We start from the raw sequence: 72,089 nt of genomic DNA, 5'->3' as shown, positions 1-72,089 counted from the left end.
ATGGGCCTCGGCAGCCACTGGAGTCCCAGGCACCAGTCATCTGGTGTAAGTGTGATGCAGACTAATAAGTGACCTGGATTCGGCAATGAGGAAGCTATGAGTGACCTCAGTGAGAGGTCTCAGTGGACAGCAAGGACGGGAGCTAGATGTTAACGGGTTGGGGTGAGGAGTGGGGTCACCTCAAAATGCTGCCTGTGATGGCGAAGAGAGCCTGGCTGGAATCGAGAAGACATGTGGACACCACGTGGAGCTGGTTTCGATTCGCTTTGGAATAAGAGCTTGTGAGTGTTGTGGAGAAGAAGCCAGGACAAAGGGAGAAGCTAAACACGGGGCTCTCTGATAGAGCCAGGCACCTGGGCCCACGGCAGGAGGGAAATGGGAGCAGCCCTTGTCTTGTAAAAGGAGGGACAGAGAGTGCAGATGCAGGAGCGTCTGCAGGGCGGTGGCAGGAAGCCGAGGGACTTCCTCTCTGTGGTTTTCATTTTCTTTGTGAAAGAGCAGAAAAGGTCTTTTGTTGAAAATGAAGTGGTAGGTGGATGTTTCAGGACAACGAAGAAACTTTTCAGGTTTTGTGTCTGCTGTTCCTAAGTGGGGTTGACCGCAGAAGCCAAAATGGCTTCCAGAGACCTGAGAACCCAGCTGAGTCTGAGATCATAAGCTGACAGTGGTCTGAAGCCGTGGGTCACTGTCCTCGCTCTCCTTACCAACTCGTGTGCAGGTGTAGAGCAAGAAGGCAGTGGAGGTGATCGGCTTGGGTTTTGCTGGCAGAGGGCACAGGAGGACAGTGTGTGAGGGGATTCAGGACACGTGCAGGAGAACGGTGGAAGTGACAGATGGTGGCGTCTATGACGGGCGTAGCACCAAGAAGGGAACACAAGAGGGAAGCAGAGACAAAGGGTCAAGAAGAAACCAAAGGTCTTGATGAGGTTGAAGGGCAGTCATCTTGGGTGTGAATGAATGAGGGACAGAGAGGAGGTGGTGTTCCGAGGGGGCACATCTGCGATGGAGATTTTAAACATGATGCACTTCTGAGAGATGATGGGGTTTAGAGTGTGGCCTTGGGGGTGGGTGGCTGAAATGGAGTGGGAAGATTTCTGAATGAGAAGGCAAAGGAAGAGTGAGGCAAGGTTCTGGAGCCACTGAAGTTACCCAGAAGGAAGGCCCTCCTCTCGTTGCAAAGGGGTTTAATGAAATTACATAGAAATTGTTTAAATCCTGACCTTCCACTTACCACCTATATGACCTTGGGTAATCTACTTAACCTCTCTTAGTCTCAGTTTCCTTACCTGTATAATGGAAGAGAGGTATTCATACCTATTTCATTGGGTTCGTGGGAAGATGAAGGGTACACAATGCACATAGCACAGTGCTCGACACACGGTGGCTGCATGATGCGTGAGTTCTACCTCCCTTTTAATTTTTTTAATTTTTAATTATTTATTTATTTATTTATTATTTATTTTTGGTTGCATTGGGTCTTCGTTGCCGCGCGTGGGCTTTCTCTAGTTGCGGCGAGTGGGGGCTACTCTTCGTTGCGGTGCGCGGGCTTCTCATTGTGGTGGCGTCTCTTGTTGTCGAGCATGGGCTCTAGGTGCGCGGGCTTCAGTAGTTGTGGCTCACGGGCCCTAGAGCGCCGGCTCAGTAGTTGTGGTGCACGGGCTTAGTTGCTCTACAGCATGTGGGATCTTCCCGGACCAGGGATCGAACCCGTGTCCCCTGCATTGGCAGGCAGGTTCTTAACCACTGTTCCACCAGGGAAGCCCTACCTCCCTTTTAAAATGTGGTCCAAACAAGAGGAAAATGTTCTAGGTGCGGTCGGACTGGTCAAGAGTGAAGGAGAATCCTGACTTCCGTTGTTTTGGAGATAGCATGTCTATGGTGTAATCTTAGATCAATTGTGCTACCCTTTCAAAGACTTGCCTCACGTTCTTGGCTCACACAGAAGTGTGCAATCACCTTAAACCATGAGAAGATTTTAATGTAAACTGCAGCAATTTAGTTGGGGTAGCTGATAAAAAATATCTGGCCGGTATGATCCAGCAATCCCACTCCTGGGCATATCCCCAGACAAAACTCTAATTCGAAAAGATACATGCACCCCTATGTTCATAGCAGCACTATTCACAATAGCCAAGACATGGAAACAACCTAAATGTCCATTGACAGATGAATGGATAAAGAAGATTTGGTACATATATACAATGGAATACTATTCAGTCATAAAAAAGAATGAAATAATGCCATTTGCAGTAACATGGATGGACCTAGAGATTATCATACTAAGTGAAGTAAGTCAGAAAGAGAAAGACAAATACCATATGATAACACTTATATGTGGAATCTAAATTATGACACAAATGAACTTATCTACAAAACAGAAACAGACTCACAGACACAGAGAACAGACTTGTGGTTGCCAAGGGGGAGGAGGGGTGAGGGAGGGATGGATTGGGAGTTTGGGGTTAGCAGATGCAAACTATTGTATATAGAATGGATAAACAGGAAGGTCCTACTGTATAGCACAGGGAACTGTATTCAATATCCTGTGATAAATGATAATGGAGAAGAATATGAAAAAGAATATATATATGTATAATTTTTCCTGTACAGCAGAAATTAATACAACATTGTAAATCAACTATACTTCAATAGAATTTTTAAAATATTAAAAAATTAAAAAAAAAGAAAACTACAAAAAATATCTGGCCGGGTATATATAAAGTGAGAAGCCTCATGGGAGGAAAGTTGCATAAATTTGCTCGGGCTGCCATCACGAAGTACTACAGACTGGGCGATTTAAAAAACAGGATTTATTGTCTCACAGTTCTAGAGGCTATAAGTCCAAGATAAAAGTTTTAGCAGGGTTGGTTTCATTCTGAAGCCTTTCTCCTTGATTTGTAGATGGCCGTCTTTTCCTTTGCCTTCACATGGTCTTTCCTCTGTGTCTTGTCTGTGTCCTGATCTCTTCTTATAAAGAAATCAACCATATTGGATTACAGTCCACCGTCAGGGCCTCATTTTAACTTAATTGCCTCTTTAAAGAAGCTACCTCCAAATACAGTCAAATTCTGAGGTTCTGGTGGATAGGACTTCAACACATGAATTCGGAGGGGAGGGGGACATAATTCAGCCCATATCAGTTGTAAATGAGAATTCCATTCTTAAAACAGTGCAGATTTGTCAAGGTTTCTGGTCATATAGTAAGACATATTAGAAACACAGAAGTAAAAAATGTTGAGAGAATATAAGTTAAGTTTTAATAAGATAGTATAATATTATATAATAATATACCAAAAGGGAAAATCGCTGAAGAACTACTCACTGTGATGCAAATCAAAACTGCAATGAGGTATCACCTCACACAGGTCAGAATGGCTATCATGAAAAAGTCTACAAATAACAAATGCTGGAGAAGGTGTGGAGAAAAGGGAACCCTCCTACATTGTTGGTGGGAATGTAAATTGATATAGCCACTATGGAAGACAGTATGGAGGTTCCTCAGAAGACTAAAAATAGAACTACCATATGATCCAGCAATCCCACTCCTGGGCATATATCCAGAGAAAACCATAATTCAAAAAGATACATGCACCCCAGTGTTCATAGCAGCACTATTTACAATAGCCAAGACCTGGAAGCAACCTAAATGTCCATTGACAAATGAATTGATAAAGAAGATGTGGTATTGTATATATATATATATATATATATACACAATGGAATATTACTCAGCCATAAAAAGGAATGAAATAATGCCACTTGCAGCCACATGGATGGACCTATACTTTATCATACTAGGTGAAGTAAGTCAGAAAGAGAAAGACAAATACCATATGATATCACTTATATGTGGAATCTAAAATATGACACAAATGAACATATCTACAAAACAGAAACAGACTCATAGACCTAGAAAACAATCTTATAGTTACCAAAGGGGAAAGGGGGTGGGGGAGGGATAAATTAGGAGCTTGGGATCAGCAGATACAAACTACTATGTATAAAATAGATAAGCAGCAAGGTCCTACTCTATAGCACAGGGAACTATATTCAATATCCTGTAATAAACCATAATGGAAAATAACTTGAAAAAGAATATATATATATACACAACTGAATCACTTTGTTGTACACCAGAAACTAACACAACATTGTAAATCAACTATACTTCAGGGAATTCCCTGGTGGTCCAATGGTTAGGACTCCGCACTCTCACTGCCGAGGGCCTGGGCTGATCCCTGGTCGGGGAACTAGGATCCTGCAAGCCGTGCCGTGTGGCCAAAAAAAGAAAAAAAAAAAAACACACACACACACAGAAAACCAAAAAGAACTATACTTCAATAAAAAAATGAATTACTGGGAATTCCCTGGCAGTCCAGTGGTTAGGACACTGTGATTTCACTGCCGAGGGGCCCGGGTTCAAGCCCTGGTTGGGGAACTAACACCCTGCAAGCCGCACAGCACCGCAAAAAAAAAAAAAAAGAAAGAAAGAATTACTCACTGAGGGGAGAAATAAATAATGCATCCTGCTCCCTAAGGATAAAAGTATAAACTTGTTGAATCAAAGAAACAAAACAGGATAAAACCAAAAAAAACCTTGATGTGGGTAGGTGGTCTTTTTCTATATCTAAGGGCTGAGCTGGTATTTGGATATGCGTTTCTTCTTGGAAACATGGACATAAATGTTTCTTTGGAGTTTGAGCTATGGAAGAAGCTCTGCTAAAGAGCTGCAGTGATGGTCCTGCTGCCCTGAAGATAGATCCTTGGAATTGATGATAAAGATGCAGTGTAAATTGCACTTAATTATCTGAATTCTCTCATCCAGTCCTTATTTGGAGGTCACACAATTTCAGGATGGCCACATAGGTATGGGAAGGAAACCAACATTTCTTGACATCAACCACTGGCAGGGTCTGTGATAGGTGGTCTGTATTCATTAATTTAATACAGTCCTCATATCAAGATTGAGAAGTAACTCTTCTCATCCCCATTCTACAGATGAGTGTGGTGAGGATTAGAAAAACCAAGTATTCCACCTAAATTTTTATGGTGGTAGTAACAGAGGTAGGATTCAAATTTAGGTTGATCTGAAAACAAAGCATTATTACATTTGATTATACCAAGCAAGTGGGTCTAGACCAGTATTGTCCAATATGGACAATAGTAGTGGTAGCTACTAGCCACATGTGGCTTTTTAGATTGAAATAATTAAATTTAAATAAAATTTGAAATTTAATATCTCAGTTACACTAGCTGTATCTCAAGTGCTCAATAGCCACACGTGGCTAGTAGATTCCGTACTGGACAGCACAGATGTACAACACTTTCATTATCACTGAAATTTCTATTGTCCAGTGCTGGTCTAGAACTAGTAGGTTCTGACATAATTTAATTTATAATTACTTCTGTGAATGTTTCACTGACAAGATGTTTTCCGGCAAGTCATAAAACTAGCAACTAATAAGAATGTAGATTGAAAGGTAAAAATTTGATCACTGTACTTTTACAGTCTTTTTTTAAACTATGAAAGATGAATACCTAGAAATGCATATAACATAAATATATAATTTAACTAACAATGTTAAAGTGCATTCCCATGTAAGCACCAGCAGGGCTAAGAAACAACATGGTCAGTCCTCTGGTTTCCCCCACCTGGTGTCCCTTCCTGATCATCGTCAACCCCCTTCGCTTCTGGGGTAACCAATTGCCTGACGTGATGTAATGATCACTTTTTAATAATTTTACCACCTACGGATGTATCTGTAAACCATAGAGTTTAGTTTTGCCTTTTAAAAATTTTATATAAACTGAATCATAAATTATGTACTCTTTCTCATCTTGCTTTTTATGTTCAACATGACGTCAATATGTTTCATCCATGTTATTGTTTATAGCTATAGTTCATTCACTTTCTTTCCCATATACATAATATTCCCATTGCATAATTATGCCACACTTTATTTAGCTCTTCTACCTTTGATGACCATTTGGGTTGTGTCCAGTTTTTGACTACTAGAAATGTTTTTCTTCCTCTGAAAAAAAAGAAGCAAGCTTTTCCCTTCTGTGAAGATGAGACTCAGGTTAGCAGCAGTTTACAAGCATTTGGGACCTCAGCTACAACAAGAGTCTATTTTACACGGCGACTCACTACACTCATAAACGTATAGAACTGAAACAAAAATGCCCCCAGAGAATAACTGACTTGACATATGCAAGGCACTCTGATATGTTCCCTTGTATTCAATTCTAGTCTATTTCTTTTTTTAAAAAAAAATCTGGTTGTGACCCAAAATTGATTTGGGGATGCATTAATGGTTTATACCTACAGGCAGAAGAATTCTGGAAGCTGCGTTACATAAGACACGGACAGCAACACGAGGCTAGTAGGGCCCTTCCAGAGCAGGCCTTCCATGGTTTCCATGACTACCCATTTTTCAGGCCAACAAAATCATCCATGCAGTGAACCAAAACTGTCACGGCAACCTGCTCCTTCCTCTCTTCACCAGCACGGGGATGGGAGCGCAGCACACAACTACAGCAGCAGGAATGTGGACTCTGTCACCAGCGCTCTCAGAAAGAATCTCGGCCTGGCTTTGTAGGAAGCCTCATGGCCCAGAAATGGTTTGTCAATGCATCCCACCCAGGCTATGGAGGCGCTGACCCCTTCCCTTACGTCGGAGGAGAATTCCTCCATTCAGGAGCTGGCCTCTCCGCAGGGTGTGGAGGAATTCCTGGTGACCCCGAGAAGCCAAACCTTAGCTCTGAATCAGAGGACAGGCCTCCTCGTAGGCCTCCCTTTGTGTCCCCCTCCTTCCCAAGTTCACGGGCTTCCTTCAGCACTGCAGACGGTGAGAGTCAGCTCCCTCGCCATGTGGCCAACTACCACTGCCATGGGGCTGCCCTGCCCATCTGGGCCTCACACCTGGAGCCGGGACCCCTGAGCGAAGGACCACAGCCTTTCCAGAGGGCAGGTCAAGTTGCCAGGTCTGATTTTTCTGCAGAGTCGTGAGCTGTGGGTGATGAGGGGAAGGAAATCTGGGAATTGTGGGTGTGGGGTGGGTGTGAGGGTGGCGGCCTTGTTCCACTTTTAGCTGCTGAAGCAAGAACATGTGATGTCCTGGGGGACCTCCAGCGAGTGGGGGGGTAAGAGCGAGGGTTTTCAAGTCAGTGGCCTGGACTCAACCCCAGCTCTTCCACTTTGGGGCCGCGTGACTTTGACCGATTGTTTAACCTCAGCCGTGGCATCCACAAGTGTAAGCGCCACAGCTCAGCCCTGTTCTGAAGATGAAACGCGATGATGCCTGTGAACCACTGAGCACACGGAACGGGCTCACTGGAGGTGGCTGCTATTATTAACACCTTGCTGTTGTCGCCATGCGGGGTGGAGGAAATGGTGCAGAGGCCTAGGCAGTGGCTCTGGGAAGCAGCTAAATGCAGCTGTAGGGCCTGGGAACTGCACACACACTACACTCGAACCCAGAAGCTTGCTCTACCTGAGACGGCAAACATGGGTTTGGCTTGCTGGCCTGTTGGTTACCAGAAACTTCAAGGAGAGCGGTGCTGGGAACGACTCTGAAGCCCAAGGCCCAACCTAATCACGAGTTACCAAGGAGGAGGCGAGGTCAGACAGAGAGAGGGCAGGGACTTGCCCTCTGGTGTGGCCTTAGGGAACCAGAAGCCCTGCCTTGCCGGGGAGGTGGGATGTGAGGCTGAGGCCGAAAGCCTTCAATGTACCCCCTGTGGAGCAGCCGAGTCGCAGGCCCCGGAGGAGGGAATGGTGCTGGCTCCAGGGTCTGTAGCTCACAGTGAGCTGAGGAAGGCCAAGGAAGGCAGCAGAGGATGGGTCTCACCAGCTTCACACCTGGGCAGCAGCCCCAGCAGAAAGTGTAGGGCCCAGGTGTGAGCTAACACTGGCCTGACCTGGCCCCAGGACCAGCCTCAGGCCAGAAGGTTCAGGTGCCCCTCCGCCAAGAGGTCGGTTGCACACAGTGTCTCTCCCACACACAGGAGTACCGCCATCTTAGTAAAGGTGGAGGGCAGGGAAGGCATCCTGAAAGACAGAGCGTTTTATGTATGGGCAGAAGACCTAAATAGACATTTCTCCAAAGAAGACATACAGATGGCTAACAGGCACAAGAAAAGCTGCTCAACATCGCTAATTATTAGAGGAATGCAAAGCAAAACTACAATGAGGTATCACCTCACACCGGTCAGCACGGCCATCATTAAAAAGTCTACAAACAATAAATGCTGGAGAGGGTGTGGAGAAAAGGAACCCTTCTACACTGTTGGTGGGAATGTAAATTGATACAGCCACTATGGAGAATAGTATGGAGGTTCCTTTAAAACCTAAAAATAGAACCACCATATATGATCCTGCAATCCCACTCCTGGGCATACATCTGGAGAAAACTCTAATTTGAAAAGATACACGCACCCAAATGTTCATACCAGCACTATTTACAATAGTCAAGACATGGAAGCAACCTAAATGTCCATCGACAGAGGAATGGATAAAGAAGATGTGGTACATATATACAATGGACTATTACTCAGCCATAAAAAGGAAAGAAATTGGGTCATTTGTAGAGACATGGATGGACCTAGAGACTGTCATAAGTCAGAAAGAGAAAAACAAATATCATATGTTAACTAATATATGTGGAATCTAGAAAAATGGTACAGATGAACTGGTTTGCAAGGCAGAAATAGAGATACAGATGTAGAGAACAAACGTATGGACACCAAGGGGGGAAAGTGGGGGGCAGGGGTGGTGGTGGGATGAGTTGGGAGATTGGGATTGACATGTATACACTGATGTGTATAAAATGGATGACTAATAAAAACCTGTTGTATAAAAAAGTAAAATAAAAATTAAAAAAAAAGATGTGGTACATATATACAGTGGAATACTACTCAGCCATAAAAAAGAAAGAAATAATGCCATCTGCAGCAACATGGATGGACCTAGACATTATAATACTAGGTGAAGTAAGTCAGACAGAGAAAGACAAATATCACATGATATCACTTATATGTGGAATCTAAAATGCGACACAAATGAACTTATCTACGAAACAGAAACAGATTCACAGACATAGAGAACAGACTTGTGGTTCCCAAGGGGGAAGGGGGATGGAGGACGGATAAATTAGGAGTTTGGGATTAGCAGATACAAACCACTATATATAAAATAAACAAGGTCCCACCGTATAGCACAGGGAACTGTGTTCAATATCCTGTAAGAAACCATAATGGAAAAGAATATGAAAAAGAATATATATGTATATGTATAACTGAATCACTTCACTGTACAGTAGAAATGAGCACAACATTGTAAAACAACTATACTTCAATAAAATAAAGTTTAAAAAACTAAAAAAATGAAAGACAGAGCATTTTAAGTCTAAGATGTCCAGTTATTCCAAAGAGACTATTCAATTTAGCCCAGATGGAGACAACTGGCTTAGCAAAGTTTTGTTTTGTTTGGGGTTTTTTGGTGTGTGTGCACCAAATGGGGATGGGGAGTCCATTCTAGAATATAAAGAAGCTCCATTTTACTTGGCTAAGTGTGAGGAAATCAGTGATTCTGTTACCTTTTGACACATATATCTGATGAAATATTCATCTGCTGTTAAGCCCCAGACACCTGCCTTTCTTATACAGCACGATTTCTGGAATGCTGGAGAGCCCAGCTGCAGTGTAATCACCTGGGGGAACTTTAGAAAAACCCTGATGCCCGGGTCACACTCCCACACTTTACCTCTTAAGTAGTCTGGGGTGTAGCCTGACTTCAGAATTTTCTAAAGCCCCCAGGTGATTCTAGTGGGCAGCCTAGGCTGAGAACCACTATACAGGAAAACATGGGCCCCATTGCTCAGGACGCTCTGTTTGAACACAGAAATAATAGAGTGAGGACTACCTGTTCTTACTGCAAATACAATTTTCCTAACACGAGGGGAGGAAGATGATATCCAAGAATGAGACCTGGCTGACCTGACATTTTTGTGGTGCACTTAGCATCCTTCACAGAAAAGCAGGTCTTCAAGGCATCCAGCTTTCCAAATGTCTGGAGCAGCACTGCCCAACAGGACACAAACCACAAATGCCAACCGCATATGACATTTTAAATTTCCTAACAGCCACATTAAAGAAGTAACTAGATGGGGTGAACCTAATGTTAATAAATCCCATATTTAGCCCAATATATCCAAAATATTATCATTGTAACATGTCAAACATAAACATTATTAATAAAAAAGTTCTATGTTTTTGGTACTAAGTCTTGGAAATCTGACGTGTGTTTTACATTTACAACGCATTTCAACTCAGACTAGGAACATTTCAAGTGCTCAGTAATCACACGTGGCTAATGGCTGCCATACTGGTTTAGAAATCGTGGCATTCACGAGTATTAGATGCTGAATCAGAATGCTATCCAAGGAGATGACATTTTAGCATAAAATTTATTTCCCTTTGGAAATACCTCGATGATATCACGGCCCTGAGAATGTAATATTTGTTTCCTCCTGTAATCCCAGGTAGCCCTGTCAGGTTACAGGGTCCTGCCTTACCTGAGTAGTTCTTTGGGACCTAATAGAAACCTTACTTATCTCTTTCCTTCAGAATCATCTCTTCAGAGAAAGTAGAGAATGAATTCAGTCTGGGAGGTGAATGTAAAGCAAGTCCAAGAAGTTCTAAGACCGGAAAAAGTGAGGTCAACATTCAGGCAGGGGAATTGGGATCTTTTTTCTTTTCCTGTAACTCACGGTACTAGGAGAGAGGTTATGACCCTGGTGGCTGAAGAATACCACTCTGCCTCCTTTCACAACTCTTGGGACCCTCTCTCTACTTCAAGATGCCCAGAGCTGACTGGTCAGATTGCAGGGCCAGGATTCATCCACTGAATTAAGCCCTTTACAGGTGAAAGATGTACCCTCTGGCACGGGTGGTGATTTCCCGCCCATTTGTCCTGTAGTTCCAAGAGTTGAGTATTGGCAGTAACACAAAATCCACGGGGTAGGTCTAACAGTCTGCTGTGGAGAGAAGGATTCTTCTAGATGTGTCAGACCAGCTACATCAGGCTCGGGGGAGATAATAAAAGCTCTTGCTTCTTTCTCTCAGGAAACACTGTCCTTGGGGACTTTGAAGAAAGAGGTGAATGGTCTGGGTCAGGACTGAAGTCTTTCTTGGGCCCTGGCCTGACACCATTAAATGTCACCATGACCCCTTAACCAAACTCTTCCTCTACAATGTAAGCACTTAATAGTCTCCCTCCTAAACATCAGTTTGAAGAAAACATTTTTTTCTCATTTATCTACTTAAGCAGTGTTAACCTCTTTGGTTCCAAAGAACAAAAAAATGACTTGACAAACCAGGTTTTGGGCTCACCTGTGCTGTGCCTCACTAGTTGGCCTTGAGAAGTCCTATCAGTTTTTCTGGGAAAAGAGGACAGTGGCCCTGAGCAGAAATGTTGTTGTAGACGAACAGGACTTCAACCCAGAGTTCTTTCCTCTGGGACCCTCATGCTTTCAGCCCAGTGGCCCCGTTATGGCTCTTCGGAGCAGGGCTCCAGTGCTGGGAGCTATGGGGGAGGTACCCTGCCTCAGCCCCCCTGCTGAGGCCCCAGGAGAAACGACTCCTCCCTACTGAGTAAGGGCTGCCTTATACGTACTCTGCCCCTTCATTCCAGGGTACCCCGGGAAATGCCACCAGGCTTGCTTCTTCCCTCGGTCTCCAGCATCTGCCAGACTTAACCACATCTGCAGTTTGGGCAAAGTTTGGGAGTCAGGAGAGCCTAGTGATTAAATGCTTGAGCTTTGGCACCAGACACTGTTGAGCTTGAATCCTAACCATACTGCTTACTGTGCAACCACAGGAAAGTTCCTTTATCTCACTAGTCTCGGCTTCCTTTTCTGTAAAATGGAAATAATTGCAGTAACGGTCACATAGGATTGTGGAGAGGAATCAAAGTGGTCACGTGGATACGACGCTTAGCAGAATACCTAGCTCGTGTCAACACTATCATTTTTTTCTCCCAGGTTCCAGCAACACTGACCTACGAGCCGTTCCCTGATTATAAATGTCCTTTTTACTAATTCTGGGTTTTTGCACATGGTGTTCCCTTTACCAGGAATATTCTTTCCACTGCCTTCACCAGGCAAACACCTACTCGTGTTTCAGATCTCAAGCAGAGGTAGATCAAAGTTTTATGGGGCCTTAAACTTAGTTTGGTCTGGGGAGAGGCTTTGAAAAAAAAGATTAAAAAACATGAATTCAAAATTAGGTACAAAATGAAAGAATATTCAGAATGAAAATCACAACAAATTACTGGCGACTTAGACATTCCAATCCCTTCCCTCTGTGATCTCTTTGGACAATGTGGCAGAAATGCTTAGTGAATGTGCTTTCTAATCGCATCCTGATTTCTCCTTGCTGCCTAGAAAGTGCTACAACTTCCAGCATTCACTGCGGGGCCTGAGGCTTAAGCTTTATAAACTTCAGGGTAAATTCATCTCTGGTCTGAGATTTTATGCCACTTTCTCTGTGAATTTCTCTGGACCTCCAGGACCAGATCTGGGCTCCTTATCTCTGTTCCTCGGACCTCCTGGGTAATAGTCCCATCATAGCGCTTATCTCAGTGCATTGAGATCACCAGGTTGGGTGTCTGACTCTTCAGAGACTGTGAGCTCTGGAAACGAGGGCTAGTATCCTACTCGCCAGTCTACTGTCAGTGCCTAGCCCAGCACCTGGCACACAGGGGTGCTCTTCAAATATCTGTTGAACTAATGAATGAATATCTGCTTTCCCCCTCTAACCTCTACGACTCCTGATTCTCCAGAGCTGAGAATTCTCTTCCCTGCTTCTCTTAGATGCCCACAGACCCACAATTTCACTCCGGTGACACAAAGACAATCCAACTAGTGGGCATTCTCACAAGATAATTGGATGCAACTGCCCCTATTTATTCAATACATGACTTCTTCCTGAGAGCTTCTTTTTTTTTAATTATTTAAAAAAATTTTTAAAACATCTTTATTGGAGTATAATTGCTTTACAATGGTGTGTTAGTTTCTGCTTTATAACAAAGTGAATCAGCTCTACATATATATATATCCCCATACCTCCTCCCTCTTGTGTCTCCCTCCCACCCTCCCTATCTCACCCCTCTAGGTGGTCACAAAGCACCGAGCTGATCTCCCTGTGCTATGCAGCTGCTTCCCGCTAGCTATCTATTTTACATTTGGTAGTGTATGTATGTCCATGCCACTCTCTCACTTTGTCCCAGCTTACCCTTCCCCCTCCCGTGTCCTCAAGTCCATTCTCTAGTAGGTCTGCATCTTTATTCCCGTCTTGCCCCTAGGTTCTTCATGACCTTTTTTTTTTTCAGATTCCATATATAAGTGTTAGCATACAGTATTTGTTTTTCTCTTTCTGACTTACTTCACTCTGTATGACAGATTCTAGGTCCATCCACCTCACTACAAATAACTCAATTTCGTTTCTTTTTATGGCTGAGTAATATTCCATTGTATATATGTGCCACATCTTCTTTATCCATTCATCTATCGATGGACATTTAGGTTGCTTCCATGTCCTGGCTACTGTAAATAGCTGAGAGTTTCTTAACCAGGGACATATAATGCAAAAGGAGATAAGAACAGGATTTTTTTTTTTTTTTGGAAAGAGGGTTAGGGAGCTTTCATATTCTTCCCCAAATCATCATCTTAACTGAACCTTTATTTTTTAAAAATGACAGTAAAATGTCAGGTTGCCCAGCAAATGGCTGTTTTCCCCACTCGTTGTTGTCTGCAGAACCCTATTTTTGTGGGTGTTCTTCCTCCCGTAAGCTAAAGGATGGTGGCCCCTTTGCCAGACCCAAGGGGTGAATGCTGTGTAGTCAAAGGAAATCATGACAATGTCATTCTCCTTGCCAGAGACAGCTTTAGAGGTAAGGATGTGACAACTCCAGCCAATAAGAAATTTGGGGAATTCTGCTGGAGGGGGTTGGTGGCTTCTAGGAAAAGATTTTCCTCCTGAAAGAATAGAGATACCCAAAGGGAAATCCTTTTTTCTTATTTTGGATTCAGTTGTGTAAATGTGATGCCTGGAGCCCAGACTGTCATCTTGCAATCATAAAGAGACAAATGTGAAGATGAAGCAACAAAACTTGCTAGGTCAGATAACAAAATCCTATTGTGTAAGCCACTTCTAATCAGGTGTTCTACAAATTGTAGCTGAAAGCACCTTGATAGAATTTCTGATAAGGCCAAGGAGGTGAATCGGGAGGTGAACTGAAGAATGTCTAGAAATCATTTCATTATTTTGATGGTTATCATGATATTAATATACATGTTTTAGTGCTTAGAAATTGTAAAAGCATTTCACCTTAACGGCATAATTGACTTTTTGAAGGTAGAATACTCACCAATTCACATTACATTTTTAAAATAAAAAGATTTTCTCATCTCTTGACTCAAGCTGGAAATGAGAGGAGCCAAGCGATTTGTGTGTGAACAAACCTCATTTCAAAAGGAAAAGAGTAGGGCTTCCCTGGGCTCAGTGCTTAAGAATCCTCCTGCCAATGCAGGGGACACAGGTTCCAACCCTGGTCCAGGAAGATCCCACATGCCGTGGAGCGACTAAGCCCGTGCGCCACAACTACTGAGCCTATGCTCTAGAGCCCATGAGCCACAACTACTGAGCCCACGAGCCACAACTTCTGAAGCCCACATGCCTAGAGCCCATGCTCCACAACAAGAGAAGCCACCGCAATGAGAAGTCCGCACACCGCAACGGAGAAGCCAAAAATAACTAACTAACTAACTAAATAAATAAATAAATAAAATTTTAAAATTAAAAAAATTTAAAAAATAAAAATACTTTTAGCACAAAAACAGAAATATAGATCAATGGAACAGGATAGAAAGCCCAGAGATAAACCCACGCACATATGGTCATCTTATCTTTGATAAAGGAGGCAAGAATATACAGTGGAGAAAAGACAGCCTCTTCAATAAGTGGTGCTGGGAAAACTGGACAGCTACATGTAAAGGAATGAAATTAGAACACTCCCTACACCATACACAAAAATAAACTCAAAATGGATTAAAGACCTAAATGTAAGGCCAGACACTATCAAACTCTTAGAGGAAAACATAGGCAGAACACTCTGTGACATAAATCACAGCAAGATCCTTTTTGACCCACCTCCTAGAGAAATGGAAATAAAAACAAAAATAAACAAATGGGACCTAATGAAACTTAAAAGCTTTTGCACAGCAAAGGAAACCATAAACAAGACGAAAAGACAACACTCAGAATGGGAGAAAATATTTGCAAATGAAGCAACTGACAAAGGATTAACCTCCAAAATTTACAAGCAGCTCATGCAGCTCAATATCAAAAAAACAAACAACCCAGTCCAAAAATGGGCAGAAGACCTAAATAGACATTTCTCCAAAGAAGATATACAGATTGCCAACAAACACATGAAAGGATGCTCAACATCATTAATCATTAGAGAAATGCAAATCAAAACTACAATGAGATATCATCTCACACCAGACAGAATGGCCATCATCAAAAAATCTAGAAACAATAAATGCTGGAGAGGGTGTGGAGAAAAGGGAACCCTCTTGCACTGTTGGTGGGAACGTAAATGGATACAGCCACTATGGAGAACAGCATGGAGGTTCCTTAAAAAACTAAAAATAGAACTACCATATGACCCAGCAATCCCACTACTGGGCATATACCCTGAGAAAACCATAATTCAAACAGAGTCATGTACCACAATGTTCATTGCAGCTCTATTTACAATAGCCAGGACATGGAAGCAACCTAAGTGTCCATCGACAGATGAATGGATACAGAAGATGTGGCACATATATACAATGGAATATTACTCAGCCATAAAAAGAAACGAAACTGAGTTATTTGTAGTGAGGTGGATGGACCTAGAGTCTGTCATACAGAGTGAAGTAAGTCAGAAAGAGAAAAACAAATACAGTATGCTAACAGTTATATATGGAATCTAAAAAAAAAAAAAAAAGGTCATGAAGAACCTAGGGGCAAGACGGGAATAAAGATGCAGACCTACTAGAGAATGGACTTGAGGATACGGGAGGGGGAAGGGTAAGCTGGGACAAAGTGAGAGAGTGGCATGGACATATATACACTACCAAATGTAAAATAGATAGCTAGTGGGAAGCAGCCGCATAGCACAGGTAGATCAGCTCTGTGCTTTGTGACCACCTAGAGGGGTGGGATAGGGAGGGTGGGAGGGAGGGAGATGCAAGAGGGAAGAGATATGGGGATATATGTATATGTATAACTGATTCACTTTGTTATAAAGCAGAAACTAACACACCATTGTAAAGCAATTATACTCCAATAAAGATGTTAAAAAAATCTGTTGTATAAAAATAAAATAAAATTTAAAAAAATACATTTAAAAATAAAAGGAAAAGAGTAGACTGTAAGTACACCTGAGAAAATATTCTGTCAGTGAAAAAACTTTCTAGGGTCATAATCCCGAACAGGGAGGGATAAATTTGGAGATTGGGATTGACACATACACACTACTATATATAAAATAGATAACTAATAAGGACCTACCGTATAGCACAGGGAACTCTACTCAATACTCTGTAATGGCCTATATGGGAAAGGAATCTCAAAAAGAGTGGATACATGCATATGTATAACAGATTCACTTTGCTGTACACCTGAAACTAACACAGCATTATAAATCAACTATACCCCAATAAAAATGAAAAGAAAATAATTCCCAACATTTTCAATTACAAAGGACGTCTTTTAAGGTGACTTCCCACATGATGGTGGTTGAATTTTTAACACCTGTTCATGGTAGGGACTGGAGGGGTGATGACAAAGTTACTTTAAATACAGTGACACTTTTAATCAGTCCTGTTCTATCACGCACAACAGCATCCCCATAGGTGTGAAAGACAATCGTACAAATGTGTGCCAAACATCTCTGGATAGTGTCAAACATCCCTAGTTAGTGGAGAGGAGCGCAACGCCTCTGCAGTTCTTGGAGGTCTGCAGCTCTACAGCTGGGCATCGTTGTTCTAAAAAATTCTGCCACTCCACTTAAGAAGGTCACCTTGTCAGGAGAAGGCGCCACCAGGGAAGCAGTCTCCTCTGCACTGGGGTGGTGGTGGGGATGGTCCTGAAGCACCACTCCAAAATAGAATTTCTAAATCCTGTTTTGTTTCTTGAGTGCTATCGCTCCTGAGAACCTGACTCATTAACTGTTGAATTTAGGTAATTAAAATAGGAAGCCGACTGATAAGAAATTAAACCAGTATGCATAATGCAGATGTCTACGGAGGATGATATTCCCAGGGCTCTAGGAAACAGGCTAATCAGGCTTCAATCAGGAACTCATCATTCGGAGAGAGAGAATTAATTCAGGATGGGAGGCAGGGGGGAAGCAGAAGCACAGGCAGAATCTCAAAATCTCTCTGGATGAATCTCTCCTTGGCAGGAGGCAAATGCTGAAACCTCACACAGGGGAGTCTGGGTGAGAAGTTTTCTGATAACCTGCTGCCAAGAGATGCTGCTGCTGCATCCTGCTGTATACTCCTCAAAGATGCTCTGGGTACCAAACCCTGCTTAAGTCTGCATTGTTTTAGACGTCCTTGGTCCGATAATTTCCAGAGAAACAACCACACAGAGAGGGTGACAGGGAGGCGTGAGGCATCCCCTCAGGCAGGCTTCTGCAGCGGACACACCTTCTTAGCAGGTTAGGGACCTAGTCTGATAGGGTATCTTGTGCGCTGGGAAAGAAGGGATCAGGGATGTTTCTGAATTCTCAGCTCTGTAGAAATCTCTGCTGATATGAAGTGCCTTTTTTGAAAAAGAGAAGAGGCTCAAAACATCACTCGTATAGTGTAGAGTTGGTATTTCTGAGCTTTTTCCCAGCTGGAAAGATGTTCACAGAGAATACAGTCTCCTGGAAGGGGGTACCCGGAGAATTATGGTCATGGAGGAATAATATATACTGTACTTCCCTCACCCCCTTCCAAATCTTTACAAACTTGGGCCTGAACACTGTAAAATGAACTATCACAGTGGGGCAGGGGCAGGGCGTGAGCTACAGGTTCATATATTAAGCAGTCAACACTTGGTGGTTAAAATGGAGATTCATGAAAAAGAATTACCCCCAGTTTGCCAGTAAACATCCCAAATTTATGCTTTTAAGCTATTAGTACTGATAACATGCATGTTTTCTTCAAATAGATTTTCAAAGTCTGCTATAGTTTTCAGAGCATTCATAGGGAAGTTAAAATTTACTCATAACTTTAACTAAAGAGAACCCATAAAAGAGGGCTGAGTAGATTCACATTGTTAGGGAAGCTTTGTGAAAACAAATGAAATAATTGGTACAATTGTTAAATGGAATATGAACTCTAGATACTAGTATTGTATCCATGTTGAATTTCCAGAATTAGATCATCATTCTGCGGCTATGTAAGAGAATGCCTTTGTTCAGAGTATAAGAGAATACACACTGAAGTATTTAGGAATAAAGGGTCAAAAGAGGGAAAGTAAGAATTATAAAGCAAACATGACAAAATATTAATAGGTGAAACTGATTGAAGGATAAATGAATTCTTTGCACTATTCTTAAGGCTCTTCTATTAGCTTGAAAGTATTTCAAAATAAAACATTTACAAACACCAAATGAAGTAATTTTGCATTGACCTACTTAAACACTACACTTGTTGACCTTCAGTTTTCTCAAGGGGTTGATTTAACACCAAGAGATCTCTTTCAAAAGATTTATCCTATAGCCAAGTCTTTCCAAATTGCAAGGTCACCTTCAGAGGAAAGGAAATTATTGCAACAATCCTTGTCTATCTCATGCTCCGAAATGACCCCTTAAATAACTGATTGTTTTTTAGATTCCACATATAAGTGAAATAATATGGTATTTGTCTTTCTTAAACAAAAAAAACCCCTCATAGATACAGAGAACAGATTGGCGGTTGCCAGAGGGGAGGGGAGTTAGGGGGGTGGGCGAAATTGGTGGAGGGGATCAAGAGGCACAAACTTCCAGTTATAAAATAAATAAGTCATGGGATGTAATAAACAGCATGGCGATGGAATGGTAAATAGAATTATTGCAGTTATCATTTTGCAGTGTATACAAATATTGAATCATTATGTTGTACATCTGAAACTAATATAATGTTATATGTCAATTATACCTCAATAGAAAAAATAAGGCCTTTGGACATGCAGAAAAAACCTGATATTTTTTCCAACCACAGATCGCCATTTACAATTTGACTATTTGTTTATGTTAATATCAAGTTGCTCATTTGATATTTTATACTTCTGGATCAGTATACCACTTATGTTTGAGCAGAATTTTAGTATTCAGCAGTGCAGCTTTAACAAATGGAGTAAATGCTTATAAAACAAAATTTCCAGGTGAGGTTACAAAATCATAATTAATCACAACAAAACCATTTTCAAATTTGTTTCTAAAAAAGTCCCTGAAGTCAAAAAGTATTGACTTTTTGAAAGGACTGTATAAGGAATGAAAAGCAAGGAGAAATTGAAAAATTAATTTATTATATGAAGAAACATAAACAATATTTATTAGAGCGAATGGCTGCAGAGAAGCAGCCTGCAAAAGCTCACATCCACAATGTACTGGCTGAGGAGTACTGACACATACAGTCATAACCATAGCACTAATGTTCTAAGGAGGTTTCCAAGAAAATGCTGTATTTGACAATCAATTTTAAAGTTTATTTTTCCCATTTACAAGGCTGAAAAAATTATACCCACATTCAATTAAAGTCTAGCGGGATCAGGCATTCAAATTGTAAAGCAAAATTAACAAAAGATGCTGCTATATCCTTTATGAAAGATGACATACAAAAATGATAAGCTCATTTGTTATCAAAAGCAATTTCTCAGATTTCAGTGGGTCTTTTTCCTCCAAGTACCATATGTTTGGGTGCTAATTTTTATAAGCAACTGATGGTAAGAGAAAGGGCAACTGTTGAGTTCTCTCCAAGAATAAAGGCCATTTACACTTGCCCTTCCGTAAGGCCAAAGGCCGACATATTCACTTAAGACACTGATGTGAATGACGCTACTTGTTTCTTCTCTAACGGTAAAAAAAAAAAACAAAACAATAACCTGTTATGGATTTGAGTAACTATAAAAACAACTCCTTTAAACATGCATGGCACTTCAAAAATATTTTCAAAGCATTTTCACACCTATTATTTAATGTGTTCTTCTGACAACCTTGTGAGGTAGCCCGGGCAAGTATATCATGCAAATTTTGTGGGTGAGGAAGCTGAGGCATAGAACAATTAACTAACTTGCAGGGCTGGACAGGGAGATGCCAACCTCTACACTGCACTGTCTCCAGTAATGAAGAAAGTCTAAACATGTTTGATGATCTTATTTCAATATATTTCGAGGAAACACTTCACCTCCATCCAGCCAAATGATAATGAATCAGTGGGAGTATCTGTTGCGACAAGTTATGGCATGTAATTAATTAGACAAAGCACGGAGAGTTTTAAAACTTGGAATTATTACTGAAAAAGACATTTTAACTCTCAAGATAGGAGGAAATTTGCTGGTTTGTTTGTCTTTAGGGCAACCTAGTTCTGCAGTCTGAGCTATAATTTTGCCATTTCAGAGGTATAATACAAATCATTTAAAAACAAGATTTCTCAGTTCACTATGACTTAAATTGTGGCCGTGAAGAAAAAAAGCAGTGGTTTCTCTTCCCCAAAGTGACTAGACATATATGGCCCCAAAGCAGGGGTATCTGCATATCAAGAGTTAAAGATGACAAAATGTCCAATTTAGTTACCAAACCTCTTTATCCTTTTAAATGTGGCTTATAATTGGGCTTTAGGAGTATGACAGACCATCACTGTCAGTTTGGTTTGGGGTCACTCAATATGCTTACCTATATTCTACATTAAAATGATTTTAAATGTATTTGAAGGCCCAGATTTTGTAGTGGTTCTTGAGACAGGCTTCCAAACCAAGGCTGGGGAAGTACCAGTCTCTCCATCCCTGTCTAATTCTGACCACAACTCCTACTCAAACTCACCATTTTAACCTGTCCCCTGACAAACTAGCTGTTAGAAACTCGATGGGTCAGAAAGTTCAGCCATTATGGGTCCTAAGACTGTCAACCCTGATCGACCTGCAATGTCCAGCCTCGTCAGTGACAGGTCACCTGCTCCCAGGTGTTTCATTATCAAGGTTTTTATGGTAGAAATAATGGTACTAGATCCAGGCATTTTTCCAAGACAACTGAGGATATTCTACAAATCCTTTTATGAAAGAAATACGGTTCCAGATCAAAGGAGAAATTATACTGAAGATAGGAGAGTGTAGGAGGATAAGATTGAAGTTCTTATTCAAATTAACTCATAATCATACCAAATCAAAATGCATTCAGTTAAAGATAAAAACCTTCTGGTCATGTCAGCTCTTTGCAAAATTTAAAAGTTTCTGAAGTCAACATCTAACTGAAGGCGGGGAACCCTTTTCCTTCAAATAATGAAAATTAAAATGGCCTATATACATATGCTAGGCGAGAAATTTCTGTGGAGTTTTCTAGAAGAACTTAGGTTAACCAAGGTAACTCTTGTCTAAAACTTTCCTGGCAGGCACGGAAGAGGTGGAGTAAAGACTATGAGTTTCACTTTCTTTTTTCCTAAGAAGGCAAATCCCAGCAAATTCTACTAGAAATTTCCCAGAACTGTAAGACAGGACTGAACCTCGATGAGGTTAAGCCTACCTTCTAGCAGATTCACATCTTAAACCATCACAAGAAGGTAAGAATTCTGCTTATAAAAGCCTAAATCACTTTGATATTTTAACAACCCTCTTGATCCAGAGTTTCTTCAACATATTGAAGGAACACAACTTTCCTAAAATTCTAGGGCTTCCATAACCAAATTTAGAATTCAATTTTGCATCCATGGATCCTTGAGAATAAAGTCTCCAAATCCAGACTTTTGAGTCAATTAGAGATAGCAGGCCAAGGCTGCTACAGTTGGTTATGTACAAAGAGCCCTAATGAGATGAAAACGGAACATCTGTCTATTCAAAAACCAAGCTTGAACAGCCCTCTCTGAAAACTCTGACAGGAATATTGTGGCTGATGGCAAAACCCCAGTAACCATCTGTGGTCATCAGACAGCTCTTGGGTGAAAACTACGTTCAGGGATAATAAAACATTAGGCTACCTAGACCAGCAGTCCAGAAAACTAGAAAACGAGTAAGCCTCTGCCCTCATTCTACCTGATGGATCTAACCAGCCCAACTCAGATATCATGGGTACTGTGTCAATGAAAAGGCCAGTAACGCCTGGGAGAACATGGTCAACTGTGAATGGTGGTGACTTAGGCTGCCCCTGCAACACTCAGGGGTTTCCCTGGCTTCTCTCCATGGTTCCCACATGCCCGCCCAAGAGCTCTCTAAAGGGGAGAGACTCACAAGGAGTTGAGAGATAACTTCCTGCTTTGTTAATTGTGCAGGGCCCATCACTTGTATGAAGAACAGGGATCAACCCAGCAAACAATACATCTGTGCCTCAAGAGACTCAGGTCCCATTAAGCAGAAAAGAGCTCATCGGCATTCAAGATCTGGCTGGGCATAGAACTTATTTTACTGCTAGAAGGGGTTTCCTCTCTGTCTGCGGGTGACCTTAGATCTGTCTTTTCTGCAGACTCAGAGGATTTCCGCCGCCTGCAGTCACAGCAAGCACACTTTAGCCACTCCTGAAAGCTTTCAGAAACACTAGAGGAAAAGAGCTTTTTGCAAGGGTGGAAGAATTGATAGAACACGATCATGAACAGAATGGCCGTGCAGTACCCGATGAGCAACTGCAGGATCAGCAGGGGTGCGCACACATACATATAGATGTCAGTCTTGTAAAGATACCACATGAGGAGGAGGAAGGCGTTCTCGATGAATCTCAACATGTAGTACACCAGCAGCTGGTACCAGTTCTGGGACTTGCTGATGAGGTCGGGGTTGTTGATTTTCAGCTGTACCGCTGACCAGCAGAACATGTTGATCCCGGCGTAGAGTAAGGTGAGGAAGCACAGCACGATGGTGGTGCCCACCCGACTGAGCGCCTTCTCGATGTTCTCAGGGAAGGGGGAGCCGCTGCACCAGAAGAGGATCCAGGGGTAGAAGAGGAAGCTGAGGAAGTTGATGAGTATGTCTATCACCACCCAGGTCTTCAGGACAGAGGTAAAGAGGACCAGGACAATGACTCGAGTGGCAATCTCAAAGCTCCTCCAGAGGAAGATACAGACATAGGCCAGGGGCTTCACTTTGACATCATATTCATCGTATTTGATCTTGATGGCTAGGATGTTACAGCGCAAGGCTCCATACACGATGGACAGTAGGGAGAGGACCATGAAGAGACCTGAGGAGAGAAGAGAAAGAACGCTCTCAAGTCTCACCTACACCAAGAATCCTACTGTGGTGGCCGCTGGCAGTCCCCTACCCATATTCCTTGGACCCCCCTGTTGCATGTGCACGGGCTGCCCTCCAGCTGTCAGTGTCTGCTCACTGCACCTGAGGGCTTTCCCCAGGGCTGCAGAAGCCGGCTGTGCCCAGGTGCTGGGCAGGCTGAAGTGCCCAGGAATGAATACCCCTGGGAGAGCCCTTCAACACCCCAATCCTAGCCCTGAGAAGAGCTGGACTATAAAGAGACCAGTTCTCCTACCGTTTGGGTAGAATAACTCGGACGTGTGTGTTCTATACTGTTTACCGGTGTTTCCTCATAGGATCACTTTCTAGTCACCCACGGTGACCGTTGTCTAATACCAACGTTGTCACCTTTATTGGCCGCCTTCCCTTCCCTGTCTCACTTCCCTTCTCCCACGCTTCTTATACCTTCCTCCAGACAGACATGCACTCAAATGCTTGTCTCAGGGTCTGCTTCAGGGTCAACTGAGACTAAAACACCTTTCAGACCCCATCTGCTCTGCCTGAATATGTAGAGTCCTTTACATGGTGCGTTTTGTTTCCTCAATCAGCTTATAAGCTCCTGAGGAGTCAAGAGTGACCATGTCTGATATTTCTTCTTGATACCCTCAACATATACCAGTGTAGAAACTGAAACAGAAAGCACTCAATAATAAATTGTTCATGAGTTCCGCTCTATCTGCAGGACCTTTTAAATTTATAGACTGACTACAGATTGCTCACTTTTCTTTGCTCTTCAGTTATATTCTTAAATTCCATACAGTGCTGAAGAAACAAGAACCTCACTGTTACTGAGAGTCAATCCGTCTTGGTCTAAAAGGCCTTAATGTTTCAAGAGGTCTCAACTCTAGCTGTTTATTTCTTAAAATGACTGATGGCTAATGGGTTTACCCGGTTTATACCGAGCAGCAGTGTTAGGGGACGAGATGTGGCTCATTTGAATGGAGCACGGTACGGTACTATGTTTCAGAGCATGACACGGCTGGCTGTGAGTTCCATTATCTAAAAAATGTACTGCCAACCCATGAGCACAGACTGTGTGGTCAAATCTGAAATACAATCACTTACTGCAGGCTGCCACGACCTCCAAATATTGGAGCAGGGAGGAACCGAGAGTCTGGCTGGGTTCTGTTTTCTCGCCCACAAAATTGAGATAATACCTTCCATGCCTACCTCCAACGTACATATAACAAAACGGTCTTTACTTATAATTTAAAATGCATGGGGATAAAGGGTTCGTTTTCTTATTTAAGTTCTGAATCAATGGAAAACATCTACATTTGATGGGCATAAAAATTCGGAAGCTTGGGTAGTTAGTTGCCTGGGAGAAGCTCAGTTTTACTCAAAGCATCAACTCCTCTCATAGTCTTTTGGCACTGATTTAAATCATCGATATCATTCTCTGGGAAGACTGTCATCTACTAATCGAATTTAAAAGATAGAAATACTATCACAGGAGTAGCCTGGGAAGTAATTGGACTGAGTTATTTTTTCTGAGAGGCTAGTTCAGTGGAGCATTATAAAGCAGTACATACTGCTGATACACTGTTTGTTTTTATTGAAATACAGTTGATTTACAACGTTGTGTTAATTTCTGCTGTACAGCAAAGTGACTCAGTTATACATATACATTCTTTTTTATATTCTTTTCCATTATGGTTTATCCCAGGTGATATACTTTTATATGTATGGCTCCAAATTTCTACAGACCTTAAGAATCTAGTATTGGATCCTTTTCTTTTAGTCCTTCTGTTTTTTCTACTACAAGAAAAATAACTGCAAATGTAGAATATGAGCTAAGCATAAATTATCATGTAAATTATGTATTCATACACATGCAGGATTTACACTGTTATATTTATGGTACTTTATCTCCAAGTTACTTATTACTTTTAACAATGCAATGACCCAAACAATTTTTTAAGCGTCTATCCATTTTTCTCATTAGGTCAATTATTTCCAAATTACGTTTTTTTCTCTATCAAGAGAGTTAGCCAATTATTACGCAATTGGTGCTTAGTAGGAATTAACTGCTGAAGCCTTCTGAGAATGCTAAGAAATTATTGTGAAATCACTGACTTCAATCATCATTCCCAGTGTTGGGTGCTCCCTGCAAAATGTCGCCCTAGAAAGGGGCCAGGAAGAGAGATATACTTGGGAGACAACAAGCTTGAACAAAATGCTTGGAATGTACATTTCTACCTCTAGAGTTAAGCTGTTATCTAATGAATGGCTAGGATGATATTTATGCAAATACCTACTTATTCAGACTTAAGTGGAGAAAAGTTCCTGACATCATTTCCCAACCTTCTCTTCCCAGAGTCAACACAACAGGGGATCAGTTGGTGGTCCCGCCCTTTTAAGTGGCACGTCATAGAAGTCTAAGAGCCCTTAATAATCTTTTTTTCTAAACATCTTTATTGGGGTATAATTGCTTTACAATGGTGTGTTAGTTTCTGCTGTATAACAAAGTGAATCAGCTATACATATACATATATCCCCATATCTCCTCCCTCTTATGTCTCCCTCCCACCCTCCCTGTCCCACCCCTCTAGGTGGTCACAAAGCACTGAGCTGATCTCCCTGTGCTATGCGGCTGCTTCCCACTAGCTATCTATTTTACATTTGGTAGTGTATATATATGTCAATGCTACTCTCTCACTTCGTCCCAGCTTACTCTTCCCACTCCCCGTGTCCTCAAGTCCATTCTCTACGTCTGCGTCTTTATTCCTGTCCTGCCCCTAGATTCATCAGAACCATTTTTTTTTTTAGATTCCATATACATGTGTTAGCATACAGTATTGGTTTTTCTCTTTTTGACTTACTTCACTCTGTATGACAGACTCTAGGTCCATCCACCTCACTACAAATAACTCAATTTTGTTTCTTTTTATGGCTGAGTGATATTCCATTGTATATATGCGCCACATCTTTATCCATTCATCTGTTGATGGACACTTAGGTTGCTTCCATGTCCTGGCTATTGTAAATAGAGCTGCAATGAACATTGTGGTACATGTCTCTTTTTGAATTATGGTTTTCTCAGGGTATATGCCCAGTAGTGGGATTGCTGGGTCATATGGTAGTTCTATTTTTAGTTTTTTAAGGGACCTCCATATTGTTCTCCATAGTGGCTGTATCAATTTACATTCCCACCAACAGTGCAAGAGTGTTCCCTTTTCTCCACACCCTCTCCAGCATTTATTGTTTGCAGATTTTTTGATGATGGCTATTCTGACCGGTGTGAGGTGATACCTCATTGTAGTTTTGATTTGCATTTCTCTAATGATTAGAGATGTTGAGCATCCTTTCATGTGTTTGTTGGCAATCTGTATATCTTCTTTGGAGAAATGTCTATTTAGGTCTTCTGCCCATTTTTGGATTGGGCTGTTTGTTTTTTTGACTTTGAGCTGCTTGTATATTTTGGAGATTAATCCTTTGTCAGTTGCTTCGTTTGTAAATATTTTCTCCCATTCTGAGGGTTGTCTTTTCGTCTTGTTTATGGTTTCCTTTGCTGTGCAAAAGCTTTTAAGTTTCATTAGGTCCCATTTGTTTATTTTTGTTTTTATTTCCATTTCTCTAGGAGGTGGGTCAAAAAGGATCTTGCTGTGACTTATGTCATACAGTGTTGTGCCTATGTTTTCCTCTAAGAGTTTTATAGTGTCTGGCCTTACATTTAGATCTTTAATCCGTTTTGGGTTTATTTTTGTGTATGGTGTTAGGGAGTGTTCTAATTTCATTCTTTTACATGTAGCTGTCCAGTTTTCCCAGCACCACTTATTGAAGAGGCTGTCTTTTCTCCACTATATTCTTGCCTCCTTTATCAAAGATAAGTTGACCATATGTGTGTGGGTTTATCTCTGGGCTTTCTATCCTGTTCCATTGATCTATATTTCTGTTTTTGTGCCAGTACCATACTGTCTTGATTACTGTAGCTTTGTAATATAGTCTGAAGTCGGGGAGCCTGATTCCTCCAGCTCCGTTTTTCTTTCTCAAGATTGCTTTGGCTATTTGGGGTCTTTTGTGCTTCCATACAAATTGTGAAATTTTTTGTTCTAGTTCTGTGAAAAATGCCATTGGTAGTTTGATAGGGATTGCATTGAATCTGTAGATTGCTTTGGGTAGTAAAGTCATTTTCACAATGTTGATTCTTCCAATCCAAGAACATGGTATATCTCTCCATCTATTTGTATCATCTTTAATTTCTTTCATCAGTGTCTTATAATTTTCTGCATACAGGACTTTTGTCTCCTTAGGTAGGTTTATTCCTATTTTATTCTTTTTGTTGCAGTGGTAAATGGGAGTGTTTCCTTAATTTCTCTTTCATATTTTTCAACATTAGTGTATAGGAATGCAAGAGATTTCTGTGCATTAATTTGGTGTCCTGCTACTTTTCATATTCTCATTTCCTATGTGAGTGTGTGGAGTGGAGGGGGGAGGTCGGAGGGCATTTTGCTGTTTTTATCTTTTATTAGAAGGTAAGACATCACTTTGGGTAAAGCTAAAAGGAAGGCTTTGGCAATATTCCAAACCCCTGCCGCACTTACAAAGCTTCTTCCCACTCAGTTCCAGCCAAACGAACCCCTTCCAAAGGAACTCTTCCTATTTCACAGAGAAATTAATTGTTATTAGGAATGAATTTGCTAATTTCCTGACTTGACATCAAGACCTTAATCTTTGTGTTAAGTGGTGGAGAACACTTTATTCCTCAGGATTCCTCTTCGGACGGGAATTCTATTTGTAGGACAAGGCAAGCATTTTCTCTGTGGCTTATCCTAGCATTCATTATAATAGCCTCTCAATTTTTTGTATGTAGGAAAATTTCTATTGATATAATAATAACGCTAAAAGGAAGAAAGGAGGGAGGGAAGGAAGGAAGGAAAGAAGGAAGGAAAGAAGGGAAGGAGGGAGGGGAGAGAGGGAGGGAGGGAGGGAAGGGGGAAGGAGAAAGGAAAGAGGAAGGAAAAGAAGGGTGAGGGAGGACCCTTCCCTTTACCCTACACTCCTTTCTGTCTACTGCCACACTCTCTTTGACACTTTTCCTCAACCCTCTTACCACTAATCAAAACACTCGTTTTCCATTCCTCAACTCCTTGCAGTCTGGATTCTAGTCTTGCTCCTTCCTCATCTCTCTGCAACATTTGACATTGTTCATTCCCACTTTCTTGAAACTTCTTCTGTGGAAGTGATCACATCATTTTCTCCTAATCATCCTCTCACTTATCTTGCAGTCCCTTCTCAATTTCATTCATAGGCACATCTTTCTCTTCTACTCAGGAACCATGGTTTTATTTTTCTCCTTCCTACCAGATTTCTCTTCCAAGATATCTTTATAGGCGTCTCAAAACAAAACAAAACACAAAACAAAACTTATATTTCCTTGAAAATCTCCTCTTACATTCCCTCTAGCAGCTCACAACACCATCACTCCAGATCATTCTATCCAGAAATTTACATGTTAACTAGGACTTTTCACCTTCCTCTCCCATCCCACTCAAATAGATCTCTAAGCTCTTGCTACTCAGTGTGGCTCATGGACCAGAAGTATTGACATTGACTGGGGGTCAATGAAGTGCTCTAGCTCAGACCCTGAGATTCTGAGTCAGAATCTCTATTTTTACACGATTGTCCGTTTTTCTCAGGCTTTAATGTATGACCACTGAAGTCTGAGAAGTACTGCTCTAAGTTCATTTCTTCCTCCCTTTCTGGCTCTGTCCCTTGTTAACTCTCATAATGGCTCTTACCACAGGGTCCTAACTCATTTGTTTCTCTGCCACCAGCCTTCCTCTGCTCTTCGTCTGCCTGGATAAACCCTACTTGTTCTTCAAGTTTCAGTTAAAGTGTTATCGCCTCAGTGATGCCTTTCCTCAGCCTTTATTCAACTATATTTATTCAGTTGTGCTAAATGCTTCCAAGACTCTTCTAAGCTCAGTTAACTGACACTCTACTGGGAACTCACAGTCACTTAATGCATACGTCTCTTTCATCACTTGGTACCTTTGGTTTAGTGCAATCTCCTAGAGGTAGCTACTGTTTCATACAGATTTTTATTACCAGCACCTAGTACAGTGACTGGCACAAAGTTGGTAACTGATATGTCTGTTGAATAAATGAATTAAAAATTGTACAATCTGTGACCTGCCCTTTTTTTTTTTAACCATTGAACGAGGAATTGAAGCTCCAAATCTCTCACAGACACGACTGAAGTGAGCCATGAGAACTCTCAAAGCCCCTTCCCAGATGGTGACTTCTGGGGTTATGGGCTTCCTATGCAAATACATCTGCTTTATGTGCCTTTCTCAATCAAGAAGTTGCACGTGTTTCCAGCACTTCCAGAGAAATAGGATCTAAATTAGAAAAGGTCTTTGAAATTTAAGTTTACACTCTAAAAAAAAACCTCTTCTAGGTAAATGAGAGGCTTGCAAAACAGGAAGATTTAGGAACAGTGCAGTACTTTCTGACCACAGGAATAACTAAGGAAGCTAAGTCCTGCTTCAGGATGTTGGGCCCAGCCAGGATTAAGACAAGTCTGGATTATCTCAGCAGTGTTATCTTCCTGGTCAGTTATCCAGATCACTGTTCTTGCTGGATTCCATGACTTACTCTTACTTGAGTTACCTTTGACCATGTATTACAGGACCCAGTGTTCTGCTTTAATTCCACCCCAGGCCCTGACAACTGGTCAGCAAACTGTTTTTTTTTTTTTAACATCTTTATTGGAGTATAATTGCTTTACAGTGGTGTGTTTGTTTCTGCTGTATAACAAAGTGAATCAGCTATACGTATACATATATCCCCATATCCCCTCCCTCTTGCGTCTTCCTCCCACCCTCCCTATCCCACCCCTCTAGGTGGTCACAAAGCACTGAGCTGATCTCCTTGTGCTATGTGGCTGCTTCCCACTAGCTATCTATTTTACATTTGGTAGTGTATATATGTCCATGCCACTCTCTCACTTCGTCCCTTACCCTTCCCCCTCCCCACGTCCTCAAGTCCATTCTCTACGTCTGCGTCAGCAAACTGTTAATGAAGAGAGTGAAAATGAGAGAGATCGTCATCACCATGAGCTTGCACCCACATCTGCCACCTTCTCTCCCCAGTTGCTATCATAAATATTGTTTCGGTCCTTTATTGTAACAGCCTTATTGAGACATAATTCGCATACCATACAATTCACAATTTAAAGTGTACAATTCAATGTTTCTTTTTTGTTAACAATAATTTTATTATCACAGTTACTACTGAACAATTATGACGTCCTCAACACCAGGCACTTTACATATATGATCACATTTAATCCTTATCAGTTGGTTCTAGTTTATACCCATTTTCCAGATGAGAAAGATGAGGTTAAATAGCTTTCCCAATGTCATACAGCTAGTAAGTGGTCATGCTGGGATTCAAATTGAGAACTGTTTGTCTCTAAACTCTTTTTTTTTTAGTTGGAGTATAGTTGCTTTACAATGTTGTGTTAGTTTCTGCTGTACAGCAAAGTGAATCAGATATACGTATACATATATCCCCTCTTCTTTGGATTTCCTTCCTGTTTAGGTCACCATAGAGCACTGAGTAGAGTTCCCTAAGGAGGCAAGAAAATACAATGGAGAAAAGACAGTCTCTTCAATAATTGGTGCTGGGAAAACTGGACAGCTACATGTAAAAGTCTGAAATTAGAACACTCCTTAACACCATACACAAAAATAAACTCAAAATGGACTAAAGACCTAAATGTAAGGCCAGACACTATAAAACTCTTAGAGTAAAACCTAGGCAGAACACTCTTTGACATAAATCGCAGCAAGATACTTTTTGACCCACCTCCTAGAGAAATGGAAATAAAAACAAAAATAAACAAATGGGACCTAATGAAACTTAAAAGCTTTTGCACAACAAAGGAAACCATAAACAAGATGAAAGACAAACCTCAGAAGAGGAGAAAATATTTTCAATGTTTCTCTAAAAGTAGATTCGCAGATATATGAATCTACTTTTAGTACGTTTCATCACCAGAGTCACTTTTAGTACGTTTTCATCACTTCAAAAAGAAACCCTGTACACTTTAGCTCTCATTTCTCTACCCACCTCCCCCACCCAGTCCTAAGCAACCACTAACTACTTTCTGTCTCTATAGATTTCCCTATCCTGGACTTCTGTATGAATGAAATCATATAATGTGTGGTCTTTTGTGACTGGTTTCTTTCACTTAGCATAACATTTTCAACACTCATCTATCTTGTAGCATGCATCAGTCCTTCATTCCATTTCATGGTCAAATAATATTCCATTGTATGGATATACTACATTTTGCTTATCCATTCAACAGCTGATGAAAATTTGGGTTGTTTCCACCTTCTGGCTATTGTGAGTAGTGCTTCTACAAACATTTGTGTATGAATTTTTTTTTTTTAATTTGGTTGCATTGGGTCTTCGTTGCTGCACACGGGCTTTCTCTAGTTGTGGCGAGCAGGGGCTACTCTTGGTTGTGGTGCGCGGGCTTTTCATTGCAGTGGCTTCTCTTGTTGCGGAGCACGGGCTCTAGGCATGTGAGTTTCAGTAGTTGTGGCTCGCAGGCTCTAGAGTGCAGGCTCAGTAGCTGTGGCGCACGGGCTTAGTTGCTCTGCGGCATGTGGGATCTTCCCGGACCAGGGCTCGAACCCGTGTCTCCTGCATTGGCAGGTGGATTCTTAACCACTGCACCACCAGGGAAGTCCCTATGAATATGCTTTTATTTCTCTTGGGTCTATAAGAGTAGAGTTGCTGGGTCATATGGTAACTTTGTGTTTAATTATTTGAGGAACTGCCAGACTGTATTCCAAAGTGATTGCACCATTTTACATTCCCACCAGCAGTGTATGAAAGTTCCAATTTCTCCACACCCTCACCAATGTTTGTTATTATCATTAACTTCAATTTTTATTATAACTTTTTGATTCTAGTCATCCCAGTGGGTGTGAAGTGGTACCCCTTTGTGATTTTGATTTGCGTTTTCATGATGACTAATGATGTAGAGCATCTTTTCATGTGCTTATTGGACATTTGTACATCTTCCTTAGTTGCTTTGGTTCTTAACTATAGAACAAACTCATAATAGATTTCACACTTTCTCATATGTATCCCAAAAACTCTACCAGAATTCAAAGGCCAGATTTGCATAGACTTATTAAGAACAATATATTAGCTTCACCCTCAGGTGTCAATGAGCATTTAAAATTAAAAAAAAGAGTACAATTCTGTCTTCTCGTGCTTTTTAACTTCCCTTAAAAAGGCATTAAAAAGCAAAAAAGAGGATTTCCATGCTGACAATGGCAGATTAGTTTGTTTTGGTTCAATATTTCTGCCAAGAACAACTGGACAAACACCTGTTTAAAGGCATCAGAGATCTACCAAAGAAAGCAGTCAGTACTTTCGGGCCAAGATCTTAAAGAGAAGAAAAGTCCTAAGACAAAATTCTGAAGCTGCTCTTCCCCTTAAGACACATGCCCATATGATACCGGGTACAGTATTATGGAACGTGAACACAGCTTTCAGCAGTCTCTCAAATCTGGTGGGTGTGGGAGCAAATATTGATATTGTGGCCCTATAATGGTCCTGGAGACAGCCAAAGCTTTCTGGTGGGAACCCCGAAGACTAGACACTAGGAGTAAGGGTGACCAGAAATAGATAATCCCTCATAAAGGCTGAAGTACACATTTCAACCAACTCAAGTTATGACTGGATCAATTCAATCTATATCTAACCCAATTACCTGTCATAAACAAAAGTAAAATCTTCCTGGAGAAAGAGAACTCATCCAGAGACTCAAAGTATCTCTTTTTTTTTAATATAAGCATCTGACATTTAATTAAAAATAACATGGCAGGCCAACAAGAAAAACAAAAAAATAATCTAAATCCAGGAATTAAAATATACCCATAGGAAATAGAGATATTGTAATTATCTCACATGGACTTAAAAATATTCATAATTACCCTGAGGAAACCATAATTCAAAAAGAGTCATGTACCACAATGTCCATTGCAGCACTATTTACAATAGTCAGGACATGGAAACAACCTAAGTGTCCATCGACAGATGAATGGATAAAGAAGATGTGGCACATATATACAATGGAATATTACTCAGCCATAAAAAGAAACGAAATTGAGTTATTTGTAGTGAGGTGGATGGACCTAGAGTCCGTCGTACAGAGTGAAGTAAGTCAGAAAGAGAAAAACAAATACTGTATGCTAACGCATATATATGGAATCTAAAAAAACAGTACTGATGAACCTAGTGGCAGGGCAGGAATAAAGATGCAGATGTAGAGAATGGACTTCAGGACACAGGGAGGGGGAAGGGTAAGCTGTGACAAAGTGAGACAGTGGCATGGACATATATACACTACCAAACGTAAAATAGATAGCTAGTGGGAAGCAGCCCCACAGCACAGGGAGATCAGCTCGGTGCTTTGTGACCACCTAGAGGGGTGGCATAGGGAGGGTGGGAGGGAGACGCAAGAGGGAGGGGATATGGGGATTTATGTATATGTATAGCTGATTCACTTTGTTATAAAGCAGAAACTAACACACCATTGTAAAGCAATTATACGCCAATAAAGATGTTAAAAATATTCATAATTAATATGTTTAAGAAATTATGACAAGATAGAGAATTTATCAGAGACTGGAAACTATTCTAAAAACTCAAATGAAAATTCCAGAACTGAAAAATACAATAAGGGCCATTAAGAAATCAACAGATGGGTTTAATAGAATAGAAATCGCTATAAAGATTATTAGTACTAAGCAGAAGGCAAGTCAGAAGAAAATGGAGAAACAAAAAAGCATGAGAGACTTATGGCAAAGTGAAAATGTTGGAGAGAGAGAGAAAAAAGAGAAGAAAAAGAATGGGTCAGAAGCAATACTTAAAGTGATAAAGTCTAAGAATTTTCCCAAACTGCTAAAATATCAAACTAAAGCCCAAGTAGGATAAATACGAAGAAAACCTCAACTAAGCATGTTAAAACTGCGGAACATCAAAGTCAAAGTGAAAACCTTAAAAAGCAGTTAGAAACAAACGAACAACCAAAAATCAGATGAATTTCAAAGGAGCAACAATAACAAGAACAGCTGGCATCTCAACAGAAATAATGGAAGCCAGAAGACAAAGGGATGGTAACCTCAAAGTGTGAGGAAAGTAACCACTAACCTAGTCTTCCAAACACAAAGATGAAGGTAAAAGAAAGACATTTTATGACAAAACAAAAATGAGGGTATTTTTCACTAGTAGATCTACTCTAAAGAAAATACTAAAGGTAGCATTTCAGACCCAATGAAAATGATCCCACATGGAAGCATGGAGATACAGGAAGGTCTCAACAGGGACCAAAAGGATAAATACAACTCAATTTTTATAATCAGCCAAAAGACTTGCATAGTCACTTGACACACACACACACACACACACACTCACACACCAAAATGGTCACTAAAAACACGAAAAGGAAGTCAAGCTCATTAGCCATCAGGAAATGCAAATTCAAACTAAAATGAGACACTACTACACACCCACTGTAATACTGAAAGTAATAGCAAGTGTTGGCAAGGATACGGGGCAACTGGAACTCTTATACACTGCTTGTGGGAGTGTAAAGTGGTATAATGACTTTTGCAGTTTCTACTAAAGCTAAATATAGGCATTTCCTGTGACCAGCAATTCTACCCCTGAGTATAGATGTAACAGAACTGCATATATATATACGCATACTAAAAGGCATGTATGAGGATATTTTCAGCAGCATTATTTTTAATCCCAATCTGGAAAAAACCTAAATATTAATCAAGAGAAGAATGTATCAATTCATTGTGGTATATTCATACAATGGAATATTAAATTACACAGCAATGCTAAAGAACAAAGTTCTGCTACAAGTCACAACATGGATAACTCTCACAAATATAATGTTGAATGAAAGAACCTAGACCTCTGATTCCATTTATATCAACTTTTTAAAAACCAGGAAAAATTAATCTGTGATGTTAGAAGTCAGCTTGGATAATAGTTGATTTGCAATGTTGGGTTAGTTTCAGGTGTACAGCAAAGTGAATCAGTTATATATGTACATACATCTATTCTTTTTCACATTCTTTTCCCATGTAGGTTATTACAGAGTACTGAGTAGAATTCCCTGTGCTATACAGTAGGTCCTTGTTGATTATCTATCTTATACATAGTAGCGTGTATATGTTAACCCCAACTTCCTAATTTATCCCTCCCCCAACATTTCCCCTTTGGTAACCATAAATTTATTTTCTAAGTCTGTGAGTCTGTTTCTGTTTTGTAAATAAGCTCATCTGTATAATTTTTAAAGATTCCACGTATAAGTGATATCATATGGTATTTGTCTTTCTCTGTCTGGCTTCCTTCACTTAGTATGATGATCTCTAGGTCCATCCATGTTGCTGCAAATGGCATTATTTCATTCTTTTTTATGGCTAATATTCCATTGTATACATGTACCACGTATTCTTTATCCATTCATCTGTCGATGGAGATTTAGGTTGTTTCCATGTCTTGGCTACTGTAAACAGTGAAACGATGAACACTTGGGGTGCATGTATCTTTTCAAATTATAGTTTTCTCTGGATGTATGCCCAGAAGTGGGATTGCTGGATCATATGGCAGCTGTATTTTCAGTTTTGTAAGGAACCTCCATACTGTTCTCCATAGTGGCTGTACCAATTTACATTCCCACCAACTGTGTAGGAGGGTTCCCTTTCCTCCACACCCTCTCCAGCATTTACTGTTTGTAGACTTTTTTTTTTTTTTTTTGGCTGTGCCGCATGGCATGTGGGATCTTAGTTCCCCAACTGGGGATTGAACTTGCACCCCCTGCAGTGGAAGCACAGAGTCTTAACCACTGGACTGCCAGGGAAGTCCCTGTCTGTAGACTTTTTGATGATGGCCATTCTGACCAGTATGAGGTGATACTTCATTGTAGTTTTAATTTGCATTTCTCTAATAATTAGCGATGTTGAGCATCTTTTCATGTGCTTTTTGGCCATCTGTATGTCTTTTTTGGAGAAATGTCTATTTAGATCTTCTGACCATCTTTCGATTGGGTTGTTTTTTTGATATTGAACTGCATGAGCTCTTTGTTTATTTTGGAGGTTAATACCCTGTCGGTCGCATCATTTGCAAATATTTTCTCCCATTTTGTGGGTTGCCTTTTTGTTTTGTTTATGGTTTCCTTTGCTGTGCAAAAGCTTTTAAGTTTCATTAGGTCCCATTTGTTTATTTTTGTTTTTATTTTGATTACTCTAGGAGGTGGGTCCAAAAAGATGTTGCTGTAATTTATGTCAAAGAGTGTTCTGCCTATGTTTTCCTCTAAGAGTTTCATAGTGTCCGGTCTTACATTTAGGTCTTTAATCCATTTTGAGTTTATTTTTGTGTATGGTGTTAGAGAATGTTCTAATTTCATTGTTTTGCATGTAGTTGTCCAGTTTTCCCAGCAGCACTTATTGAGGAGACTGTCTTTTCTCCATTGTACATTCATGCCTCCTTTGTCGTAGATTAATTGACCATAGGCGCGCGGGTTTATTTCTGGGTAGAAGTCAGCTTTCTGCTTAGTGGTTATCTTTTGGGAAGAAGGGTTGGGAAAGTGACTGAGAAGAGGCAAAGCGAGGCTTCTAGGAGTGCAGGTACTCTTCTGTTTCTTGACCTGCACAGAGGGCTACATGGGTGTGTTTACTTCGTGATAATTCATCAAATTTCACCCACATGATGAGTAAAATTTTCTATATACATTGCATACCCCAATAAAAATCTTTATTTGAAAACATTTAGGGGCTTTCCTGGTGGTGCAGTGGTTAAGAATCCGCCTGCCAATGCAGGGGCACGGGTTCGAGCCCTGGTCTGGGAAGATCCCACATGCTGCGGAGCAACTAAGCCCATGCGCCACAACTACTGGTCCTGCACTCTAGAGCCTGCGAGCCACAACTACTGAGCCTGTGCGCCTAGAGCCCGTGCTCTGCAACAAGAGAAGCCACCACAATGAGAAGCCCGCGCACTGCAACGAAGGGTAGCCCTCGCTCACCGCAACTACAGAAAGCCCGTGCACAGCAACGAAGACCCAACGCAGCCAAAAATAAATAAAATAAATAATTTTAAAAAATTCTAAAAACATTTAGGTGCATTACTGCTATACTCACTAGGCAACTCAATAAATTTGTATTAAATTGAATTTTTTTAAAGGCAAAAGACTACACTTTCATTATTGTAATGAAGTTATTTCAGCAATAGTTTCCTTCCCTACCCTGGCAAAATGCCAAGGAGAAAACAAAACATACTATAAACACCTACTTGAATCACTATAGCAAAACTGGTTCTACAGATGTAACCAGAATGACATCCTAATACTGTAAAACACATTTTAAACTTCTAGTGACTAAGACCTTACTGTTACCAAAATGTCTCTTGAACATCTGCCAGTTTACCAGATGTTTAGTCAGAAATTGAGGACTTTCCTTTCAATACATAGTTATATCTTGTTTAGTATTCAGAATTGTCAGAACAAATTATTATGGCATGTCATTCACAGTACATGTGATGTGATTATTACTGCTTTACAATCCCTAGAGAGCCCGAATAATTTTTGCTATTTTTCTCCCAGACATATTTCAATTTCTTACCTAAGGAAACTGGATGATAAAATCTCTTCCGGCTCATCTCTCTTATGCTCAAAAAAATTACTGTAGTCTTCTCATGCCAGGGACTATTGTAAGCACGTTACAGGTACTAATCACAATCCTAACAACAATTCTATAAAGTAGATACTGTTATTATCCTCATTATGCAGATGAGAAAATAGAAACACAAAGATGCTAAATAATTTCCCAGAAATCACTCAGCTAGCAGAGTTGGAATTCATACCTAAGCAGTCTTGCTCTAGAGTCTTGGTCTTAAACAATAGGCAATTCTGGCTAAATAAATATTAAATATAATGAGGCCTATTTCCCTAGCAGTGGTCTTTTTTTTTTTAACATCTTTATTGGAGTATAATTGCTTTACAGTGGTGTGTTAGTTTCTGCTGTATAACAAAGTGAATCAGCTATACATATACATATATCCCCATATCCCCTCCCTCTTGCGTCTCCCTCCCACCCTCCCTATCCCACCCCTCTAGGTGGTCACAAAGCACCGAGCTGATCTCCCTGTGCTATGCGGCTGCTTCCCACTAGCTATCTCTTTTACATTTGGTAGTGTATATATGTCCATGCCACTCTCTCACTTCATCCCAGCTTACCCTTCCCCCTCCCCATGTCCTCAAGTCCATTCTCTATGTCTGAGTCTTTATTCCTGTCCCCTAGCAGGGGTCTTAGCTCTACTTTTTACCTCTTTTATCAATGGGAGGCAAGGAGCAGGAGTCTGCTACCCTTGAAAGTGTCCAGGGCCTCAAGGAGTCTGGAGAATCTCCCCCTACCCCCTGCCTAGAGTATTCTGGGGAGTTGCCCAATTCTTCTTTACTCCAACTGAGCCCAAATTTCATATCTATTTTCTATTATATGAGTAGTCTATATATAAAAACTTCTTGAAATCATGCTGTCTAGGTACCTAGGAGTTGGTAAGCCTCATTGCACTGAGCTGGTTTCTGGGAATCACCTCCCAAGGCACAACCGATGATCAGAAAGAAGAGGGGCAGGTTCCCCTATCTGCCCTACCAATGTTCTTATCATCCTGCCTCAGGCAGAGAGAAGAGGCATCAGTGAGCTGAGCTAGAGAAAGGAACACCCTTGTCCTCCATAGCCAAACAAAGGAAGTTAGTACCTGACCCGTGTGCGAGACCCTCTATCAGGTTTTCTAACAGCAAAATAGTTAGCAGGACCACTCAGAACCCCAAGACAACAGTTCTGCATTCTGCTAAGGATTCTTACCTCTGGCAAGGCAGAGCAAACCTTCTCAAAACACAGTTACTCATGTACAGTGAACTTTGTAGATAATCAGGCACAGCCACTTGAGCCTCCACAACTGAAATAATCTCTTGCATTTTCTGCCTTCGCCAACACTTGAACCATAGACACTCACAAACATTTGCACACACATCCTTACCTCCACTAGTCTTTTCTAGTATAATTTTTTCCCCAAATCTATCTTCCCTTCCCTCTTTTCAAATGCTTTATTCTGTTCTTCTTATTTAATAGTCTTGTTTTATATGCGTTCATAGCTATAAACAACATGAAAACTTTAAAAAAATACATAGGAAATAAATAATTTTAAAAATGGATAAATAAATGGCTTGGAACTTGCAAAGAAGACCTCAGTTCTCCTGTGTATGACTGTACCTGTTCAACACGCCCAATTCTAAGCTGCATCACCAGGACCTACTTTACAGAGACATGAGGGAGGAATCAGAAGATCCTATGCTGGATTCTTCAAACATACGCTCTAGAAGGAAACGTGAGAAGCTACATAAGCAGCACTGCCAGTCTCCAGTGAACCCAAGCACAGCCTTGACGTTGCACTTATATGCAGGGTGGGGAGGAGTGTGTGTCTCCCCACTGAATAGCATTAAGTAACTTCCACTGGCTTGTGGCCACAGATGCCAGAAAAGAAAATCGGAGCCTATAGCCAGGCAAGAGCCAAGCCTGAATGAAAAGTGTTGGTGGTATAGAGAAGCATTTTTCCCCAGTGCATTTGGGGCTGAGTTCAGTTTCGGAGCAATGGATATGAACTCACCCACAAGTCTTGCACGCTTCATATTGTCTTACACACCGACATCCACCATTACACAATCATATAGACCATTGTTTAGACTGCTATAGCAGTTACGTATACTATACTGAGTATAGCTGAAAATGCTCTTTGGCGTAGAAAAAATTAAATAAACAGTTAATATTCAACTATATATATATATATATATATATATCACATCTTTCTTGGATTTGCAATAGTCAAATAAATTCTTCTGGGTATAGGTAGATGAGAGCAGTGTGGGATCCAAATCACAGACATCTAACAAGGAGTAGAAGTCTGAGACACTTTCATACTGGAGGAGTCAATACAATACACCTAAATCAACCTTAGGGTAAGAAGAAAACAAACTACAGTAAATTTTTTTACTGCTTTATTGAGGTATAATTTACTATACGAATAACTGTACATATTTAATGTGCACAGTTTGATGATTTTGGACACATGCAAGTAAAATTTTTAGAAACTGAAATTTTATTTATTTATTTATTTATTTAAACATCTTTATTGGAGTATAATTGCTTCACAATGGTGTGTTACTTTCTGCTTTATAACAAAGTGAATCAGTTATACATATACATATGTTCCCATATCTCTTCCCTCTTGAGCCTCCCTCCCACTCTCCCTATCCCACCCCTCTAGGTGGTCACAAAGCACCAAGCTAATCTCCCTGTGCTATGCGGTTGCTTCCCACTAGCTATCTATTTTACATTTGGTAGTGTATATATGTCCATGACACTCTCTCACCCTGTCACATCTCACCCCTCCACCTCCCCATATCCTCAAGTCCATTCTCTAGTAGGTCTGTGTCTTTATTCCCGTCTTGCCACTAGGTTCTTCATGACCTTTTTTTTTTTTTCCCTTAGATTCCATATATATGTGTTAGCATACTGTATTTCTTTTTCTCTTTCTGACTTACTTCACTCTGTATGACAGACTCTAGGTCCATCCACCTCACTACAAATAACTCAATTTCCTTTCTTTTTATGGCTGAGTAATATTCCATTGTATATATGTGCCACATCTAGAAACTGAAATTTAAAATAACCACAAACTTCAATTTGCCCATATTTAACCAAATTTCCAATTAACCAATGCTCTACTTTTAGGTAAAAGAGAAATATTCATATCCCTAACAGAATACAAGCTCAATAAAAACAGAAATTTTGTTTTACTCACTGATGCCTGGCACCAAGCACTGCACCAAGTACAGTGCCTGGCACACAGTGGGTCTTCAATAGATATTTGTTGAATAATTAATTGATAACAAGGAGTTATTATTAAATTTTAAAAAACACTGTATTCAAGCCAGTGTTACATAGCTTCCTCATTTACCAAACCATATGCTACAAACATGTTCCAAATGGTGCACCTCAATCATTGAAGACTGTTTCTAACATTTATGGGCTTTTCTCCAAAGAAAGGCATAAAGATAACAAATATAAGGCTGAAAAACACACAAGCAAAATATATTTCTGGATGGCCTATGTTTACCAGAAAATCAAATGCCCAGAAATCTCCATTCCCTTTGGATTGTTTAACTGAGTTTCATGGCACATTTGACACATTTGTTCTGCCAGTCACTCTTACTTTGAAAGAGAAGAAATTGGATAACCAACTCTCTGCTCAATGTATTATCATCCTTTTTACTAAGCATTCACTAAAATAATTCAAATGTACTTCTAAAAGGCTTAAAAATGAATAAGAAAACTTTGAAATCAAAGACTAATAAGCAAGTTTTCCAGATTCTTTCTAGGTATTCATCACTTTATACACACACACACACACACACACACACACACACACACTTCCTTTAATTAACCTTGACATTTGGATCCTGGTCCACATACAAAAGAACAACTCAGAAAATGTTTACAGAAGCAAATGATAACAACTGCATGTCCTTAAGTAGCCAATTCTCAGAAGGTCTAAAGTCATGAATTTTATTGTCTTACTTTTTCCTAAACATAGTGAACATATGCCATTGTAATAACCTTGTTATAAGATGCTTTGAATTTATGTTTAACATTATCTTCCCTAGAGAAAATTCAATTTCATTCTATCCACTGAGCCCAAATTACTTTTTGGTCTCTTGAGACACAATTAGGAATACCAGAAATAGCTTCTGACCTGAAGCAAGCATTAAAAACTACTTATCTCTGGAAATATAAAGGTTGGCTATCTAAATCTTCTTTCTCAGGCTCTTACATGCGAAAAAAACTGCAGAATCAGCCTTAATAATGAAAGGCCAGCAACACCAATGACTATTACCCATATTATAATATAGCTGCGAAAGCCAGTCTGACCCTTTCTATGTGTTCCCCTTGTCCATGGGCAAATCCCCAGCCCTTAGCCAACCTAAGGGTAAGGCGATCTTTAACTGCAGAAGATGTGGAAGGATTGAGTACGTCACATCTGAGAAATGAAAATGTGAATTCGGTTCAACTTTTTAAAGAAGTCTTTAGTATGTCCACATGCCTGACACCAGGCTAGGTACTATTAACCATGTGTTTAAGACATTAAAAAAGGTGTTTGTAGTATTGTATGAGGGATGCTATCATTTATGCATATTTTTCTCAAATTAAAGTTCCCATTTTGGGATAGTTTTAAAAGTAGACATACAAAAGTTGATTCTTTGAAAAGATCAACAAAATTGATAAACTCCTAGATGGACTAATCAAGAAACAAAAGACACAAAATGAATTATGAATACCACAAATGAGGGAATAGCATTACAGTCCTAGACATTAAATTATATATGGGAATATTACTAAACAACAGTTGCCAATAAATTCAGTAACTTAGGTGAAATGGAGAAATTGGTAGAAAAATAAAACTTACCAAAAGTGACACAAGATGAGATTAAAAATCTGAACAGCCGTCTAGCCATTAAAGAAATTAAATTATTAGCAAAACTTTCCTACAAAGAAAAATTAATTCATCACTGCTTTGCATCAAGACCAGAGAAGGTGCTGAAACACCTAATCCAAGCTCACCTTACTCACCTTTTGTAAGGTTACAAGTTTCATTAAAATCCATTAAAGTTACCAGTGCTATAAAAAAAAAAAGAGAAAAGTAGGCACATATTCCTTGTGGACTTGCTGTCTGGTGCAGGGACCCTCAAAGGGGACCCTCTATAAGTAAACAATAAATTATAGTAATTAACCTCCATAAGTAATATAGTAAATTAACCTCTAATGAGCATTTCACCAAGGGTCTGCACCACATACCAACATTTTTAGCTCATCATGTTTAATTTTCACAACAATCCTGTGAAACCTGTGTTGACAGATGCAGTTGTGATAGATGAAGAGGCAAAAGGTCTGTGAGGTGAGACTGGTCACACAGCTATTCGGTGGCAGAACAGGCCATCTGCCCAGACCTTAGTCCAGCACATTTAAAGAAAGTAACAGCTGTGTTCCACTAATAGGCTGCCTAGAATGAGAGTGCCTCCTGAATTTCCCAGCCACTGATGCCCCAGTGCTGCAGAGAAACTGCCAGCAAGAACGTAACATTATCCACTTTGGGCTCAGGCCTCCCCAATCCCCCATTGCCTGATAGTGTCTTCCCATGTGTCTCCGCCACCTAGATTTCTCAATGAGCTCCCATATTTCTTCATGGAAATTCAATTGAGAGCCTACGTAGGCCAGCAAAAAGGAAGCAGGAGGAAGGAAAAAGAAAGAAAAGGGAAGTGAGAAGAGAGGGAAGGAATAAAACAGCCTTTTAAAAAAAACATTTCAAAGCACTTTCATATCCATCATCTGCCTTATCTTCCTACCCTCCTGAGGAGGCAGGCAAGACGATCATTCTGCTTTATAAAAGGAGAACCTGAGACGTAAGAAGCCATGTAAATCAAAAGGAGGATGGAGAAATAGTGTTAGAGTCAGACAGTAGAACAGGGGTTGGCAAACTAAGTCCTATTTTTGTACAGCCCAAGAGCTAGCAGTGTTTTACACATTGCTAAAGGGTTGTAAAAACAAAAACAAAGAAGATTGTGACACAGACCATAGACGGCCTGCAAAATCAAAAATATTTTTTATCGATCCCTTTTAGAAAATTGTTGCCTGCAACAGAACACTTAGCCACAAAAAGAATGAACTAGCGCTACATTCATCAGCATGTATAGTTCTTGAAATATTATGTTGAGCAAAAAATGCAAATTACATAATGATATTTGCAGTATGAGCAAGTTTAAGACCTACGAAACCAATATATATTATTCGTAGAGACAGTATGCATATGTATATGTAGTTAAGTTATAAATCATGCATGAGAATGATAAACTCTGAAATCATAACAAGGAAGGGTCATGGGGTGGCCCAGCTGTACTAGTAATGTTTTGTTTCTTAAAGAAAAAAAAAGATAATTCTGAAGCAAACATGTCATGTGAATTATTCGATAAAGCAGGCAAGTAGGTATATGAGTGTTTGTTATATTATTCTTTATTCCTGTCTACATGCTTTAATATTTCATTAATGTACAAAGAAAACATATCTGCAGTTAATAAGTGAGTAGATATTATAGATATCGTGCGTGGTTTTCAGCAAGGCCTCCAGAAAAAGCCCAATAAACCAAAAAAAGCCCTCTCATGATGTCCTTGTGAATGAGTCAGAGAAAATGCATATGCTAATATGAGTGCAGTGGAGATGGATTTGCAACCGGATGTGCAGTCTGCTCTTATATGCTTCACTACGCCCTTTCAGGCTAAAGGGCAATTGTCAAGGCGTCCGCAGGGCTGTGGTTTTGGGGCTGTCCTAGTCTCACTTTCTTGTTAACTATTGCATGAAGACATAAACTTACAGTTGGGATAAAACTAGGAAGACAAGAGAATCATGATTCAAAATTATCTGAACAGGCTGATATCCTGGGCTTGAATCCAAGGAAAGGAAATATAACAAGAAAAAATATCAAGCCCTACCTTTATATACGTAAAACTATACTGAGCAGGTACAGGATGGGTAAATCTTGATTTAGCTGTTCTCAGTATGAAAAAAGAACTGGGAGAATTTATAGGACCATCTATCAATATAAACCAACTGTGTGATTCAGCTCTTCCAAAAGCTACATTTGGGCACATAAATAAAATCACAGAGTTCAGATTAAAGCAAAAATAAAATAAAATAAAACATAGTCCCACTGCTATAAGCTCATCAAAATAAGTCTGCAATGTCACATGCAATTATGAATGCCACGTGTTAAGAAAAAAGTGACAAGTCAGATTGTATCTCAAGTACAGCGACCTTGATGGCTACCAAGCATGCCATTAGAGAAATGACTGGAGGGTCTGGAGATTGGAAAAGAAAAAGGAGACAGGACAGTTGTGAATATGTGCATATTTGGAGATCTGCCATGTGGTAAGGGGAAGTAGTTGTGTTAGTGGTGCTTTAGCAGGGAAAAATCAGGTCTAACCATCAGGCTGAAGACTAAAGGAGGCTAATTTCCATATAATATAAGTGAAAATGCTCTACTTAGTAGTGTCACCTTGGTGGGGTACTATCACGAAAGGGATTTAATTTTCTCCCCCAATCTCCTCTCAACTGTGCTTTGTGGAAATAGAATGTGGAAGAAGTGACAGTGTCCCAGTTCTGAGCCTAGACCGCAAGAGGCTTTGCACGCTTTGACTCTCTCAGAGCCCTGCCACCACCAGGCCAGCCTGCGCAGGAAGTAATCACTTGGAAGAGAGCCATTCCAAGTGCAGCCATCCTAGACCAGTTATTCCCAACTGACCCACAGGCTGAGTGTGAACTCATGGGTAAGCTCAGTCAAGATCAGCCTAGCCGGGCCCAGACCAGAACTGCCCAGTTAACCTGTAGACTGTTGAGCAACAATAAATGCTTATTGTTTAAATCACTAAGTCTTGGGTAGTTTGTTACTCACAATAGCTAGCTGATACAGTGGAGACTTCTTTTTTTTTTTTTTTTTTTTTTTTTCAGTGGAGACTTCTTGTCCCCTTTCCAGGCACATGGCACCATAGTCTCTCTCCTCACCCAGGCTATTCACTCAAGTCTCCCTCCTTCAGAAACCTACAAATGAGAAGCAGGCCTCAGTCTCTATGATCATGAATGCTCCTAAACTCCAGGGTATCCACAACAAGCTATCTCTGAGGGAACCAGCAGTGGGCTGGACCTGAGGGCTCCCAGCTTAGAAGGCGGGGAGTCAAGTGCTTGGCTACCCATGTGGTGAGCATCCTCCACCTTGGAATCTCACTTTAGGTGGCTTCTAGGAGGGCAGGGAGTGGCCTCTACCATAAATAGCATATTACAGAAACCCCTATTCTCTCACCCCTTCCCCCAGGTATTTCCTTATAGAATCTGAGAGTGGGGATGCAAGGGGTTGACCCTGGTAGGGCTGGTTTGTCACTCTTGGAAAATCCTGAAAAAAAAGGAATCTGGCCAATTCTTAGTGGCATTTTTTCTGAATGTGGTGTATCCAGCACCTGGGACTGATATCATTTTTTGGTGGAAAAGTCTCATTTAGCTTACTATACAAGGAAGAACATTCTAACAAGAGTGTTTTGTCAATGGAACAGTGCATTTTGAGTACTGAGAGCTCTACTACTGAACATAATCAAGAAGAGAGAGGCTGGTGGACCAACTTTGAGGGACACTAAGGAAGGGATTTCTACAGAGAGTGCAAAGTCAGACATGATGACCTCTTAGATCCCTTCTACCTCTTAACATTCTACAACTCTGTGCAAAGCAGTGTTGGCTAAAAGAACTAGCTGTGGGTCAAGCATCCAAAAACCTGGGTTTGGGTCTCAGCTTTCAGTTGAGCCCTTAAACTTCTTGAACCTTGGTATTGCAGATACTATGGGGCTTCCACTTAATTGGTATCCTTTTTCCACTCTTCCTTGAAGGCAGAACTCTAATTGTGATTACATGCTAACCCTCCCACGTGTTCAAAAAAAGATGATATCAGGTTCAGCCCCTGGAGTAAATCAAGATTTGTGTAAGACCAGTCTCCTATTTTTTTGTGTGTCACAAATAGAAAAAATGATATTTGCATGGTGTATTCACTGGGTTAACTGGATGAAGTCGATCTATCCATTCTGGGCCCTATCTATACCTTAGAGGCCTCTGCATTCTACTTTCTATCCCTGTGTCTGGGGATCAGTTTAGCATGCACATGTGACCCATGTCTGGCCAATGGAACCTGAGTAGAATTATGCTGAAGGAAAAGGTATTCATCCCCACTAAGAAGAAGTATACAGGAAGAAACCTCCTTCTTCTTCCTGACTTGGTCATACCTGCATATGATGTCTAGGCCTATAAAGACCTGTAGGTATTTTAAAACATGGCTCCCCAAATTCTTTACTATTCCTCCCATCAAGAAGTAGAGTTATGTCTCCTCTTCTTGAATCTGAGATCTTTTGATTGCTTGAATAATAGAATATGGCAAAAACAACTGCCAGTTTCTGAGCCAACGTTATTAAGAAACAAAACTTCCACTTCATGTCTCTTGGGACACTTACTCTTAAGACCTAGCTGCCATGCTACGAGGAAACTAAGGAGAGGCCCACATAGAAAAGAACCAGCTAAGCAACCAGGAGGAAACACAGTACCAAACTGTCAGCCATGTGAGTAAGCCATCTTGGAAGTATCAATAGATTCTCCAGCCCCCAGTCAAGATGCTCCAGCTGATGCCACATGGAGCAGAGGTAAGCTGACCCTGACAAGACTTGTCCAAATTACAAATCTGTGGGCAAAAGAAATGACTGTTGTTAATTTAAGGCACCAAGGTTTCTGGTGGTTTGTTACGCAGCAATATATAAAAGATACACAGTCTTCTTGCAATCATGAGGGGAGAAAGACACAAAGATAGAAAATGCCTAGGTCCTTGATGATACTGCTGTGCTGATAAATTAGCCAATCATGGGTTCACTCTGCCTCTGAATTTATTATACAAGGCAATAATTTTTTTAAGTCCCTTTTAGTTGGGTCTTCTATCACTTGCAACTGCGATATCTTAAATGATACCCTGTTTTTTCATCTATAAAAATGAGATTAATATAATCGCCCTGCTTGTTATTTTTCACCATTCACTGACCATATATTGAGAACCTGTATGTGCCAAACTGAGCATGCAGAAATCAATAAGACAGAGACGCTCGGCTAGCCCCAGTAGCTCATGCCTGACCATCCTCCCTGCCCCCAACAAAAACTAACAAACATTCATTGTGGAAACATGAAAAACACAGATAAATGGAAAGCAGAAAAAAAAACCCATAACCTCTGTCTCCTAAGACAACAACTAATTGACATTTTGTTTCAGACTATTTTTGAAGTCTTATATTTTGTGTATGTTTGTGCATATGTGTACACACATGCAAAAAACTGAGAAGATGTTGTGGCAGAAGTTTATAAGCTTATAACATGTAGAGCAACACACATGCTTGCACAGGTGTACACACACACACACACAAACACACACACAGCTATCCTTCAACTTCTTTCTCAATGGGCCTCTGAGAATGTATGAATTAAAGCTATTATCTTTTTTTTAATTAAAAAAATTTATTTATTTTTGGCTGCATTGGGTCTTCATTGCTGCACGTGGGCTTTCTCTAGTTGCGGCGAGTGGGGGCTACTCTTCGTTGCGGTGTGTGGGCTTCTCATTGTGGTGGCTTCTCTTGTTGCAGAGGACGGGCTCTAGGCACGTGGGCTTCAGTAGTTGTGGCTTGCGGGCTCAGTAGTTGTGGCCTGAGGGCTCAGCAGTGTGGCTCGCGGGCTCTAGAGCACAGGCTCAGTAGTTGTGGTGCACAGGCTTAGTTGCTCCACGGCATGTGGGATCTTCCCAGACCAGGGCTCGAACCCGTGTCCCCTGAATTGGCAGGCAGATCCTTAACCACTGTGCCACCAGGGAAGCCCTAAAGCTATTATCTTTAGATTAGCTCATAAACTGCAGTTGGTTCTGGAAACAGGCAACACATTAAATAAGCTTTTTTCTGAAGCTAAACAATGTGTCTGGCCAAGGTACAACTCGGGGCAGTAAGCTGAATAAAAGAAGGCAACTGTGTCAGGTTACCAAAGTTAAAAGAACTGTATTATAAATTTAGACCTCTGACCCCTAGCCTATTCAGCCTTCCCTCAAATACAGGAGAAATGAAACAGTAGGGATGAGTTTTTAAGAGTGCTTTCCTAGAAATCCAAGATGCAAGAAGCACCTCTGAAAGCACTAATTGAAACACCCTATGCCAACTACCAACTTCTACCCATTCAACTCACTTGTCTAAGAACTACCATAACTTTTTTAGATCCTTATCTAGCCCTCAAATCAAACGAACCCTCTATTTTCCCTCATCCAGCTAAGAATCCTTGGTGCCCAACTTCATTCAATCTGTTACACAAACCTCTCTATTCTTGCCCCTCTATTCTTTTGCAGCCTCCATCACAACATGTACCCTGGAGGAACTTAACTGCCTTTTCCACAGCTGCACGTGCTGGGCCTGCTGTGACTCAAATGACCACCTCCACTCAGATGACTATACTAATGGCAGAGCCTGAGACAAGCATTTGGAGGCAGGCAGTTCATCTGGGAGGGGAGCCTAGGAAACAGAGTGAAGGAGGGAAGGAAGCAAGGCTCATAAAGACTACATACACTATTAAGCTGGTTACCACTGTGGCAAATGGGCCTCATTCCCACTGGGGATCCACAAAGGACCATATATACTGGACCCCAAATTATCCATCTTAAGGACAGAAACTGAGGTTTTATCCATAGACTACTATCTCCCTTAGTCTGGAGGTGGCCCTGCAGGCATTACCGTGCCCACACTTCTCAAGTGTACCTGAGCTGTGTTCCCTGGCATAGGAGAAAACCCGGAGGCAGAAAAGAAGAGAAGCACCTCAGGGTGTGTTGGGACACAGGCTTGATGTGGGATGCTAGCAATGCACACAGAACTTTTCACCACAACTGCACTAAAATCAAAAGGGCCAAGGACAAGTGACTCACAGTATCCAAGAGCCTACTATAAGCCCCAAATTCAGCTCTCCAGGCTATACATCCATTCTAAATCCTCAAACTCCATGGGCTATCTCCTCTCAGATATCCCACAGACATTTCCAACTCAAATTGACAGAAACTGAGAGGAGTCAGAAGCACACCCATGGATCCAAATTCTTTAATAACATCTGCTGACAGCAGCAGCATGGGGCCCCCTCAACTGTGAGTGGGTTTGCCAGTGGATGAGGCTCTGAAGGGCCCCGCCAGGCTCTGGAACCCAGAAATTGCATCAGCAATACTTCCTGAATTGGAAATTAGACAGATGGTCCCATCCCTAAAGAAGAGGTGGAGCTCAGGGTTGGGCACTGCCCTCTCCACATGTTGGGGGCAATGCACCTCCTGTGGTGGTCATGGGCCTTGTTGCTTGCCAGCTCCAAGATCCAGGCTGTCAGGTCACAGATACACATGCAAAATGCATTATCCAGTAGAGGTTCAATTGTCTCCCCTCTCACAATGTAATAAAACCAGTCTTGTTTCCAATTACACACTTTTTTCAATATTCTTACTCAACATTCCTTTGTTCCCTTTTGAACTGGTTTTAGCATCTGTCCATTTCCTCATGAGTAATAAAATCTTTAATGTGTTCATATCTATATGAGCGACAAGATTTCATCTTTTTTGAAAAATATCTTTTAACCGCTTTGGAGCTCACAATGAGATACCCAATAGATTCACCTGTCAGAGCCAGGTAAACACTGTTCACGGAGAAGTGCGCCTTGTATGCAGTTAAAGCCCAGACGTGTCTTTTCTTGGCTCTCCTGGGTGAAGCCAGAGCGTGGACAGAACTGTGTTGACTCTGTGTTCCTCTAACTTTAAATTGCCTCTCTACTAATGTCGTGTTTCGGTTTTGTTTTCTTTCATTTATGGCCATTAAGTTATTCCACATCGTTGGCAGAAATGGATGGGGATTTGGTTTGAGGGTCTGACCATCTGGAGCCCTCTCTAAATGGGTTCATGGTTTAGAGAGATTCAGGTCCATACGATTCAGGTCCCTGCTAGGTGTGAGGCAACAGAGAATCTGGTTTGTCAGATTTATTTGTTAGTCTATTTTTTAGTTCAAATCAATTTAAAATTTCATGTCCTTTGGGAAGAAAACAGCTCTTTGAAATCTGGACTGGGGAGATTTTCTGTTTGTGTTTACTCTTGATCTATGACTGAAATTGTAGAACTGAAGCTATTTCTCTGTGGCTGTATGTCTCTGTGTCTGTAATTCAGAAATTTCTTCATCTTTGTGTATGTAACATTTTCCTACCTTTGGATAGTATTAATACATTAGATTATAAAGTCTCTTAATTTAAAGGACCTCTGTTCTGATTGGCATATCTAAATAAACAATTGCTTATATAAATTGAATATAACTAAAATTTCCTAAAATACAAAAATTGAACGTGGATGCATCTAGAAACTGTCATACAGAGTGAAGTAAGTCAGAAAGAGAAAAACAAGTATCGTATATTAACTCATATATGTGGAACCTAGAAAAATGGTACAGATGAACCGGTTTGCAGGGCAGAAATAGAGACACAGATGCAGAGAACAAACGTATGGACACCAGGGGGGGAAAGTGGCAGTGGGGTGGTGGTGGTGGCAGTGGTGGGATGCATTGGGAGATTGGGATTGACATGTATACACTGATGTGTATGAAATGGATGACTAATAAGAAAATAAATTTTAAAAAAAATTGAACTACTAGTATTTTAAATGTGCTAGATTTTAGAATACTTTAATAGTTCAAATTTACATAATTTATGTAAATCTTTGACAATGACGACTAGTATAATATTTTGGGTTTAATGACAACTAGGTCCTCTCTGATTCATCAGTGTTAAGTATAATACAAGCATACATTTTTAAGCCTCTTGGGTATATTTTTCTTAAATTTGTACAGGTTTATGATCAAATGAGCTAGAATTACTCCTACTGAAGGTCTAAGATTATGAGAAAAAGTCAATTTATGTTTAAGCAAATCGAGTCATTGTTCTGACACACCTGTATTTTCCACAGTAATGAGATTTTGTAGTACATCCCCTTGAAGAGCATTTCCAAAATCTTTAGATAGCTGAAGTCTCTGGACTGATATTATGAGATAATTTATAGAAATTCAATGGATGCCTAGAAAATGTCTAAGAAAGGATACTAAAACATTGATTACTAAGCATAATTTGAGTTTATATACTTTTGCTTCTTATTTATATATTCTACAAAGAGGCTATATCTTTGGGTTTGTAAATGGATATGTTCATTTCTGCCATGATGTGAAACTATAGAAAGGAATTGCGTGGCTGAATAAAGCTGGGTTGAATGTATTCATGAGTTCTACTAAAATGACAGAAATTTACAATGATCAACCCCCTAGTTTTCTCCAAAAAGTTATAATTAATTTACGTAAATGAGACTCTACATGAATGAGTCTCTACTAGGAGTCTGAAGATAATGAGACATTTTTAAAATTAGGGGCAAAAAAGGGAATGTTCCTGTCCTGAAGTAAAATGACTTGTTCCAGAATGGAAAAGAGGAAGAATGGTGAAGAAAAAAACCTGAATGAATATAGAAAGCTGTAAGTTTGTGGAAAGAGAATCTGAAAAGTAACACATATCTGTGTTAAAACTTTGCCAAATCTGCCTCAGTTTTGATGGGTTTACTCGTAAGATTGTCAAAAAGAGATTGTGGGTCCTTTAAAATGAAATATTACATTGAAGCAAACCTAGAATTTATTTGCTCTCTGTGAAAATGAGAAAGTTTTTTTGGAGTATTGGTCTGCTCCTAATAAGAGGTTACTCTGCACCTGTATTAGTTTCCTATGGCTGCTGTAACAAATTACCACAAACTTGATGGCTTAAAACAACACACATTTATTCTCTTACAGTTTTGGAGGCCAGAAGTCTCAAATCAGTTTCTCTGGGTTAAAATCAAGGTGTCAATAAAGCCATGCTCCCTCCAGAGGCCCTGGAGAAGAATCCATTTCCTTGACTTTCCAGCTTCTAGAGCTGTATACCTTGCATTCCTTGGCTGGTGGCTCCTTCCTCCATCTTCAAAGCCAGCAGTGTAGCAACTTGCTCCAGTCCTCACATTATCATCTCATTCTGTAATCAAATCACCTCCCGCCTCTCTAAGGACACTTGTCATTACATTAAGGGCCCCCCTGGCTAATCTACAATACTCTTCACGTCAATCTCTTTATCTGGATAGTCCTTTTGGCCATATAAAGTTCACAGGTTCTAGGGATTAGAAACTAAATATCTTTGGGGTCATTATCCAGCCGCCCACCTCACCTTCTACGTAATCTGTCCAAATAGCAGAGATTCGATATCTCACCACAATAACGCTTTGCTATGACTTTATCATGCCCTTGATTACTCTCTTTAAAGTAAAAGAAACAATAGAAGTTCTGCATTTACAATTGTGCTAATGATTTTTTTGTATTTAATTAAATGCTATATTGTCACTTTATTTAATAAATAACCAAGCTATAATCATTCATGTACTCAGACACCCACGATCTTATCTTAATTCTCAAACCTCCTGGAAATTTTTCAATTTTGCCTTCCAACACTGAATCCAAAATGAAAAGTGAAAGAAACTTCACAACATCTTTTGGACTTAAAACTGTCTGAGATTTCCCAGAGGCCCCTAGAAAGTAAAAAAGATTTGTTCTTTCACCTTATAAAAAGAGAGGTGTTAGAAATAATTCGCTTTATTTCCTATGTTAGTATTGATTAGTTGCATGAAAAAAAGTCAAATCAAAAGAGGTATTAGCCTTCCCTAGATTAAATGTGAATAGGGAAATATTATTAATATCAATATTTCAGAAGTTTTATGTTGTAAGTGAAGTTCTTGGATATCTGTCAGCACCCTTACTGTCCATTATATGTTTCTAATTATCAGAGTCCTGCTGGCGCCTTCCTTGACGGTGTTAGGTAACAAAATTATAGTGTTTTTGGTCATATTTAAGTAAATTAAAAAAAATAGTTGGGCACACCTTTCTTCTTAAATTTTACTAGCAATTTCTAGACCAGTGCTTTTAAAATGAGGAGGCACATCAAACCCTTCTATGGAGTTTTATTAAAATAAAGATGTTTAAAATCTACTCTAGACTTCAATGAAGACAGGCTTAATCATTACGTTTATAGATATTTTCCCCATACCTCTTTTTTTTTGGATTGGCTTTATTATCCTATTTTGCATGTCACAAAAATTTTCCTCTTCAACTGTACCATTTTCATTATGCACTCCTACCAGACTTTTCACCTGTGAAAATTATCACAAGTCATAAGCGACCCCCAGACATTTAAAGTCTCTGCCATCTCCAGATACATTTTTATTAATTCTGAGGCTACCCTGAAGGCCCTACAGTCAGCTATAGGACAGAAATCTTGTCTTCAACAAAGCAGGACGGTCTCAGAACTCTGTGGAAAAGGACAGTAACTCAGGTACTTCACGAAAAGGCTGTTGAGCACAGGCTTCTGATGTCATCACATAATCCCCTTTGCGACCATGTCAGTGGACAGAGTCAGAATTTCAAGAACACCTTAACTGAGAAGGAAATGGACTCATCACACGGCTCTCACACTGTCCAATGGAACAAGGCCTAGGTATACAAAGTCTGAAGACCTGTACTATAAAATCAGTCCTTTGATCCTAATCTGTCTGGCCTCCAAATAAAACACAAGTGGAAGTTCTTGAGAGTGAATTGTTGAGAATGTTTTCCTAGAAACCCAAGACACCTTGACACCTCTATATTGAAGAGTTTGGCTTCTTTTTCCCAGGGGAGACCATTAAACCCTTTCTATGTCGAGACCACCCATTTCTCAGGATACAGGAGAGGAGGAGCCTCAACAACAGGGAGCAGGGCTGGGCTCTCGTCCTTACTGTGGACCCACTTGCCACGTGACCTTGGGAGAGCTGATCGGCATCTCTGGGCCAAAGTGGCCTCAGCTGTAAAATGGAGTCCCTAAAAAACAATCCCTGTCCTCTGTGCCCCACTCACCCACCTTCAGTAGAGAACTTTCCTTAGGAAAAGATCACAGACTGGTAACTGTACATCTCGAGCAGATCTTTGAGATAATTTAGTCCAACCTCCTCATCTTATATATAGCCATGGAAGCTGACGTGCCCCAAGTAAACTACATTTACGGGAGACCAGAACCCAGTTTCCCCCTTCTTCTTTCACTATTTTGCACTTTTGTGCCATGAAGACTCTCTCTTCCACAGTTCAGTTGGTGAATTCTTCTCATCCTACATCTCAGAACCCAAGTATCTCACAACTGCAGTATCTAACCTGTCTCCCTGCTGCAAATTGGTTTCCTTTAGTAGATTTTGCTTTAACAGAAGTTTAGACAGATTTTCCCCACAGTGATTCTACAACCCTAAATATCAGAGAAACCAATCTTCTGTGTTCACGAAGAACTGTAGAGAAATACTAAATGATACAAAATGAAGTTCCTTAGATTTAAAACCATACCCCTAAAAGAATAAAATAAAATAAATTCATTATCTCAAAATGTTTGAACTGTGGATTGCGGACTGGTGCTGGTCAAGGAACTGTTTGTTACTGGCCAGCTACAAAAATGGAAATTGAGAGTCAGCATTTCGGAACATAGCAATCTGGCTTCACCCCAATATTTAAGTGAGTGGGCTCATCCAGTGAATAGGGTCTACACCAGTCCTGGAGGTGTGGTACTCCAGTGATGAGTCAAATGTGAGCTGTATATCAGTCATGCATAATAGGACCTCCTATCAGTTCATAAGGAATTAGAACAAGAAGAACAGATAATACTGGCCCTACACTAAAGGCAGTTTGAGAAGCCCTGTACTATAATACATCATCAAATGAGAAAATTGATCCTTCTGAATACTGTGAACTGAGAATTAATCTGTGGTGTGAGTAACAAGTTCAAGTCTCTGTAGTGGCCAGACAGTTACTAGAAGTGAGGGAAGTGGGCGAGACATGAAATCCAAAAGAGACAAGTGGCAGACCAGAGGCCTGACCTTAATGGGATAGCATCTCGTATCTCCAGTTCACTGCAACCACATGGACACCCAGACATTTTGATTTCACGAGAGAAGCCAGAAATCCAGATATTCAGGGAAAAAGTCTGTGATTTTAAATGTCAGCAGCTTATGAATTTTCTTTTAAGATGTCTGTGTAGGACTAACAAATGCCATCCAGATTAGGTCTGTAAGCTGCCACTTTGCAATTTATGCTTTAGGAAAGAATGTATTAGAGGTTACTAGAAGGTCCCTCATTTTAAAATTCTAATTTGGGGCCCAAAAGGCCTGTTCTAAAGAGTCATAGCCACATGACTGCAAGACCTGTCAGACTCGGGGACCAGGGGAGCCTGGGCCTTCAAAACACCTCTCTTCTCAGAGGTTGTCTTCAATGGGAGGCCAGCCAGGGTCCCAGGCCTCGTGTTCATGCCAACAGCAAAGCGACGTTACTCTCCAAGACCTTTCCAGGCTCGACTCGTGGGCTCACGTCGTCCCACACGTGATGTTTTCCCGTGTGTTGACCTGTGTCTGGTGTCTGACCCTGGCCTGCCCTGACACTGCTTTTGATCACGGACCTGGTTTGGCAGCCACACCCTCCCCAGCCTCTGTCCCTACTCACTCCGGTTTTAGTTTTCCCACTCCCAACAGGGCACTGGTCGCCACTGGTGTTCTCTCTGAAGGGCTCACGTTAGAATAAATCCTTCTTCACCATCCCCCTTCCCACCTCTTCAAAATGCACAAAAAGCCTAAACTTGGGTGCCTCATGCTTTCCCAAGGGCAGTGGTTCTCACCCTCTGCCTGCCTTCCTCCCCTGCGTGGACGATTCCCGGTCCCATGTAGGAGGGGGTTTGGCAGGGGGCGCAGTTAGACTGATGACGTGCTGGCCGGGGCCGGGGGAGGGGGGCATGTCTCCTGTGAAAGCCACAGGCACAGCTGAAGCACGATTCTTAAAGGGATGGTGGTATAGCTCTGCCTGATTCTCCCATGTCCAGGTGACTCTGCAGAAGGTTTGCCAACACGAGGTCAGTAAAGCTCAACCTCCAAACTCGGACATCAAACAGAGAGTCTAAAAGAGCTCAGGAAGCCTGGCTCCCCGCAGGTGTCCCAGGGACCACTAGTGCTGACTACGGCATGGACTGTAAGGGGACCCCCTGAGCACACAGACCTGCTAATCCGATGTGGTTTATGCACCTACTATGACTTCTCTGGCCCTTAATGAATTCCTCTGGTGTGACTTCTGGTGAGGTATCCAGGAGACTATGCTTTGTGCTAAAACAAGCCACGGCCATAAGCCAAAATAAACAGCTTTTCCTAATCAGACGCTGTTTAACCAACATGGCAGGATTTGAGTATCATGACTGATTCCCTGCCACCACCCACCCTGGAGGCATCTCCCTGTTGGCTGAAGGTCACTGGAAGATGAGGAAGCATGCCCTGGACACCAAGAGGCTCCACTTCAGGGACGGGGCGGCACTGCTGGTGCCCTCATGTGACCAGCTGAAGGTGACTCTCCACCTGCAGTCGCTGGGGAGGGGCCTGCTGGCCACTCACATGAGCAGAAGAGCAAGAGGGGGGCTTGGCTGAGGCCAGGAGGCCTTCACGGCTCTTCTAACCAATCACAGATTTGTGCGGTGGACATCTTGGCAATGAGGCTTCTGTAAATATTTGGCTGAATGAGCACCAGGTGTCAAGAAGTTTCTTGGATTAAACAAGCACCTACTCCACTGAGCTCTAAGCACACCCGACACTGTTACTCCAGATACTGCTGTGAAGTTGGCAAAGGCTCAGTCAGCTCCAAGCTTTATTAGATGGTACAAGGAAGCAGAGACGGCGAGTCACCAGGCAGAGGGGAGCAGGCAGGGCGAGGACGGTCTGGCTCCCGGATGCAGCCCTGGCTCCCCTCCACCCCCGCACGGGAGGCGCTCTCACTCTCGTCCCCCCCAACGAGCTTCGAGCTGCGGCAGGCCGGGGTTTTCACAGCCAGAGGCCCAAGCATCCAGCAGTCACGTGAGAATCAGGCCTGGCGGCACCTTGGGGAAACCTGTCTGAGCATCTGGTACACGGGGAGGGAGACACAGGCAGCCATCTGTTAAGGGCGTGCCCTGTGCCAGGCTCTGTGTTAAGCCGCGGTTTACAGGCACACGGTGACTTCGTCTTCTTTGGGAAAATCCCAAGTTGGAGGAACTCTGATTATCCCCGTTTTACAGGTGAGGAAGCTGCTGCCCACAGGAAATAGATGAATGTCCAAGATCATGTAGCCAGAAAGTGGGGAACTGGGATGGTGAACCCAGGCCCACTGATGCCGCTGCTCAAGCCGGCTGCGCAGCCTCTGATCAGTCCTTTATGACAGGCCAAGAGGCAGCAGAGGGTGGCACTTCAGCATATGATGAACAGGAGAAAATGCCAGATGTTGACACTGCTAGGAGAGCAATTAGATTTATTCTTCACTTGATGTGACAACTTCTTTTTTAACCTAACACAGCACGTAGAGTGTTTATAAGAATTGTGTGTACTTTTGAGTCTATCACTTGGGACAGAATTTATATACTTATACATCTTAAAACATGTATCCAGCCACTGCTAACTCTGTTCCTCTCTCAAATAAATGATCATAGGTTAGGTGTTTCATCTGAGAATGAGATTTATAATTGTGTTTACAATGGGATACATTCAAAAATAAGTCCAGTAATATTTAGTAATCACAAGAACTGCTTGAATTGCAGATGGTAGGTTTATATAATATTACTATTTAATTTACCAGTGTCCACAAGAGAGGACAGAAGGGTATCTTCCACAGAGAGTATCACAGCACTAGCTAATAAGCCCTGTCTCAAGTGCTTTTTTTGTAATGAGGCAGGATATAAAGAAATAATATATGTCAGGAACCTGGGAACCATTTTTGACATCTCTCTCTGCCTCACCCTCCCATTCAATCATCACCTTGTTCCACTTCTACATCATTAATATGGCTCCAATAACCCATTTCTCCTGTTCCAGCCCAAGCCATTATCATTCTCAACTTGACCACTGTAGCAGCCCACTTCCTGGCCTCCTTGTTTCTCCCCTCATCCCCTTCCAATCCATTTTCCAGAGTAATCAGCTTCTAAAACTAAATCTGATCATGATACTGTGTCGTTTAAAAATCATCAATGGCTTCCTATTGCCTCTGGGATAAAGTTTGAAATGCTGGGATGCCCTTTCCTGCTTTTCCTTCATTTGACTCCTCCTCATCTACCAGATTTTGGTTTCAACTTAAGTTCCTCTGGAAAACTTTCCCTCATCTCCCAGACTTGGTTAGATTCCCCCGATAGACCCTTACACAGGACTTTCACTTTGCAGGATTTACCTGAAATAAAATAAGTACATGACTAATTATCTGTTTCATGTTTCTCTATCATGTTCCAAAAGGATATGTGCCGGTCCACCTTATTCACCACTTTATCCTCAGAGCCCAGCACAAGGTGAGGAACACAGAACGTATTCAATACATATTCATTGACTTCATGAATGAATTCACATAAATCTAACCCCAAATCCTGCCTCCTCTGGTAGACAATGAGTACAATTTCCAACTTTAATAAGATGGAGGTAATCAGATCTACCTCACAGGGATGCTGTGAACATGAAACACAATCATGCCAATCACAGTGCCTAGCACAAAGCAAGGATCTGAGAAACAGTCATCATTACTACCAACAAGACCACCTTGAGTGGAAGAGACAAGGGCACTTTGAGATCCAGGCAGGCCAAATGGCAGGATGCGGGGGCCTTCAGAGAACACGGTAACCTTGGTGCACTCACCTGGGCCTCAGACCAACCTGTCCTCCAAGGTCCAGAGACTTGATCAAGCCCGTGAGAGCTGACTAGTCTCACTCAAAGGCTGAGGCTCGTAGACAGTGTCCATTATTCACTGACTATGGGAAAAAACCTCTCCAATAGTGTATGATTCCATTTATATGAAATATGTACAATAGGCAAATCCATAGAGACAGAAAGTAGGTCAGTGATAGCCAGGGTCTGGGGAGGGGAAATGAGGAGTGACTGCTAACGAGTATGGGATTTCTTTTCTATGTAACGAAAATATTCTAAAATTAGATACTGGTGAGGGTTACACAACACTGTGAATATCCTAAAATCTACTGAATTGTACTCTTAAAATGGTGAATTTTATGTTATATGCATTATACTGCAATTAACAAAAACCTCTCCAGTGGACCATGTGGCCGGCTCCACCTCCCCTCTAAGCTCTGCCAAGGCCAAATTCATCAATGTTTGCTCAGTGAGCATAGAATCAGAGAGAAGGGGTTATATAGACTTTGAAAGTTGAATGGGGTCAGGTTCTGATGGACTTCATGTCCCTCTCCTGTCAAGAATGCACATTTCTATAGGTCTGGACACATGGTGTGGCAGATGCTGTTAGCTGCCCACTCAATATCCATTCCTCCTCTTATAGTTTAAGAAAACATAATTTCCTTGTGGGTGTCAAGGGGCCCAACCCTGGGCAGGTTGTGACTAGTCTAGTCCAGTGTTCCCAAACTTTGCTGAAGATAAAAATTACGTGGAGCACTTATTTAAAAAACAAAAGAGAAAAAATCAAGAGACATATCGTAGGCTCCCATTCCATACCCAGCAAATCACAATTTCCAACTTATCTGTAGATTTTTAACAGGCGCCCCCCCCCCCCCACCTCCTGTGACTCTAATCAACATCAGCGAAGTTGAAGGAATGCTGCTGTAAGCCACTGGTGGCAATCATTTCTATGCCCAGCTTTCCTAGCATTTCTTGCACCGAGGTGACCATGTGACCAGTCCCGGTCAATGAGACCTAAATAAAGTCTATCAGGGAGGTTTGTAGGAAAGCTTTTACTTACTAATAAAGGAAGAAAGACACTCGCCCTTCTGCCTTCATCCCCTTTCTACCTTGAATGCAGCTATGATGGATTCTATGCAGTAGCAACCCAAAAGAAAGGCCAATGGAATTTCAGGAACATCAACTTTACCATTGTGAGCAGCTGATATAATGCCAGCAACGGCCTAACTCCAACTTCATCTTAGATAAGCAAAATAATGGGTTGTTTAACCTTGTAGCCAAGTGTTTATTCCTTGCACCAAATGCATTCCTAATCATATGATAGATATTGCCAATGTTTGCCTCTGTGACACACCCCAGCCTGTCCTCCAATTATAACTGCCTTTCCCCTTCCGGGTGAGGGATCCCTTCCTCAGATATGTTAAGGCAGTGATTAGGGTTAGTCAAAACCTATACAAATGGCAGTCATCTATATTTTTAAGAGGACCATGCCCACTTCCTTTCTCTCTATATATCTGATTGATCGTTTAATTCTCAGAGGACTTATTCCAAGTTCTTGGGGGGCATGTCACAGATATTCTTTGTGACACTGACATTTTATGAGATATCTCATATTTTATGAGATAGACATTTCATTTTCCTGAATAGAATTCTGTCTGAAAAACTGTAACTAGGGTTGGCAAACTTTCTGTAAAGAGCCAGACAGTAAATACTTTATGCTTTGTGGACCATACTTTCTCTGTTGCAACTATGCAACGACTCAACTCTGCTAAAAACAAAAACAAAAACAAAAAAAGCAGACATAGAGAACAGGTAAATGAAAGGGTGTGACTGCATTCCAATAAAATTTTATTTACAAAAACAAGCAGTGCCTGATTACACCCATGGGCTGCTGTTTGCCAACTTCTGAACTAAAAGACAATCTTCATTTTCAATAACTTGAGAAAAAAATTGAATCTACTTGTAAAAATCAAATAGGTTATCACCACATCTGGTCTCTTGCTGTGTTCCTGCCACATAGAAAAATAACGAACTGGGAAAAGGGTATAGTGGCATGCAGAGGACTCACCTTGGTCAATGCCCATTCTAGTTATAAGTCCTTAGAGAACAAGGATGCTGCTACATTTATTGAGCACCTACTGTCTACCTGGGGCTGTGGGAGGCATTTTCACATAAATGTGAATCCACCAAGGTCCAAGATCTCAACCTAAAGTCCTGATATATCTTAAGAATCATAGTCACTCTGAGGTAACCTGGATAAGGGATACAGTTGTAACATGCAAATATCCTGTGACCCAGCCATAAATTAAAGACATTTTACCATCCAGCCTAGATTATAGGCAGAAAGAGGATAATACTGAGGGAAGTGAAATTAATGAGTGATTTATTTTAAAAGATTCCAGTTTCAGTGCTGTCTTAAATATGTATTTTTTCAGCCTAAGGCTTTTAACTCACTTTTGTTTATCTATATAGCAAAACTTACCAGAATATCTGGTTTTCATTTACTAATAATATTAATATTTGTGAAGGATTATTTCCGCTTTTCATATGAAGGTTTTTCACTTGTGTCCAATGCATGTACAGGTTTTTTCTTTAAAATTTGGCTTAATCAAAACCTGCCCTCAATTTGATGATGTGAGAATAGCCCAAAGGTTAGAGAACTGTGTTCATTTTAAAGCTGAGATACCTATTAGAACTTCAAGAAAACAGGAGAGTGCTCTTGATTCCCTCATTCACCACAAAGAAGCTGTTACAACCAACTGTGTCTCAGCTGGTTTACAACTATCACTGAATGACAGAGGCAAAATCCAAAGAGGCCCAGCCCCTGGCGGCTGTATTTTCAGCCTACGGCAAGTTGTATTTTCCAAAATGGTCACAGCAGTGAACTTCTAGAACTCTGCCATTCCCCAACAAAAGTCAGAGTTTCCTTTCCTCCCTTTCCCTTGAACCCCTACAGGATTCCTGACTGCTTCAACAAAGAAAATGCAGCAGAAGTGATGTTGCATGACTTCCAAAGCTGGATCACAAAAGGGACCCTCTATCACCTGGCCCTCTCTCACTCTTAGGATACTTGCCCTTGAAAGCAGCCACCATGCTGTGAGGAAGCCCAAACTAACCTACATGGAGAGATGAAGTGGAGAAGATCTAAAGCCCCGAGCAACAGCCAGCATCGACCATAAGAAATGCGAGTGAATGAGTCCTCAATGGATTCTAACTCCGCATCTTTGAGCCACCCCAGCTAACACACAGTGGAGCATAGGTGAGCCCTTTTGAGCCCTGCCTAAAGTGCAGATTCATAAGCAAAATAAACGTCGTTATTATTTTAACTCACTATGTTTTGAGCTTAGTAACTGGAGCACAGACTTAGGATTGAATGCACATATAAACGAATTTCGCCTAAAACAAAATAAACCTTATGTTTTGCTCTCCACTTTGATTCCCAAATGCAAAGAGAAATAAAAAATATACATACATCTTCCGATAGTGACGTCCTGCTGCAGGGCGCTTATATACAGCTGCAGGGTCAGCTGGGGGGCTGAGCCCAGGAAAGCCTGGATCACTGATGCCCGGCTGAACGCAGATCGGTGGGTGAATAGCTTGCCCTCTGCCTGGCCCACTTCCTTCTCAATTTCCTCTGAGAGGCCATTTTTTGGCATCTGTCGCTTCTTGGTGATGCTGACATAAGGCTCTTCGATGTGGCTTGACTGACAATAGATGCAGAAGACTTCAAAACACCTGGAAACAAACCAGCAAGTCATGATAATCAGAGGCAGACAGGATTCTGTCTTTTCTCAGTTACCCTGCTTTCACTTAGCCTGATTCTCAAAGCCTTGACTTGGTTACTCTGAACTGTAGCCCCTCCTCTAAAATCATCCTCTCTAAGGACCAGTTCTGAGCATGCAGTCCTCTTGAGGTCCTCCACCAGGCCAACTGGCCTGAGTGTGAACCAAATTCAGAGGTGACACCGAAGGCCACTGAGGCAAGAAAACCAAGTAGAGAATGGAATGGGAAGTGGTTCAGGCTCCAGAGCCACAGAAAGACATTCCATTTCCCTTCCTGACACATATTAGCTGTGCAGCCCTGGACAGGTCATTTAACCCAAGCCCTTTCCCTCAATTATAAAGCAGAGATAAAACCTACTTTGCCGCGCTGTTATGGAGATAATACAGTATATGGGTATGTGTGTATGCATGTATATACACACACACACACATATATATGTATATATATATATATATGCACATATATTTTTTTCACATCCAACAGATGTCCCAAATCACCTCAGTTAAAACAGCAGCTACGGGACTTCCCTGGTGGCGCAGTGGTTAAGAATCCTCCTGCCAATGCAGGGGACACGGGTCAAGCCCTGGTCCGGGAAGATCCCACATGCTGCGGAGCAACTAAGCCCGTGCGCCACAACTACTGAGCCTGCGCTCTAGAGCCCTTGAGCCACAACTGCTGAGCCCGCGCACCTAGAGCCCGTGCTCCACAACAAGAGATGCCACCGCTCGCTGCAACTAGAGAAAAGCCCGCGGGCAGCAACGAAGACTCAACGCGGACAAAAATAAATAAAATAAAATAAATAAATTTATATATATTAAAAAAAAGCAGCAGCTATGGTTGGAAGATCCCCCAGTACAGAGCAGTTTCCCATCTAGAATTCCCCTGGAAGACCACATTACCATTTCTGCTCTCTTAAGCCTTTACGGGACATGACTAAAGTCAATCATGCCTGGAAGCCTGCCAGCTCTGTCTTATCTATGGAGTTTCAAGCCTGCCCTAGGGATGGAGCCTTAAGCAGTCACCTTTCTAGACTGATAGAGTACCTGGCTTTTAAAATTGGATTTCCCTCTTTAGGTAATGATATGGATATCGAAGAGAGGAAGAGTACTGACGTATACGATTTATACACACACACTCACAAATGGATTGAGGGATTGATAGAGGAACGGACAGATGTGTGAAATAAAACGTTAACTGTAGAATCTAGGTGACAAGTACTTGGGTGTTCACCGTACAATTCTTTCAAGTTGTCTTCTGTATGTTTGGAAATTTTCATAACAAAATGTTGGGAAAAAATATTTTTTTCCTAGGAATAAGAAAAATGTTCATGGCCTTAGGTTTAAAAATTGTTAAAGGACATTTTTTTCCCCAAACGTGCATTTTTATAACAACCTTACAATGCTGCCAGAAGATTTTATGGCTTCGTTTATTTTATTGAGTATTGTTAACTTTGTACTCTCACCTCGAGGCAACCAGGGCAACAAGAATACATGCATAATTCGAAATAATAAAACCTGATGTAAGAAACGAAATACAGGAACTTCTTTGGTGAGTACAAAGTGGATATATTTTGTGATTATTATCCTTGTTCATTTGTTCCTGAGAGAAAAAAAGGTACGTAGTAGTATGGGGGGAAGGGGAGGGAGAGCGACAGGCAATTGTCTGCTACATTTTGTCCACTGGGGTCATGGACACTTTATTACATGAAAACATGTAAAACAGCGTGGACCAGCTTGTTCGGCTGAAAACAATGAAGTTCAAGGTTTTGAGTTCAAGTCCAGCTGATCCAACTGAATTTGTTCTGAGGAAAAACTCAAATCTATGACTGAGGACTGTTTGAGGCCTAGCAACTTTACACTGTGGGACCACTGACCACAACAAGGACTAGAAGACAGAATAAACTGACCATCTTCTTTATTCTCAAATATGTGATGAATGCAGATGCACTCCGCTAAGTGCTGTGGGGAATGCAAAGATAGCTGGATACCCCGCCTCATTCAGAGGTGCTCACAATCTAAGCAAGAAAACGGGACCTATACATAATAAGGATAATAAATAATTAATACAACTCATATTTATATAGCACTTTCAGTTTATAAGATATTTCTCATATATTTACTCACTTAGAAAGAAAGCCTACTGCAAAAATTTGAATCATATCATTATTTGTAATAGCAAAATTCTGGAAATACTCTAAAGGTCCTCAAATAAAACAATGATTAAATAAATCCTAATATATGTATTCAATGAAATATTATCCAGTCCTTAAAATTGACAGTATACACATACATATACTGATATATAAAAATGCTTCCTATATTTGGTAAGCAAAAGGAGTAAATTACAATGGAATATATATAGAAAATTCCATTTTTAATAAAAAGAAAATTACATATATATACATACACACAAATCACACACACATACACACATATACACATAAAGAGTGAAGTGCCTGAGCTGGCTCATACTGACTCATGAGACAATTAAATAGTTCGGAATTTTTTTTTTTTTTTTTGGTTGCATTGGGTCTGTGTTGCTGCACACGGGCTTTCTCTAGTTGCGGTGCGTGGGCTTCTCATTGTGGTGGCTTCTCTTGTTGCAGAGCACGGGCTCTAGGGACACGGGCTTTAGTAGTTGCAGCATGCGGGCTCAGTAGCTGTGGTACGCAGGCCCTAGAGCACGCGGGCTCAGTAGCTGTGGCTCGCAGGCTCTAGAGCACAGGCTCAGTAGTTGTGGTGCATGGGCTTACTTGCTCTGCAGCATGTGGGATCTTACCGGACCAGGGATTGAACCCATGTCCCCTGCACTGTCAGGCAGATTCTTAACCACTGTGCCACCAGGGAAGCCCAATAGTTAGGAATTTTGTGAGCCAGTTCTTAAACAACTTCGTAACTTGAAATAGGCCATAATGGAAATATTTAAATCATAGAAATCAGCAAACACTGCAAATCAGGGCTTCCACCCCCGCCCTGCCACCCCCCAGAGAGTTTACGGTTTACCAGCTTACCACTGTAAAAATATTAGTAAGGATATACAACAAAACATTAAGAATTGTTTTCTTTAGTTAGCTGAATTAGAACTTTAAATTTTTTTTAGTTATGCTTATCTGGTTTCTGCCCTTCTGTCGTTTCAACAACAAATATATTTTACTTGAATAATAAAATCAAGCTCAGAATTTTTAAAGACTAAAACAAACAAACAAGTGAAACACCAGCACATGTTAAGAGCTGAATGAATAAAATGAAGGTTCAGAGGAAAAAGCAATTCTCTGGATGCTGGGGAGGGGCTGTATTTAATGGAAAGCATCTGCAGTCTACCAATGGAAATGAAAGAAGGTCCCAGAAGGAGCTAATCACAGAGGTGGCCCTGAAACCCAGGTGTACCCCCTTGCAATCCACTGTTTTTCCCAACTAATAAAAATCTTAGCACAGAGTTTCACATGTAGTAGGTGTTTAATAAATTTGTGAAAGGCCCTAAGACTTCTGCTATTTGCCACTACTGGTTAAGAAAACTGATAAGAAACACACTCTACTATTCTTCTTGGAATTCTGCAAGACTCATACAATTACTCCAAATGTTTTTTGTTTTGTTTTGTTTTACTTGAGAAGTTGTCTAAATGTAGCCATAAATTAAGTATTTTCATCAAAATCATTCAAGGTAGTTTTTCAGTATTGTGTAGACCAAAGTTTGGCAAACATTTTCTGTATTTACAAAGAGTAAATATTTTAGGCTTTGCAGGCCCTGGTCTCTATTGCAACTACTCAACTCTACCACTGTAGTGCAAAGGCAGCCACAGACTACGCAGAAATGAATGAGCATGGCTGTGTCCCAATAAAACTTTATTTACAAAAACAGGCCATAGGGGGATTTCACCTGTGGGGCATAGTTTGCTGATTCCTAATGTAGGTAATCAGCAGGTTGATCTATTTTTTTTTCCACTTTATCCCATTTTCAAGCACCATAGTGGAAGGAGTTTATTCCTTAGCTGAAACCATGCATGTCGGTGTCAGCACAAATAATCTGTGGTACCAGAGACCCTCTAAGGTAGTTAATAAAAACACGTTTTCAAAAGAAATACTGATTATGATTTCCTATACGCCACGTTATCTTCCTATGACACACATGCTCTGAGAAGCTACACAAGCACCAAACTGGTTAAAAAGAAAGAAAAGCCACTTGCATAATCTCACTGAGCCTCAATTCTCAACTGTAAAAAAAAGATAATGACAGTTAGCTCACAAGGTTTTACAGTGGATGGAATTAAATACTGTATGTAAAAGCACTTTGCAAGCAACAACAAGAAAACTCTTCAAATATAGGCTATTATTATTTTAAAGTCTTTTGAAAGTTTACTAAAGAGAGAAGTACAATGGTGAATCATTTTACAATGTTCTATAAAAAATACTAGACTCACAGATATAGAGAACAAACTAGTGGTTACCAGTGGGGAGAGGGAAGGGGGAGGGCCAATATAGGGGTAGGAGATTAAGGGGTACAAACTATTAGGTATAAAATAAGCTATAAGGATATATTGTACAACATGGTCAATATAGCCTATATTTTATAATAACTATAAATGGAGTATAACCTTTAAAATTGTGAATCACTATATATTGTACACCTGTAACTTACATAATATTGTACATCAACTATACTTGAATAAAAAAATTACTAGAACTTCTTAGCTTTTACTTTATAAAGACAGATTTTTACGTACCATTTTTCCTCATTATACCACTGAAGAAGAATGGGGGGAAATTCCTTGAACCTGTAACTCATTTATATTTACTCCTTCTCCCAATTAATTAAAAAAATTAACATAACTGTAAAAGAATGATAAACAAATTTTGCTGTTGTTAAGAGGTGCTTTTCCCCGCTCTGGTTTTCCAGAATATCTATTATCATTCACAGTAAGATTGTCCTTAAAATAGAAAAAAATAAATTCAAGACATTATTCAATGTTCGTATTGTTCCAACCTAGGCTTAATGAGGAAACAACCCTTCAAATTGCAACTACAGTTTTAAATATAAGACTGACATAAATGAAATACGGTGCTCTCCAAATGCCTCCCTAAAGAAGGAGCGGGGCCTAGTTTGTAGGCCATAATCATTTTAGCCCATAATCATTTCAGTGTAATGTAATGCAGCTGAACTGAGTGAACTCAAAATCATCATCTCACCTAAAAAGAACATGAGTTTGGTTAGTTAGTACCCACCCCAAACTAAACAGAGCTAAATTATCCCAAAACAGTTTTAAAATATTACTAAGTCCAATCGATTAGAAGGGAAGAGAGACTCTCCTTTGTTTGGGGGAAATAATTTTGATCTTTATGTGAAGCTGATGTCTTAGAGTTAGAGTAGAATCAGTCAGCAGGAAGAACTTGCAGTAAGATATTAAGTCACGCTAATACACAACATCAAGTTGCTTTTCTTTTCATCTGGAAGCTAAGAGGCTTGGAACCACATTTTGTGTATCTCAGCATGGGCCCAATATCTTCTTGAAAGAAATCAGCTGCATTAGAATGAAAGCGCCCTTGTTAACGGAAGCGGGTTGTTTATTCCTTTGTTTTTTATGTTTTATTTTGTTTTTCCCCCCAAAAGACAATGACCCATTCAGAATTTTCTGGAAATAGGTCTCTTTATGGTGTTGAAACTTTATTTATAGTTGAGAAGTTATCTCTCCAAAGCACCAAACTTTTTCTTTCTTTAATAAAGTTAAAATATTTTTACTGTAAAAACTGAAACATGTAGAAAAGTATAATAAAGGAGTAAATGACGCACTTTTCTATATTTTTCAGGAGAAAATGAAAATCACCCATAACTCCATCATCCAGAAATTACCACTCTTGCGTCTCTGGCCTTTCCACCTCTTCCAATTCTTCTACCACCTACATCTAAAGTTCAGTATTATAAATTTGTTTCTAATCCAGATAGAAACCCTTTGTTTTGCTTTTCCTACAGAGATGAAAGATATCAAAACAACACATTTAAAACTCTCTTCATGGTCCTTAGATAAGCCAAACTACTTCATTACCAGGAATTTTTCTACTTGCTTTGTGTTAATACAATTTAATTTCCAGAAATGTCACTAACAGTTTTTCTTAACGCCCAGCAAGTGTTGGGGTCTTCATGGCACTTGTGTTCCAACTTCATTGACTGCGTTTAGAAGTTAGGCAGGGCCCCGAAGACATTTCTACAACCCCGTATGCTCCACATCCGAGAGAAAAGAATGATGCGTGGATTTCTAGAGTCATGTATGTCATGTATGAGAATTACGTAAGTTAATATTTGTAACACGCGCAGAACAGTGCCTGGCACACTCCACGTGTTTGATCACTTTAAATTCAATCAGCTGTATACACTTCTACTCTAACGGCCATTTAGAACCCACTTCCCAAGGGCCCGTCACGACACAAACTCATCCTACCAGATCCCACCTGATCTCAGGGAAAGCATGTCTTTTATGAGGTCGAAGTGTATAAAACTGACCCTTCTGTTCGTCAAATTCAGTTGACTATCAGCAATTTCCTACGCTCGCCCCTAACAGGAAGGCGGTACGCCCCGGCTCGATTCCCACTCTCCCAGGTTCCTGTCGCATTCCTGTGACAGCGACGGTGGAGCTGAGGAGCCGAGCGGGCCGGCCTGGGCCCGGTCCGCGACTCCGGCCACCTGTCCCCTCCCCCGGGAGGCCCGACCCCGCCGCCGGGGGTCCCGCACGCACCTGAAGAGTGGCCCGAGCTGTAGCAGGTGCAGCAGCAGCACGAGCGGCCGGTCGCGGCTGAAGTCGCGGTGCACGAAGAGGAGCGTGAGCTGCACAAGGGCGCAGGGCAGCAGTGAGAAGAGCAGCGTCAGCGCCTGCCACATGCCGTCCCCGCCCGAGCGGTAGGTGCTGCTCAGGTACAGCGCCGCCGTCGTCTCGGCCACGAACAGGAACACGGACGCCAGCACCGAGCCCGGGAATTTCATCTCCGCGCGTCAGCGGCGCGCACCGGCGACAGACGCGGTGGCGGTGGCGGTAGCGGTGGCGGCGGCTGCCCCGGGGGCTCCCGGCATGCCCGGCCCCAACTGCTCCCGCGCTTTGCGCTGCCCGCCAAGGGCGCGAGACCCGGGCCCTGGAGCTGGGCCTGGGGTCAAGCAAACCGGCGGGGCTGGGGCGGGGCGCGCGGCCGGGTCGGGACACGCCCACGCGCACCGTGCGCCGCCCGCGCGCCTCAGTGCCCGCCGCGTCTCTGCGGTGACGATCCGTGGGCAGGCCGCGAACCCGCGCCCAGCTACAGCCCGCGCCGAGCCCCACAGGAGGCGTCGGGCCCCGCCGGCCCCGCGCGCAGCCGCTGGGTCCTAGAGCCCTTTGGTCGGCGCTCGCGTGGGAAACCGTCACATCCCTTCGAAAACCTGCAGCCCTTGGGGCCCGGAATCGGGGTCAGGATGCCTTTCCAGCCCAGTCTCTATTTTCTGGACCTAAATAACGCCTAATTCCTCAAAGGACCAGCGTTTCCGGTCACTTAAAAATAAGCAGACCACACAGATGCTTTTCAAAGTACAAGTGTATTATCACGCACCCAGGATGTACCTTTTCACTGGGCCAAGTCTGAAGCATTGCTTCCAAGGTGAAAGAGCATCAGTGATAATCCCTAAGAGCCAACGCTTTCTTTCCCAGAAAAACTGCCTTCAAAATATATTCCTCTATAACTGATTAAATCAGCCAGGCGAAGACCAGGACCTAATAAGGAATGGTTTTCTAGCCCACGCCGTATCTCCCTCTACTTGCTGCTGTGTGCCAGCCCCAAGACTAACACAGTTCCTTTTCACTTATTGGAACTGTGGCAATCTTCTGGACATCAGGATGGGGTCAGCCCACCCTTGTCGCTCAGAGCTTGAGCAGTCACTAAACCTCTCTACAACTCGGGTTCTAACTGTTCCATAAGAAACTGCACTTGAATAATTGCAAGATCCCTTTCCCTGCTGAAATTAGGTGATTTCGTCCATCTTCAGGCATCTCTGGCATTTTTCTATTTAGGAATATAATGGCAACACAAATAAAATGTGAAGATTCAGTAGGAATCAAGACAAAAATTGTAGGGAGAGAGAACATGAAGGGCTGTTTTTCTTCATTCTTCTGTGGCATGGGAAAATCTATTTATAAGAGTTAAGGGGAGGTATTCAGCTCACAGCTAAGTGCCAGGCCCATTCTCTAAAAGGATTACTAATATCTATTTATAGCACCCAGCAGGTCATCATGTCCTGGA

General features: G+C 41.2%; 1 protein-coding gene across 1 annotated transcript; it reads right to left on the bottom strand.

Moving 5' to 3' along the window:
* Positions 1-22,374: 22,374 nt before the first annotated feature.
* XK (X-linked Kx blood group antigen, Kell and VPS13A binding protein) lies at positions 22,375-70,809 on the bottom strand. Its single transcript, XM_061179064.1, has 3 exons — positions 70,565-70,809; positions 63,530-63,792; positions 22,375-23,464 (listed from the first exon to the last, which is right to left on the bottom strand). The coding sequence occupies exons 1-3, from the start codon at positions 70,807-70,809 to the stop codon at positions 22,638-22,640; spliced, it is 1,335 nt and encodes a 444-aa protein (XP_061035047.1). The 3' UTR covers positions 22,375-22,637.
* Positions 70,810-72,089: the final 1,280 nt, after the last annotated feature.

Source organism: Eubalaena glacialis, chromosome X (assembly GCF_028564815.1).
Source record: "Eubalaena glacialis isolate mEubGla1 chromosome X, mEubGla1.1.hap2.+ XY, whole genome shotgun sequence".
In the NCBI taxonomy this organism is placed as follows: domain Eukaryota; kingdom Metazoa; phylum Chordata; class Mammalia; order Artiodactyla; family Balaenidae; genus Eubalaena; species Eubalaena glacialis.
This window is presented reverse-complemented; position numbering and strand designations above follow the sequence as displayed.

Bases quoted from the DNA above. Each gene is read 5' to 3' on its own strand.
- XK (XM_061179064.1), bottom strand. From the start codon at position 70,809: ATGAAATTCCCGGGCTCGGTGCTGGCGTCCGTGTTCCTGTTCGTGGCC. The intron at 63,793-70,564 runs GTGCGTGCGGGA...GTTTGTTTCCAG, and splicing joins CAGCTCGGGCCACTCTTCAG to GTGTTTTGAAGTCTTCTGCA. The intron at 23,465-63,529 runs GTATGTATATTT...TTCTCTCCTCAG, and splicing joins GGACGTCACTATCGGAAGAT to GTCTCTTCATGGTCCTCTCC.